The sequence below is a fragment of the Opisthocomus hoazin genome, chromosome 22 (assembly GCF_030867145.1).
Source record: "Opisthocomus hoazin isolate bOpiHoa1 chromosome 22, bOpiHoa1.hap1, whole genome shotgun sequence".
Taxonomy (NCBI): Eukaryota; Metazoa; Chordata; class Aves; order Opisthocomiformes; family Opisthocomidae; genus Opisthocomus; species Opisthocomus hoazin.
In genome coordinates this window covers 3,120,205-3,190,421 of record NC_134435.1, presented here as the reverse complement: position 1 = coordinate 3,190,421, position 70,217 = coordinate 3,120,205, and the positions used below count along the sequence as shown (strand labels likewise).

Below are 70,217 nucleotides of genomic sequence, written 5' to 3'. Positions count from 1 at the left end.
CCCTGAGGGCAAAAACATTGCCGCCTTTGGGAGCTGGAAACAACCTGAGTGCCGCGGTCTCATGAGATTTCCAGCTCGTACAAACTAGCTGCTGTGTGGGTAGGAAGCACTGCGGTGAAGGGATCTGAAGATGAGAAGGGGCAGAAAACTTTTGAACGTGAAGCAAAGCTCAGTGAAGTCAATGGAAACTCTCTGACTGGTAGCTCATGGCCATGTGGAGGGCTGTTAAAAAGAGCAGCGGAGAAAGAACAAATACACTGTTGAAGCAAAAAGATTGTTAAGATAGGAGAGGAAAATACATTTCTGTAGAAACTTTGAGGGCTGTGGAAAGAGATCCTTCCAAAGGCTACTTGGAAAGGTTTAGAGAAAGCCCTTTCAGTAATAATGATAACAACAGGGCCCTAAAGAGAGAGAGGAGGTGGAACCGAATAAAAAGAAAACAGAAATACAACACATTTAGAAAAACTAAACCAAACAAACTGCAAGCTTTCTGAAACTCCAGGGGTTGTGTGCCAGCCTTCCCACGTTTTAGGGTTTCTGGTTTGAAAGTTCACTTTCTCCCGTCTGGGTCGCGAGCACATCGCTGGTGCCGCGGGGGGAACTGCCCGGCTGCCTGCGGCGCAGGAGCCGCAGCGATGGCGGAGCTGTGGGCTCTGTCTGTCCCTGGGACCCAGTGCCGTGCGGCTTCTTTCCCGTTCTCTTCTTTACTTGTGTGTTCTGCTCCTGTTCAAATAAAGGCACTGCGATGTTGCTGGTTTGGCACAGCGTTTTCCTCGGAGCTAAATACCCTGCCTCCTGTCTTGTCCTGCTAATTGCTATTAAAAGTGTGTCATCAGTGCCTTTTGTGGACCTGGGTGTGTACGTGTGTGTATATAAAAGTCAGAGGGCAGAATCTGCCTATGCTGTCACATTTTATCAGCAATTGGAGGAGAATTAGTCCCTGGCTGCTGTTTGGTTTCTAGAGCCTGTAGAGCCACTGCTCGTTACAATAACAAGAAATGCAAGTAAGCAGCATCGCATCAGCGCTCACAGTCCCACTTTCTATTGCTGTCATCAAAGGGTTCAGGAAAGTTTGCATTCAGAGTAGCTTTTTTGACAATGCACATATGCATTTGCACAACACTGTCTGGGAAATCCTGTACTGTAGGTAGTAACTGATGGGTAAGGTACGATTTGGGTTCTCAGTTCAGTGGTCGTGGCCAGGTGAGAAACAGGGTTGGAAGCTGAAAGTCAAGGTAGGTCCAGAGACCCAAGGAAGAAGCGTGGCTGGGAGCTGGATCATAGCCAGAACGCTAAAAAGGCGAAGCTGTACTGCCCTGGTGTGTGAAGCCGGGGTGGGTTTTAACCAGAAAACTGGGATCATCCCAACTCTCAAAAAGCACTTGGAGCGAACACACTTGGAGGATTGTAGATGCCCACACTTTGCAGATGATTCTCATTCATTTCTGCCTTTTTTTTTTCCAGTTTGGGGAAGTGGAAGCTTTGTACTGGCTAAAAATAGCGGTACTTACAACCCCTTACACACACTTGTTGTATTGCAGGGGCAGAATTACTGCTTTTAGCCTGGATCTGCAGCTACCGGAGAGTTGGTGTTGAAATCTGGAGATGAAATTCCAGGGTCATTTCCTAGCATCAGATTTCATGCGATGCTTTCAGGTTTACCAGCCAGACATTGAGCTGGATAAAAATGAGAGCAATCAGATTAGCGAGAAACGTGTTGCTGGAGAGAATCCTGAAACAGGAGCCCCAGGAACACATCAAGGGGTTATGAACAGCCTCTGTTGTGGCCAAAAATAGAGTATTTACCCAACACAGACCCTGAAAGTGAAAATCATGGAAACATTTGCTAGGAATGAGATTCATCAACTGAAAAGTGACATTTGCAACCTAAGAGTAACCTTTTGCTGGTAAGAGCCAGGTTTTTTTTTATTCATCCTTTTTGCTTTATTTTTCTCCTTTTTGCTTTATATTGTCCTTCTGACCTGGAATAACATAAAGCTAGGGATTGTCACAGAGTCTGTGCAGCTTTTGTAGCTCATGCGAAGTTTGGAGGAAGACATAAACAGGAGACACTGAGCTGGCCTCGTCCGAGTGCCAACTTTCACTTCTAGTGAACGCTCAAAATTTGTATTTTGCATAGGATGAAACACAACAGTGCTGTATTAAAGGATCTGACCTTGTTACCTGCGTACCTAGCTGTACGTTAGATTTTGTCCTACGCCTGGAGGCTGTTTTAGATGTCCGAGAAGCTCGGGGATTTCAGAGTACTGCTTCAGACCCCAAGGGAGCCTTTGATAAATGGGTTGTAAACTCTCTGTCCCAGAGTAATCTCATCGTAGCAGAGTACTGGGTGGCATTTTCCCATTGCCATTGGACTTTGCTTATCTCTAAATTTCTTTTTTTTACCCGCTGGTAGGTTGCCGATTTCACAGTGGTTAAGGTCACATACCCTGTTTTGGTGTTCTCCAGGAATATCCTTTTTTTGTTGTTTCCCTGTTCCCAAACCCACTGCCATAGAGCCCTTCCCATACTCGGGCCCTTGGGGGGAGTTAACTGGAGAGTGGAGTGAAAAATTTGGAAGAGCCTTCAGCCCATTAATTGATGTCTGGTTCACATTCTGGCTTTATAGACAAATTTTATTATCAAAGTTGTATTTTTTAATCCTTTGTTACAAAGACTAAGAAACCATCAGCTACAGTTAAAACTGAACTCTGCTAACTGTGAGGGAAGGAGAAGGCTCTGGAAGCCACCAGATTTCTCTAATAAAAAGCAATGTTAGTCAGAGTCATCATCTGGATTTTATTGGATTTATTTATTTCACTTCATTAATTTTTAAAGTTTGGTTCCAAAGAAATATATATCCTCCTTGGAATTGCAGAAGTATCGGGATGAATACTGAGCACACGATTCCCAATGAGATGGGGTTTTGAAACACACAATGTTGTAGCTATTACAAATTAATGAATGTTCTCTTAAATATTTCTGGTTTACGTCTTTTCTTCCTTAAAGGCTTGCCAGTATAGGGGAAAAGAAAGCTTAATAAAAAGAAGCAAATGGCTTTTGTTTGCTAGAAGTGATTGATTTCTGTAGACACTTGAATGGCTCTTCCAGCAGTGCTGGGAAACCAGTGCATGGATCTCAGGGGCTTCTGAATGGGGTCCTGTGGTCTGAATCGAGTCTTGTGGGAGTTGTCGTAGTCCTGCTGAGCTCACCAGAGCTCTACTGATTCCCACTAGCTGATGATGTGGTCTTTTTCCCCTAAATGGGGGCTTAGTTTTTTATAAACTGGGGTATTAGGGGTGTTTGGGGAGCATCGTCACTGCAGGCTGAACCTGAGTTCTGGTGTTCGGTAGAAAGCCCACGAGTCCACGGGCATGGTTTGCAGAGCCGTGGGGACTGAGCAGTGAAACGTGAAGCCTACGGGGGACAACTTCCAGCCAAACTACGGGTCGTAACATCTAACCCAGCTGTGGCTGCTGGTTTCAGGGTGTGTAAGCCGAGTTCCGTATCAAAGCACCTTGCAGCAGCAACGGCTCTTGCTGGTTGCTGGCAAGGAGTCTGGGGCTAGACCACAGCAGCAGCAGGGTAATAAAAGACCAGGAGAGGCAAAAAAAGAAGAGAGGACTGGACCCGTTTGGTTTGTAATTTGGTGGGTATCTGTGTTCTCCAGTTTGGAAGATGTTTGACTCTTCCTATCCAGAATTAGTTGGAGAATGATCACGGCTTTGCTGAATATTCACCCAGTAGTGGCGAGAGGGGGAGGATGGACAGCTGGACTGCTTGGGGAGGTCCATCCGTGACCGAAGGTCCCATACAGGACCTTGGCCATTACGCCAACTACAAACACATATTTCTCCAATTTTAGCTTGCTGCTTTAGTTCTGCTTAAGCTCTTCCATGTTGCAGTTGCCTCAGTAGTTCAGAAATTATTTGTCTGCTAAAAAAAAAAAGTATCATATGCTAAATGCCACAGAAATATTTGAATCAAAGATAGTTATTTCACTTTTACACATTTGGTTGGGCTCTAGCACCGGGCAGAGCCGGGTCCAGAAGCCCAGAGCTGCTGTACAGCAGCGCTGCATGCGTCGTGATCAGCTGTAACTCAGGGAAAGCACATAAAAAAAATATATTTACTAAAGAAGCAAGAGAGAGAAATATAGAGTTCGGTACACTCAAACGACAGATTTTAAAAGTTTCCATTGTTTACTTATCTAATTAAGAATCTATCTCCATACAGGCACCCGAACGGCAGGTACAAATATATCGAGATGTCTATCTCTGTTCCACTGTACGTTTGCCTGCAGGTCTCTATAGATAGAAACATAAAACGGCGTGTATATCCTGCTGGCTTTTGAAACTTACAGAAAATTACCGACAGTTTCTTTTCTCTAGTTTGCTCAAATGCTTGTGGTTAGATATTCTGAAAGTATAGAATTAAAAGAGAAAAAGACAAAAAGATTTAGACACTTTGAAAATTAGTTGCTTTATTAAAAATACCTTTTTTGTGTTTTTTTTTTTTTAATAAGCCAACACACTATTTTGATTCTCAGCTTCAGTGCGTCCTAGCTGATCACATAAAATCAGGTAAAATTGCTGATAAATATTAATTCAGAGCTGGAGTCTTGTACACTGCATGGCACCTGACGACTGGAATTTAGGACAAGTATGGTGGGATTTACAGAGGAGGGCTGGGTCGCCTGCTGGTTACCAGGAAAGTCTGGATATAATAAATGAAGCTTTTGCTCAGAGCACACAGAGCCCTGTTGCATCTTATTAACTGCTTCAAAACCCAAACTAAAAGGAGAAGTTGAAAAGATTTAAATAAGATTAAGAGGACTATTCCCTGTAATTATTTTATTCAAATAAGAATCAAAACATTTGGTAGCAGCACTTTAGCATGAAGAATTAAACAGAAAGGGAAAATTCCTTGATGAAAATGTACCCAATGAACATAACAAACAGAAATCATATTTAGTAATTAAATTAATCTGGTATTCTTATCTCTTGGTTAAATTTGATTATTGTCCTGATTGTTCGTTAATATTCAAAATCTAAAGAGCTGATGAGCACACCTGGTTTTATCATGTGCTAAACCAAGACTGAATCGATGGGGACAGCATTTGAATGGAATAATTCACATCAGTGCTTCAAGACTCAAAGGAACAAAGACCTGTAATAAGTTCTTTTAAGCAGTTTCACTTTGAAAGTTATTAATAAATTTGCCATAGATTAGCATTCAGTTAAAACAAACCCTTCAGTCTTTTAAATTTATGATTCTGTGGTGCTGTAGATGAACAACCAGCGTTCTCATTTTTGGAAATTTTTTTTCACTTTTGTGTCATGTAATATTGAATTAATTTGATATTACTTCTAGTGACGAATCTACTGGGTTTTCTTATTCTTCATACTCTTTGTTTTTATCTTATGCACTTCTAAATTATATGAGTCCATTCCTAATAACATTGGTATGAATTACTACAAAAAAGTTAATGGCTTAATCCTGATTTCCTCGAATAAATGACTGGGCAATCACTTCAGTGGCAGGAGGATTTCTCCAGCTTTCTCCTGTGATTTATAGCCCTAGTTCAGGAAAGCTCTTAAGCCATGGGTATGAAGTTAAGCACCCTCTTAGGTGCCAGTGATTTCAGAGGAATTTCAGTATCAGACCGTTGGGATCATTTTGTTTATATTGGATTTGTGTCAGCTGCACCACAACAACTGGCAAAACCCATCCAGTCTTGTGGGGGAAAAAACTTCACTAAATATACAAACATTAATACAGAAAATCATGAATTTATCTCAACGGGTTCTAGCTCAGAGATGAAGACAAACACAATACCCACTGTTTTAAGGGGAAAATTACTTGTTGAGTTGCTGCTTCTCCAGCCGTGTGCTCTGACGGGTTGAGCCGTGCGTCGGGTGTCAGAAACCTGCAGCTTTGTGTCTGCTTCAGACTGACTGGTTACTACGAGTAGCTTGAGGAAGGCTTTTGCTAGCTAAGTGAATTTCTGACTAGCCCAGATATGAAATCCCAATTGTTATTTATCTGCAACTGGCCAGCCCTGAGGTAGGGAATTGCTCTTTTCATCAATTGAACGGTTTTGATTTCTAATGTACTTCGATGTGTGAAAGCTTGCTTTCTGTGAGCCTTCTCTGTAGCAGAAGAGGCTCACACATCTCAGTTGGAAAGATAAAACTGAAAAAAAAAAAAATCCATGAGAACAGGCAGAATCAAGCAGCAACAGATCTGTACAGCGCTGTCTTTGGTGAGTCTCTGTAGCCATGACCTGTTCCCGTGCTTGGACCTGCAGCCTGTAAGGAGGCAAAACGTTCAGCTCTGAGGTGCCACGGGTTTTTGAGAGGAGCTCACTGCCACTGTCCATCAGCTGCTGCTTTGAAGATAGCTATGTGCAGGCAGCCCCAAAATTGATGGCTTTGAAGGTCTGTGTGATGCTGAGCACTGTCCCCCACAGCTGGGGACCCCCATCACTGTGCAGGGCACAGGACAGGAGGGAAGTTCAAATAATCTCCCGATAGTGTCTTGGTATGGTGGTTCCATGGTAACGGATCAAGGTGTTGATGTTCTCCTAGGAGAGCGTTCCTCCTGGAGGACCATATCTCCTGCATCGGGTGCATATGCAGAACTGCCTCTAGTTTCGGTGGAAGCTCTTTGTGTGGACTTTGTCCAGGCTATGACAGAGCCGATGGCATGAGTTTGGGATCCACATTTCTGAGGGGAGCTTTGCCTCAATGCGTGAGCTGAAGCAGCTCTAAGTTATTCACTTGTTAAATTGTAACGTGGAGCTATGAACTGGCTGTGTCTTCTGAGATGACTTGGGTTTAGCAGAGCTCTGGGAGGAGCCTTTTCTTAGTAGGGTTTTTGAAAAAGGTGGTTTGCATTAAAATGTAAGGAAAATTGAGGCTTAGTTTTGTGTATACAAAGGTACCATAATGCAACATTAGAGGCGAGTGGAAGGAGTAGGCATCGCAAGAGTGCAAGAGCAGATGAGGATGCTGGAGCTGGAGATCTGCTTGACGCAAGGAAGGGACCGAGCAGGGCCCTTTGAGGTCTTCACTCCTGGAGACCTGAGCTGGAGGGTGAGCTGCTGCTCTGCGGATGACTGAGCTCCTTGGAAGGTGTTGGGTCAACTGGCTAGACTTGATCCAAAGTCATGAGTAAAGAGGAGTTTGCTGGGGTTGATCTTTGAGATGGGAGGAAGCAGCGTGCCGTTGGCTGGCAGCACGCCTGTGTTGCGAGGCAGGCAGAATTTCAGGGTCAATTTTGGTTGCCAACTTTGGCAGAGCACTTTAGGAAGTCTTTTACAAACGACACAATTCTTGCCAGCACCTCTTAGAGCTGGGCTGGGTGTTGGGGTCGGGTCCTGTCCTCTCAGGGGTCTGCCTGCAGTGTTCCCACCCAGATCTATCCACTTTCCTTTCTGCCTCAAAGCAGTCTGTACCGCTGGCGCAGAATCCCTCCTGGCTCTCCTTGCTGCAGGCTTCCCCGTTGGAAAGCTTGGAGGAGGGACAAGCGGGCACGCCGGTGTCGTCCCTTGTCCCCAGCGGCGGCACGCTGCCGGGGCGAACCCAGCACCTCCGCAGCCATTTTCTCCAGCATCTACTTTCTTTTGCAATTGTTTGGGTAGTTCTGTTAGTGAAAATCATAACGAAGGAAAGTTTGAATTTGAACAGTCAAACAGACACGCACAGAAAAAAAGAAAAAAGAAGAATGATCTGGAAAAAAAATCCCCCAAAGTCCTTTCGCCTGCCACGCAGCGAGAAATGGAAATAAAGGTGGCCACTGCCTGTACTCGACAACGCTGCGACTTGATATTTTTGGAGGTATCTCGGGAGCATCTACCACATTTTACAGCATGTGAGGCAGATCATCTGGAGCCGTTTTGATCTCCTGTAACCTGTTCACAAACGCACACATTTCATAACAGGCCCTGCGCCCCGATAAGGATCTCTGAGTTTCTTCTGCGCGGTATCTGCAAACAATTCAAAGCTGTTCCACACAAACAAATGTGAGAACCCCCTGACCACAGACTGCCTTTAGAGCAGACCAAGATTTGATGTTACTCATATCTTCCAGTACCTGTCAGAGTTCAAACAGGAAACCTGGTTTTTCCTCTCATGTCAACAACTTTTTTCTTCTCTTTTTTTTTTTTTTTTCTGAACAGGCATTCAGCAGCAGGCTCGTGCTCGAGCGGTGGAAGTCCTGTATTTCTTCAGGACAAACAAGTACTTGCTCTGGTACGTCATTGCTGACATTAACAAGAGCTGAATATGTGGTTTTCGGTGATCCTGTGGGTGCTTCTATAGAAACGGACATATCGACTTTGAACAATCACACAAGAAAGGAATTCATTCATACAGGATATAGGTAACGCGCAGCCGAGGGCTCGCCGCAGATAGTGCTTTGCTTGGGAAAGGTCAGAAAAAAAAAAACCTGGGTGCTCTTTCTCCTGGTACAGCTATATTTTGTGCTTACACGGTAACACTTTTTATCGCTTCAGCCTGTTTGTCATTTATATGATATCCTGCTTGCCAGTGCCCCAGCCGTGTCACGTGAAAACGTTGCACAGAATAAATATTCCTATTTACTGATGAGGAAGTTTCAGCTGAGCACCTCACCTATTAATTAATTGAGACGTCCCCAAAAAGCATGAAAAAAGCCTCATGCCCAGGTCAGAGGTTTGGCTGTAGCCACTCATGTATGTTTTGTCATGCGGGGAACAGAAATTGGGAATTACAGCTGGCATACATCCCCCTCAAGACGTACTCCTTACTGATCTTTCATAATGCTGAGCGATAAGCGTAGTCAGACCTGAAACTCTCAACACTTTATCCAATCCAGGGTTGGAAATGCTTTGCTAACATTTAACTCCACCTCCCCGTGAAAGTGGGAAGTGGAAGTTTATTAATGGGGAATAATTCTTGACATTGGCTAACGTTTGTGACAGAAAGCACTGATTGTCAAGGAACGAGCTAGTTCTGAGGATCATTTTTCTCTGTTTGATTTATGCTTGACAGATGCAAAAACCATCTCGAATACAGCTGTGTTAAGAAAAGAACACACAGGCATTTCCATCACTTTCATCTTGCTTTGTATTTATGTCATTATAAAACATGCTTTTGTGGCATGCATAATCAAGGGGCAGAACATCTGGTAAAGTCTTGCTACAGCAAAATGTCCATAAAGTTATATATTATAGTTGTCATCTTTTTTTTTTAACAACAACAACCAGCTGGATAATATTATGACTAGTATTAATGCTCGCTGTGAGTGATACATACTGAAATGATGGTGAGAGACTCAGAAGATGGAGAGGCAGAGAGAGGTCAGGGAGTTTCTTGGTCGTGAGCTGGGACAGGCGAGCGTGTGATGGTGTCTACCTCTGAGCTGGCGCGATGGCCTTTTGAGTCACCCTCAAAATCACACCGACCCTTCTGCTGATGTGCTTTGTTTGCTCTTCATTTCTACTTTTTCAATAGGGTTTCTGCCCAAATGATTACATTACTTTGATTCCATCACATTTTTTTCCAGTAGCCATTTCGGGAGCCAAGCACTTGATTTATAATCTGACATACAAAGGCTCCCAGCAAATGGCACTGTTGGTGCTGGTGTTCAGGATGCTCCCATCACTCAGCTGCAGACCTGAAAAGACCTTCACCTCTTGCTCCCTGAACCCATCTCTGCCTTCAATGCTTCTAGACCAGTGGAAAGAAGACGACCTTCACCTCTTGCTCCCTTAACCCATCTCTGCCTTCAATGCTTCTAGACCAGTGGAAAGAAGACGACCTTCACTTCTTGCTCCCTTAACCCATCTCTGCTTTAAATGCTTGTAGACCAGTGGAAAGAAGAAAGGAATTATTTGCATTTAGTAAAAGAAATCTTTCTTTTCTAATTTTCTTTCTAACTCTTAAAAATCCATGAAACTTCATTGAAAAAAAAATTCTGGGTATGAGCTACTTAGAAGCCTGATTCAGGAAAGAAACACGTATGTTGGGTACATGGCTAAAGTCAAGTACATGCTGTAACATCCTGCTGAATAAATCAGTACTTGTGGTTCAAATCGGCAGCTCGTATCAGAAATGAGTATTAAAACATTTACAAGCTCTTAATGATTTTCCTTCTGCTTTACAAAATACCTGTACGTGTCCACTCAGTTGATGCCCTACTTTATCCGTAGGATCTTCACCCACTGACCACGATCCCCTGGGGCACTGGGGATGCTGGTGCCCAAGCGTGGGCTCTGCAGATGCGGCTGGCCGGGCTTCCCTCGCTGCGGGGTGCCAAGCGATGGGCCGACCCTGGGAGCCGGCCAGCGTCGGCTGGCTATGGGTTCCATGGGTTAGTTCTTGCTACGGGTTACGTGGGTTAGCTCACGCTCCCCGAAGACAACCAAATGCTCCATGTGCACCCCCATGTTCAGAGGTATCTTCACGAAAGTGCTGCTGATCCCCGCTTAGTCAGGGGTGTGATGAGCTGCAATCAGGTAAATAGAAGTAATTACAGTCAATTACTGTTTTAGGGCAAACTGAGCTTTACCCAGTAATTGCAGGTATTACTGCTACCAGTAGGCATACAGTGGTATGTATTTTTTATGGTTATGAAAGCTTACTAGTAATCTAATGATAGATTATTGCTGCTAGCCTGAATACCAGCCAGAAAACAGATAATTTTTTTGCTTTTTCACAGGGTCTGTTACGAATAGGAGAATTGATCACCCTATAATATTTAGAAAAGAAATGAGTCCACCTTGCTGGAGAGTAAGGATGTCCCTTAGGAGCATACGCTCATGCCACCCAGCACCCATAGCAGCTGTGATGAACCTAAGCATTTGGATTTACGGAGGGTTTTTAACTGGTTGAACAGACCTATGGAGAATGTCACGTCATGCCCCAAAGAGCGGCGCAGCTTGCTGATGCCCTGCGATGTGCGATGGGTCTGCCACCAAATTCGGCTCCCACCAGCTCGGGCAAAGCTCTGGCAATTCAGGTGTCATAAAAACTGACAGCTCCTTCTCTAGCATGAAGCATGGTTATGGACTAACCTGGCACCACAAACTTGTTTATACTGGCTATTCTTTTGGACTCTGGGCTGGATTTTATCTGTTTGAGATGGGAAAATCTGTACCAACACCCTTCCATTTAGCTACCTGCAGTATTTTACAGTACAGAAGGCAAAGAGACCAGCTGCTTGAATTAAATCAAATGTTTTCCAGATTCTGCTCAAGAGTGGTTGTTAAGAGCCTTTGCTTGGTTTCTCTGACTCCACAAGGTAAGAAAAGGCAGTTTGCTGGGCACCCCTAATTTCGTTTCGCCCAGGTTTGGAGGCAGCATGTGGCACACACGCTCAGAGCCGCGCGGGGAAGGACTCGCCTCTGCGATGCACTGGTGACCACCGGCTTTTACGCTGCTTGAGAGGGCAGAGGGAGATACCGGTGGGAAATCACAGCCTGCCCCGTGCTGGGTCTGCGCATTGGGATGTGCTTTTGGGAGGCTGCAGAGCTTCTTCATGTCTTCACTCCGTAGCCTCGGTCTAAGATGTCGGGATGGCATGTGGCGGGGGAGAAGATGGTCCTGCCTTCCTTTTCTGCTCCTACACACTCATCTGTGCAGCTCCAGCCATGCCTGGACGGGCTGTCTGCGACGTGCAAGGATTTCACCAGAATAAAACGAGCATCCCCGGCTCCTGGACCGGTTCCTGTTCCAGCCAACATCAACCGCAGCAGTCACACGCCGCGAGATGATCGCTCAGGCCAGTGGCAGTCTGCTGAAAAAGAAAGGCTTCCTTCATGGCTGAGACAAGAAGAGAAGGCGCTGCCGTGCTATTTCAAGCAGAGTATTTATGCCTGAATAAAGTTACTCCAATTTTGGAGCAGGGTGTTTGCCTGGAAAGCCGGTATTTACATTCCACCCCAGGGACGGCAGCACCCTTGCGCGCTTTCATGCGTCTCCTTTCTTCAAAGCCCTGTGCCTTAGCTGCAGCTTCATTACTGCCCGCAATTACAACGTACAGCTCCCGTCGATCGTTTTGTAGCTCTTTTTTTGATAAATGTGCACAGAGGCATATACAAGTTAAATCTGTACCTCATTACCCCGCTCAAATAAAATGTTGTGCGCTTTGGGACAGCCCCGTGCCTGAGGAAAATGGTGTGTTTTACAGCTGGGGAGCAGAGACAGAGCGGGCGAGCGCCTTGCCCGGGATCCCACGGGACGTTGGCAGCAGGGAGCTGTATTTCTGTCTAGTGCCCTAACTGCTGAACCATCCTGTCTCCTGCTTTGGGGCGAGAGAGTCTGAAAATGCCATTGATTAGAAAGTGCTGGTGGAGAAAGGTAGGACCTACCAGACTGTACTGGGAGACATGCAAAAATCAACAGGAGACAATAAACAGCATGATGTAAATGAGCGTTATAAAGCTTCTTTCTGCTTTAATAATCTGTTATTTAGAACACACGGGCAAGGAGATGTCTGCTTTTTAAAAAATACAAGATACCATTTTAACCAGATAAAATCCCTTTAATTAGTCTGAAATTTTTGCTGAAGTCTTATAACAACGTATTTCCATGTGCATGCCAGAAAGCTGGGGAAACCTGGAAATCATTGGCAGTTTGCAGCGTTCACTGCTGGGATCCAGCAGATTGTTTCAAAGAAACCCAGATTAATTCTCTGCTTGTAGAAAACAGTTGTTTGGTGGTCCCTTTCCTTTGCTTTGTCATCCTCCACTGCACATCTGCTTCGGGATGGAACAAATGAGCCCAAGTTTGAGAATCAGGTTGTTTATATGATGCAATATTTAAATGTTTCTTGTTTTTCATAAGTCTGGAAAAATAATTGTCATCTCGGTGGCACGGGTTACAGTAACGAAGCTCTCCTGTTATCGTGGGCAAGACTGGGCTGCTGTGGAAAGCAATTTTCTCCAAAACAGAGATACGTCTGCACTCAGCTGAACTGATGCAGGGATGAGGCTTCTGCTGAGGCTGCTCAGCACCAGGGCGGTCCCCAAGGGAATTCTGGAGTCACCATGATGCAAGAGATGGGGATGATGAGCTGGAATAAAATTGCAAGAGCTCTTTTTTTCATGTGAAAGGGTGATGGGGAGGCGCTGGGCCCGCTCCTGCCCTGCCAAAAGCGTGGGGCACGGGGGCAGCTCGGCCCCCGCCACAGGGCTGGGTTCGGGGCGAGCGCGCACTGGGGAAGGGAACGATCTTGCATATTTTCCATTTAACTAACCACAGGCAGTTTGTTTTTGAGCAGTTCAGTTATTGCGCTGCGGTAGGAATGGGCTGCGATGCCGCTTCCCCATCCAACGCGCCGACACCCCGCGGGGCTCCGGGGCTGGGAGCTCAGCCCTGGCCGGGGAACCATCCTGTGCCCGGCTCGGTGAGGAGCTGCGGGTGCTGAGAGCGCCCGCTTGCTCTTCCTGAAACCTTCAATCTTGAAAGACTGAAGGTTTTTTCCCCAAATCTCTGGTTGCCTCCATGAGGTGTCCATGGCCCCAAGCTTGGCTGATGCTCCTGGGGACACCAGCCCCTTTCCACCCCCAGCTTCTCCAAGCAGGGCAACACAGCGTTGACCCCGAGCACTGATCACCCATCTGTAAATGGGTACAATATATTCCCAGCGGGTTTTCGAAGCTGCTGCGAGGTAGGGCGGCGATAGCTGGCACGCTCAGGTGTCACCTCTCGCACTCAAATGACTTGTCGAGGTCTACGAGCTGCAGAAGCGTGGCGAGAGCCGGGGCGGGGGGGCGATTCGGAGAACTCAGCCCAGAAAAACCACGGCTCTGGGATCCGCACGTCTCGCCCCGATGGCCCCGCTGCTTGCCTCGGGCCCGCACCAAACGGTGAACATAAAAGAAATATCACAGCAGAGGAACCCTCGCCTCCCCCCGCCGGGGGTATTTTTCATTTGCACCTTCTAACCCGGCATTTCTTCTGCTGCCAGGCCCCTGGTTCCCCCAGCAGAAGCGCTGGCAGCTGAGGACAGCCCCCATCCCTGCACGGGACCCCTCCGTGTCCCACGTCCCCTCGGGAGAGCTCCGGGCATCGCCGGGGAGGGAAGACCAATGTTGAACAGGGGCATTGGCAGCTTCAGCTCTCAGGGGTTGTCTGGCCTTAGAGGAAGAGATAAAACCTTGACTTTCCAGTCACTCGCTGGCCTGGGTAAGAGAAGAGCAGTGCAAATAAATGCAGTGTATAATAAAAGTGAAAACTGTCATAATTGGGTATTTCACACTCACTGTAAAATCGAAACCTGATTTTTTTTTTTTTTTTTGTTAAAAAATTCACTGGCTTTTTTTTTTTCCATTTAGAAATGAGTTCTTTTCAAATAAAGAGATGAGACTTTGTTTAGAAATGAGTAAAATGCGTCCTATCTTTAAGCACAGGGGATTTGCAATGGGAATATCTCAGTCTGCGCAGTGACATATGTGTGCGTGTTCCTACGTGAGAACTCTGCCTGCCAAAACAGAAAACCGACGCTGGGCAGTGGCGCTTGCAGCATCACCCACGATGGGGTGGTCAAGATGCTCTGCAGCCACACTTGCCAGCCGGTAGCGAAGTCAGAGAAGAAGTCCTTTTCTTTCTACACACTCTCAAATCGTGTTTTTCTGGATGTTTTTTTCTGTTGCCCTTCGGCTGGGCAGCAGAAACCCTCCGCTGCTACGGGAGCGCCAGCCACGCTTCCTTCGCATCCCGCTCTGCTCTTAGTAAGTGAGAGTGGTTCACGTTGGAGGTCCAGATGCTCCGATCCAGCTGTGATTGGCACCGCTCGGCTTGCCAGCGGCTCGCCTGCGTCGCATCTTCTCCGGTGGAAGGGACCGCAAAGCACCGGCCTGCAGTGCCTGCACAGTCTGATCGATGGGAGAGAGGAGGATGCTTCTCCTGCCTTCCGGAGGAGCTCAACAGAGCCCAAAGTCAGCTATTAATTACATGTCAGTAGTCGTCTGATTTTTCAGAATTACCCACAGGTTTATTTATCTTTCCATCTTTGAAAGAATATTATCTTTCCCATAGTTTTGCGAATCTCCTCAGTGTTTCTGCAAGCTCTCTGCCCTTTCCAGCTGTTCCCCTCTTTCCATCACAGCTGCAGTTTTATTTAACAGCAGAAAAAAAAAGTGGAATTGCTGTCTGCTCTGTGGTAATTATGGTGATCGCTTCGGTTTTGCTCCGCGTTGCACTGCAGCAAGCGGAGAGCTAGCGCGAGTCTAATAAACAGCAGGTCACAACACGCATACGGATTTTTTAAGAATCTGGGTATTGTAGGGTTTTTTTTTCATGTTGGGCTCCTTCTTGTGTTTTACAGAATCACAGAATCCCAGCACAGTCAGGGTTGGCAGGGACCTCTGTGGGTCACCCAGCCCAGCCCCCTGCCCAAGCAGGGTCACCCAGAGCAGGCTGCACAGCACCGCGTCCAGGCGGGTCTTGAGTATCTCCAGAGAAGGAGACTCCACAGCCTCCCTGGGCAGCCTGGGCCAGGGCTCCGTCACCCTCAGAGGGAAGAAGTTCTTCCTCGTGTTCAGACGGAACTTCATCTGCTTCAATTTTTAGCTGGCGTTCTGCAGGAGAGCGCGACCGTAACAAGATAACCAGCCAAATGTAAATGAGCCCTTCGTTTTGTTTGATCAGAGATAGCAAAGATTATTAAATGTCAGGAAAAAGTTTCTCCTCTGCTAACCATTTATTGAAAAAATCAGCATTTCCTTGACTGCATCATTTAGGTGATTAATACAAAATGAAAGACAAATCCAGTGTCTTGCAATGCATCACACTTGTAGATGAAACAGGTAAGTGAGCTTGTTTATTCTCACACAACTCTGACTTCAGATCAGCAGCTCAGGGGCCTTTTGCAGGCATAAACCATCCCTGAACACCGGTGTCTGCACGGGGAGCAAACCACGGCAACCAGTAACAACCCAATTCCTGCTTATTAGCGCTGGTGCTTATAGATTTTATGGATATCTCTAACGACCTAGCTTTACTGAATTCAGCGTTATTTAATGGACAGCCTGAACGCTGCCGAAATGCTGCTTTGAATGTGCCCTAAGGTGACAGCTTGAACCATAAATGCGAGCTGCAAACGCAGTGCAAGGGCAGGATCCTGGCGAGCCGACAGCAGCGGCTCGCAGAGGTGGGCTCCTCCCATGCTGGGGCGAGGGGCAGAGCAGTTGATGCTCCCCATGGAAGGTTACCAGCTCCGTTTGGGAACGCCGGGTGAACCCCACAGCCCAGACTACGCTCGATCCCAGCCTGCGGGTACCAGAGGTGCGGGGGAGCAGGCACAGGGAAATAGAGAGAAACGGAGCTCCTCACGTGGGCCTTACCAAAACAGCTCGTTTTGCCCTTACACCACGCAGGTGAATTCACTCACTTCTCGATTCATCACTAAACCACAGCCTCCTGCTGCTCTTGACCATCACACTGCCCTGATTCATTCTCCTTCCTTACAAACAAGAAGTGCTAACCATTGATTTCCAAAAAAATGTTTTCTTTTCCCGGTGGCCTTGTGCCGGAGTTGGGGTTCTCTCCTGGGTAGTTTGATTTCTGTGGGCGCTGTCACCATCTAGTGGCATCTCACCCTTGGCTTGCAGGGGCAGCTCCTGTCTTCTCCTCCATGGGCTTTGCCCCCTGGCCACCCCTTTCACCCACTGCTCACCACCGGCTTTGCCAGTTCACCAGTTAAAGACCCGCAGGTGTGATGGAGCCTTTATCAGCCAGAGGTTTCCCCCTGCTGCTGCTAGGGAGCAGCTCTACCTGGTCAAGTGAGGAGGATTTCCATGGTAAGGCGTCTTTGGGAGGCTGGAGGGTTGTGTTTAAAGCTGTTTGAGTGCAGAGGAAAAGCTTGTGGGAGAGTTTTGCCTTCTTGAAAGCTTGGGCTGTTGCAAAGTGGCAATGTAGAGAGTTGTGACCAGCTAAACTAATCTCTTGCAATAACACAGTGGGGATGGGGGTGTGTGTGTTAATTATACAGCTGTGATTATGTTAGATGGTTTGCTTCAATTCACGATGGAGATGTACAGTGAAGACAGCCCCTGCTGACTGCCCAGGTCTCTGTGCCATCCCCACCGGTGTGAAACATTCACTTCTCGCGATCAAAGCCCAGCTCTCCCTTTCCTCTCCAACGCCCAAAGCCCAGCTCTCCCTTTCCTCTCCAACACTCAAAAACTTCAGTTGAGCAATGTGGTGTGTTTATCCTGGATTTCTTCCCCCTCGTCGTATCCCTGACAGCCCTTCGTGGGTTCCTGTGATGCCCCGTGGGTGGGTGAGTGGGTGATCTGCTCGTGGCTGCTCCTGTGCAGGAGCTGGGGGGTTACAGCACTTGCTGTGTGATGGTGCCTCGGTTTTACTGGGGTTGTTTCCATGCAGGAAGGCAAGCGATGGACCCATAAATCAAAGCAATAATTTCCCCTTGCTGAGGCTGAGAAGGGACAGTGAGCAGGACAAGGGTTGTGGCACTCTGCCCGGTATTGTGGGTTTCTCAGAAACGATTTTCAGTGCTATAGATCCCAATCACTTTACATAACAATGTGACTTTTGGGCGTTTCTTCCCCATGTGTAGCTTTGGTTTGAGTTTTGCTCGGTCATGAGTCACTGGTGGCCCACAGCATGTGCATCAGCAAGGAATATGGCAATTGGCTACATTGCAAAAGCAAAGCCTCCTTGACTTAATCCAGCGCTCTCTGCCTTTCCCACAGTCACCGTGCAAAGCCCCAGGGAACCAAGCTGCTTGCAGGGTGCTCTCTTGCCCACTTAAAAGTCATAAAAGCAGTGAGGAAAAAGGCAAAATTGGGCTCTCCAACATGTTCTGTGTAGCTGGTCCCCATGGCTCTGTGCCAGCTCTGGCTGTGCACCCTTGGGTGCGTAGCTCGGTGCCGGAGAGACCTTCAAAAAATGGAAAGGAGCTTGGGCTTAACTCTGTAGCTGTGCCTACGACCAATGTCTGTCTGTGTGGCTGGAGGTCTTGGCTCCAGTGAGGCCAAAGGCAATGAGATCAGGCCACCTCCTTGGGGAGAACCTCATCTCAGTGCCATCGAGGGGCCTGTCTGCTGCCCTGGTCCGGCTTAGGACGGCCTCGTGACCTCAGCTGTCGCCACTGCCCACGTCTCGTCCGCAGCACTGAAAGCTTCGTGTGGTTTTTCAGTTTCCTATTTTTAAATTTAAAAGATGCCTTCCCCTCTCCGTCTGCCTCTCCAGTTAGCAAGTGCCCTGAGAGCAGGGGGGAGAGAACAAACAAGGAGCTATTCTAAGAAAAATGAAGGTAACCACATCTGAAAAAACAAGAGCATAACCCTCACAAAGAACAGAAAATGAAAATGACTGCTTTTAGACCAATTAAGCTAACTGTTGAGGTTTTTTTGTTTTTTCTTAAATTTTTTTAAATTTATGAATGCTCCTGGCTGGAGCTTGGAGCTAATGAAGCAGAGTGAAATAGCACACGGATAGCTTCCTTGAGACACCCACTAGCTCCTTCTAGGCCAATTTGATACAAACTACTGAAAGAGTTGTGTCAGTTCTGGTCAAAATTTGAATTCAGTTGTAAGAACTAAGCTAGTATGAATTTTGTGCTATATTGTGTACATGACAGAGGGCTGGAACCTGTAGGTTTTTTTTTCTCTTAAATGTGATTATAGTAGCACACATCTCTCTAGAGCAGGTGTACGTTTCTGGCATTAGCATATTTTTAATGGTTGGGGGGAAAGGAAAGAAATTAATAAAATTGTTATGGAGGCAGGTAAATGATTCTGTAAAGATCTTTCACATGGGAGCGTTACTGCTGTCTCCCTGGAGCCAGGGTTGGATGAGTAGATAGGAGTCTGTCTGGAGAATGGCCCAACACACGAAGTGGCAGTCCTCTTCCCCAGGATATCTGTAGAGTTTCTCTTCAGCCAGAGTGGGACGTGTGCAAATAAAAGGAAGTTTTTGGCCTCAATTAACTGTCAACACTGAGGGATTTGCAGCACATTGGTGGGATTAGAACCCCATGGAAATCGGTGGTGTCACCTTCATCGGGGTCACCTCCTGTCTCCTCTGCTCCCCCCTGGAGAGGTGCTGAGCATCAGCGCGGGGAGGGGACGGGATGGGACCCGCACTCGGGCAGCGAGCACACGTGGACCTTGGGAAGAGAGGGGGGCCTTCTTCATTACATTGCCGTGGCATTTGGGAGGAAAGTGCATCCTAACAGCTTTGATAGCACTTTCATGTTTATTCACCTCGAAATCTCGGCTTCAAAGGAAGAACTCGCCATTCACTTTCCCTTTACTGACACACTTTAAAAAAAGAAAGCGACTGTACTCAGGAAACCTACTTTTGGGGTATTGCCAATTAAAATATTAGCAAGCTCAGTCCTGATTTAGAGGCAGCAAATGGGAGGTCCATTTATCTACAGGCATGATCCTCAGCGCCGTGCGTATCGGGGCGTGGAAGGGGAAATCATGCTTGCCAAGCAGTTGAGGAGTGTTCCTCCTCAATCACAGCTTTGTTCCTGTAAGGTCCACATCTCCCTACAGGTTGCCTTAAATACCTCGATAGCTCCTAGTCAGCTAAAATCAGATACCTACCCCTTGCACCGTTCCTCACTGAAAGCCAAGTGCCAACAAGGGCTGGTGGGGCTCTCTGGACCTGGCAGGAGACGTTCCCTTAGTCTGCTCACACAGCAGAGGATGCTCAAAGCCAAAATGTAATTAACTTACTGGTATTTGACCAGGATGCTGTGGTCAACTCTTGTGAGAGGTCATGAGGTCTCCACTGACCACAGGAACTTGGTTTTGCAGCTCATGGCAGGTACGGTAAACCTTCAGTTAATGTCTCTGTATAATGCGTCGGACTTTGATCTCTCCCTGCAGCAACCCTTTAAGCCCAGCATAATAAACCACCTTTAGCGCATGGGGAAAAATCCACTTACCTTTTCTGCTGACTTTGTCCAAAAGATGAATTGGACACCTACTCTGATGCTCGCTTCCAAGTTTCTGATTCTTCTCGCTGGTGTGTTTTGAATTCAGCTACAGAGAAACAACGGCTTAAATTTTGCCTCCCTTCCCCATGAGAAAAGCAAAGCAAAGGGAGTAGAATATCTTACACAGGTGTTCTGTAGAATCTGTTTTTATATCTTTTGTGAAAGGAAGTTTGGGGCTTTGGCTTGGTTTCAGTTGACATCTTATTACCGCAGAGCCGTGGTGCATCTCCTGGAGAGCGGGAGCACAAAGGGCTCGGTTAGGACTTGCACATAAGGGTAATGGACTTCAACCCATTAAATGCAAGTTCTGACAGCGTGGGTCGAACTTCTGTGTGTCGGTCTCTGGGTTCCTCCTTTCCCATTCTCCTAATTGGGCTCATTTTCTGTTTAAAAATAATTGGCAGAATTTTATGATGTGAAAGCAAAAATAAGACCATTGCTGCTGAGATCTGTGAAGGGAAAAGGCTTTCGTGCGCTTTGGAGTTGATGTAGCGAACCTTTCTGTCAGAAGATGCACCAAGAGATGCGTTTTGCCATGGCCTGCTTCTGGCTGGCGGCTGGCAGTACAGGGGGCTGCTTTCTGTGACTGGGTGACAGACAGAAATCTGACTTTCAAGTTTGAATCGTGTAAACTAATGTGTGTAGTGATGCCCTGTGGATCAGTCAGGACCAAAGAAAAAAAAAGCCCAAAGGGGGGTTGGGGGAACCCCCAATTCACTCTCCCTGTAGATCTCTAAAAACTCAAAAAAATAAGGAAAATCAGCTAAAACTTCTTCCTTGTCATATTTTAAGAGAGTTTTCTTGCCACAGGGCTTGTGAAAGGGGGGGGGAAGACTCCATTATCCCTCAATGCTCGAAGATAGGATTTTCATACCCACCAAATCCCTGCTCATCAATTAAGCCACAGTCCAGCTTTTTGCCAAATGTTTGTTTAAAAAATAATCTGCAGGGACTTGATCTCTTTTTAAAGCAGACTTCCCAGCAATTTACTGGGAAATTAAAAAAGAGCGGGGAGGGGAGGAGGAAAGAACGTGGGCTGCTTGGGCCGCAGCAATCCTGGGTGGGATCACTGCCCGGGCTGCTGCAAGACTGGGCGCTGATGTGTGGGGCTTGGTCCTGTGCCGGGGCAGGGCTCGGGCATGTCTCTGCTGGACGTCCAAGCGTGCCTGCGAACGGGCAGCTGTCTCCTGGCTCTTGTTCTTACTCCAAGGAAGGAGCAAGCTGTGCTGCAGCCACACATGGTCTGGTGCATGGCCCAGTGTGCCCTGCGTGGTAGTGCCATGGCCAGGAGATGCAGACCTGCTGCCTCTCTTCGGTAGCTTAATTCAGATCCTATCTATTTTCTGCAAGGTATTCTTGATTCCACACTGTCTGCTAAATCAGTTGTGACAATGGCTTCTGTGTGCTTCTGCGCAATTTATAGAACCATAGAATCTTTAAGGTCGGAAAAGACCTCTAAGATCATCAAGCCCAACTGATAACCCATCACCACCGTGCCTGCTAAACCATGTCCTGAAGTGCCATGTCTACACGTTTTTTGAAGCCTTCCAGGGATGGGGACTCCACCACTTTCCTGGGCAGCCTGGTCCAGTGCCTGACCACTCGTTCAGAAAAGAAATTTTTCCTAATATCCAATCTAAACATCCTCTGATTCATCTTGAGGCTATTTCCTCTAGTCCTATCACTAGTTACTTAGGAGTTACTTATGAGTGTCTTTGGCTTGTCAGTCCATGTTGTTTCCCACCGGATGCATATTTTGCATGATGCGCTGATTCTCTCTCTTTAGGAGTAGGTATTTCTGATATAAAGTTCCATGTGATGAGTGGAAAATGTGCATTTGTCTTATCCTGAAATACGGGATTACAATTTGCTGTCTCTTTGACTAGTCCCAATGGTGTATTTATACATTTAGGCTTGGCATTTCATGCCATTTCACTTCATGGCGTGAGCTCCCCATAATGGAAATTCTTCCCTCGCACATCCCTCCTAGAAGGAGTCCAAAATATAAGGCTGAGTAACTCCTTGAGGGTCTTCTAAAAACTCCAGCCAAAATATCTGGATTAAGCCAGCGCAAATGGCTGTGAAAATGACGGAAGGTAATTAGGCTAGTGATGGAAATAGCAATTCACAGTTTGGGAGAAAAGGGGGAACAGTCACCAGTTCCTCCGTGGGCTGGTCTAGGCGATGCGTTGGGCATGCCTGAGCAATTAGTGGGTTTTTTGACAGAGCGAAATTTGCTGCTTTGCCAAAGTCCTGAGCAATAGCCTTTTCTTTTCACATTTTCAGGGGGATTGAAGTGAAATGCAGTCCTTGCACTGACTCTATACAACAGTGAATTTCGTGCCAAGCGAGCAGAGGGAATTGCTAGCAAGCCCTCATAGCTGAAGATTTATATCATGTGAAGAGAGGCACCCAGAGACTTTGGCCACTCCTCATGTACAGTTCAAACCCCCGAGAGTCCCCCTTGCATCCAAGCATTGGAGGGAATTGTAGAATTTATATGATTACAAAGTTTCCGCTGGCTTTATAACCATCATGTGAATAAGCATCACTTAGTCCTATAGAATTCCGTAGGATGCATCAGGAGAGAATATAAACAAGACTCCGTGTTTTTGCAGCACTTTTATTTAAAGCCTTACAGTGTTTTTATAGCCCTGCACTGCTTTCATCCCCATTGCAAAAGAGTTTCCTACAGCCAGCGTTCTGGCGGCGAGGAGCTGAATGCTGACGCGTGAGTTTATGGAGTTCTTACCCCTCCGTCTGCATTCTGCTGGAGTCGCCCGTGACTTTGTGCTCTCTTCTCTGATGCTGGAGGCACTGCAACGGCTGCTGTCACACAGAGCGATGAATTCCTACATGAGAAAGGGGGGGAAAAAAGTTTGTGCAATGTTTTGTCAGGTCTAGATCCCACTTCGAACTGCAGCAGCTTTGGCGATGGCTTGGCACTGCTCGTGCTCTGCACAGGTATGTCAACTGCCAGATTTGTTTTTATCGTATGAGGAAACTGTTCAATGAACAAAGCCAGATGCACAAGACTGTGCTCGAAGACCTCCAGTTGCTTTGTAAGGAACTTGAGCCAGAAACCTTGGAAAAGGCACATAAAAACATTAATGGAATTTATTCTTGGCAACTATAGGTAAATATGCGTTATGCAGATAGTCTCTTTTAACTGCACTATACCCACTCCTCGCATTTCCACACAATCCACGTGGTGTAGGACTCCAGCACGGTCGGTCTGTTCCTCCTCATCCCGTGTAACTCATCGTGGGACACCAGCTGGGATTAGGGCTGGGGTGGTTCCCTGGAGGTTTTCTTCACAGAACAGAAAGATCCAGAAACACACGCAGTTGTGAGAAGAGCAGATCTCTCTGGCACGAGGTAGAGCAAATGGGAGTTAATTCTTAAAACAAACCAGGTTGGTACAAAAGCTTGCACAAACATCTGGCTTTGGCTTGGACAATTCCCACTGACCCGAGTGGTTTCTCCAACAGGACCCACATGGGTTAGTCAGTATAGACTGCCTGTCATCCACCACGCACCCAGCATCTGTTGCAACATGCTATTCTATGAAACAAGCTAGTTAAACCTTCCTGAGAGCCACTGAAATGCTACTGAACTGAAAAATAAAATGCCTTGTTAAAAACGAATTGAAGCAGGCGATACCTTGCACCTTTACTGTACAGCCCAAATCACTGTAAACTTCTTTGGTACTTGTTTTGTTGACACCAATAAGATGAGAATCCCATTTAACCTGGGTGAGAGACTTTTTTTTTATATCTGAAGTTAAAGATTAACTCTTCCCCAAGAGTCTTACTTTCACCTTCATATAGCCAGTAACTGCTATTAGAATATGCTGTGCTGATGGACTTGACTGCCAGCCAAGGTGCGGTGCCACCAGCCCAGGTTAGCAATTAGGCAGCAATGCCATCTGCGATGGGGGTAGGATGGGGTGAACACGGCTGATGCCATTCCCATGACACGTGGGGACCAGCACAATAAACGGGAGAGCCAGAATTTTCCAGGTGAATCTGAAATGAAATTAAATCATTTGTGTTTGCTTTAATATAGGGATGTCTGATATTATCTGTCTACAGCATTAGTCTGTGCTGCTGCCTTTGAAGCTAATAATTGGCATTAGGGTGGTGTGTTAGTTTCCATGTTAGGCATGATTTTGGAATGAATCTCAGTTATCCAGACAAATGGGCATTTTCATGGTATTACCCACTACCACATGACCTTACATATTCCTCATCAGTGGCTGTGTTCAGGTTTGGGCATTGCTGGGGTTTGGGGTTTTTCCTTAGCTAATTAAGAGTTGTGAGAAGGGCAAAAATATTTGGGGTGTTGGAGAAGAAAGGTTAAAGCAACAGACTACAGTGAGCTTAGCCAGGCGATGCTTAAGGTGGTCTTGGCTTGTGATGCTGAAGGGAGTTCAGCATTGGGGATGCCACCGTTAGTGCAGTGTGTGGAGCTGCAGTTAAGGGTGGAGAGAAGCAAAATGCAGATGGAACATCAGGATGTCCCCTTGGAAAAGGGAACTCCAGGGACCAGATTAGTCCCTTGAAAACTACATTGCTACAAATCTCAGGGAGGTTTTGGTAGAGAGCAAGCGCAGCAGGAGAAAGGCAGGCTGGAGGAGCCCAGGAGCTCTTCACAGCCTTTGGTTCTTTGGTTTTGGGTGTAACTGTTGACTCCATTGCAATGGGCTTATAATGGGTGTGAGCTGGATCTGGTTTGTGCAATGGCTTGAGTTTTCTGGGATTATGAGTTCTTAGATGATGGCCACAAAGGAATTTTAATTAGGAAAGTAAGAAAGGTTCTGCTGGGAGACGGGCAAACCACGATAATTATTGGCAGTGAGAAAGTCAGCCAAGACCAAGTAATCAGGGAGTTTATAGGTATCTTACTGAGAATTAGCTAAATGTAATTTTTAAGGATACCTGTAAAAGAATCTTTCATAAGGAAAATGACTTAAAATGACGGTCATGTCCACTCCTATGCATTATCCAGTGGTCAGCTGTATTTACAAGCTTCAGTGAACACAGAGATGGGGATCAAACTAGCTGTGTGCCACCGAACATGTAATCACCACAAATCTCAGGATCTCTGGAAGAGCCCACCAGGGAAAGCTGATTCTGCGCCGGTGTCCATGGAAGCTCCCAGGCTCTGGCAAGGTGATAGAGATGCACATGGAAGCTTATCTGTCTCGCCGGGCAGCAGATGCAAAATCCTTTCACAAATGGGGCAAACTGCACAGTTTAAAAACAATTCTGTAGGAGTCTGTATTTCCAAATGCATCTCTTGAAACCAAATATTGAAACCTCAAAATAAAACCGCCCTTTACACTTTTCTTTAGGATATAATGGGCAGCTTTCCTCTCCTCTCTAAGATCCTGAATAGCAAGAAACCTGGCAAGGAGATCATCCCCATGCCAGCATAATGCATCCCTTGCACCGTACTCTGAGTTCAAACTAACATGACCAACTTCACATGAAACTGTTCTTGGAGTAGCAAAGTGCTTGCTTGGCTAAATCCAGCCTCCTACTTCTGTCTGCAACAACAGAGACGCACAAATTGTCCTCTGCCACATCTGTACAGGACAGTAGGGTCCAAAATTGTCACTCTGTGCTATTGATAAAGCTTTAACTTTTCTACAAAGGCGGTCAGCTGGTGGGATAGGCAGGATTGCCGTGTACGCTGTTAAAAGCTGGTGTGAATCCAGGATACCTTTACTGGACACGGAATGACACCCACTTCTTGACCTAGGAGACATGCCTGGGCTGAGCACCATGCGCACCTACGGTCTTCTCATGGGAATAGTTCTTCTGTCGTAAACAAGGGCACTTCATGGCTTTTGTGGTATCACATTTCCATCTTATGGAAGTGTCTCGGTGGAAACATCTAAAAAGATTATATTCTTGTTCCAGATGCCCTTCTCTAGCCCTGGCCGAGCTTTGAGCAAGGCTGTTTGAGTAGTGGAAACGGGTTGCACTTCTCGGGTGTATTCAGCAGATCAAATCAAATTTTCTTGGACTCTGGGACCTTGTTCTGCTCCCTGCTAAGGTTACTTCTCTGCTTGTCAGCAAACGGAGCTGCTACCGAAGGCACAGGAGGTTTGTGTCTGTAAGAACAAGCCAGTGTTTGCAGCAGCAGCCTTCCCAAGAGGATCCTGGCTCTGGCACAGGCACCGCACGGCCTCACGCTCACTGCTTGGGCCAGAATGCCAAGGTGTTGAAAGGCTGGTCTGTCACTCCTCATCTTGTATTCATAATGAAACGGGAGGAGCAACCGGAACGTCCACTTTCTGATGTGGATTTTACTAATTAGTCCAAGTGCTTCTATAACACGTGGCTCTTTAAGGCCATGCACACTCTTAACACAGATTGCTTACTTGTAACGGAGTGACTGGCATTGGACAGACCGCAGTGCAAACACCAGCAGACTCCTGACCTGGGAGACTGTGAATCATAGCATCGTAGACTGGTTTGGGTTGGAAGGGACCTTAAAGACCATGTGGTTCCAACCCCCCTGCCATCAGCAGGGACATCTTCCACCAGCCCAGGGTGCTCAGAGCTCCATCCAACCTGGCCTTGAGCCCTGCCAGGGAGGGGGCAGCCACAGCTTCTCTGGGCAGCCTGGGCCAGTGTCTCGCCACCCTCGTGGTGAGGAATTTTTTCCCAATATCTAATCTAAATCTGCCCTCTTTTAGTTTACAGCCATTTCCCCTTGTCCTATTAACCTGTGAAAGGTCGCTCACTGTGGCCAGTGCATGTGGGAAGCAGGTTTTGCACCGGTGCAGCTGCACATTTTACTGATGTCCAGTGGCTGGTCTTTCGCTCTGTGCCTCCTCCCATCTGACACTGCCACGCAGACTGAGGAACTGGACCACTCGGCCCCTGTAAGTGCCCCCCTGGCAGTTGCTGCCTGTAGGAATAAGGTAAATGGCTTAGCAGAAGTCATACTGTGAGCTGGTAGCTCTCGACATTTATTACGAAGCGCATGACGCATCGGAAAAGGGCAATGGGACCTACACCTTTTTGATGCAGAAAGCAGGTGATGCTGAGTGCCACAAGCAGACCCTGGCAGTGCCAGCCTCGGCACGAAACCTGGTGGAAGCTTTTCTTAGAACAGCAATTATTTGCGATGGATTTGGGAGGTCTGGTTTCAGTTCAAGCCCACCTACCCACTGCCGGGAGTACTCTGAGTGATGTAAGATACAGACGCAGGGTGGCGAGAGGTGAGGGGGTGAAAGGTGGTAAAAAAGGAGCTCTTGTCACCTTGCTTTTAGCCATGTGTTTCGAGCCAGGTGAAGCAGCTGTAGCCTGACACACAATCACACTTCTGTAAAGACCGTGGTTGTGTCCAGCTCTGCTTAAATATTTCTTGATCAAATCAAAGGGAAACTACTCATTAGCTCCTAAAGCCTGCAAACACCACGTACCATTTAACTTTGAATTAAAATCTCCAACCTGGCCAAGGTAGTGTAAAAGGGCCTCAGCAATTCGGGAGCCAGTTTAAGGGAAGAGGGTATAAATAAGGTATGTGGTAAAGTCACAGACTGCAAACATTGATCCGTGAGGCTTTTCTCCATACCATCAGAGACTGTATTACTGCTGAGCACAGAAAAACATGTAACTCCTTTAAGCAGTTCATTTGAATATACAGAAGCAAAAGGAAGAGTAGGAGGAAGATGTAGGTCAAGTGCTTCAGGAAGATGCCAGGTGAATGTTCAAAGAACCACAAGATTGGTTTTTACCCCTGTTAGAAGTCGCTGCATGCACTTCAGCTGTTGGTATGGAATTCATTTTGCTCCCATCAGAGGAAAATAAAATTAAAAAAAAGACAAATAAGTAACCGTTTGAGGTGGTGCCGCTGCTGTGCAGTGTGGGGGCACCTTGCTGTGGCTCCTCTGTGTTTAGGAGCCCGTCTCTGGAAGGTGTTATCCTCATCACCCGGGCTGTGCTGCCGTCAGCACCGTCTTCCTGAGCTGTCTCTGTCACAGCCCGGCTCGACCGATCGTCTCTCCTGCTCCTAAGAGCGTAAATAGCTGAGGCCAGCGAAGAGTTGGAGGTAGAAATTGCCTTTGCTTCTTTTTTAGTGTGGTGAAAGAGTAGGATTTTATGATTGATTTCCCTGATTTCAGAGGTATTGGAGGATGTTTGTGAGACTGGGGAAATGTGGCAGGCTGGGCAAAATCTGCCACTGAGTCACTGTTTTCTGGGAGGCTGAACCAAAGGACCTTTAAATCTTGTGGGACTGTCAGACTAACTTGGAAAAAAACACATCTCAACTGTAATAGCAAGGGTACGGGCAAGCAGTGCTGCAGCTTTGCTGCCTGACCTCCCCCAGCCCCGCCGGCACTGGCTGCCTGCCTTGTCACGGTGTGGACCCGGTTTAATCGCGCTCGGGCCGTGCCTCTGCTGCGCAGCTCATGGCCGGTGGGCTGGCAGGCTTAGCCCACCGAAAGCTTCACCAATGCAACTGTTTTATCTGGGGGCTGGAGAGACCTGACATTCGTAAGGGAACTCTGCACAGACACTGCTGCCTTTTAGGAAGAAACCCACTGAACAGCCATGGTTGGAATGAATTATTTTTGCTTAGTCTGACTTAAAAAAAAAAAAAACAAAACAAAAACCAACAAACCCAACCAAAACTGAAAAAAGCCAAGTCCTTGCCATAAAGCTAAAAGCTTTTAGCTCCTTTTTTTTTAATACAACACTGTTCCTGAAAATGGTTGCAAGTGTGACTTTTGCACCAGCTTGTCATACGACACAGCACGCTGCAATAGCTGCTTCCACCGTGCGTTCCTTGCCCACATGAAGAGTGCACGATTCTTCTTTCAAGAAGGGGAAAAACCTTGTGTTATTTCTCCTGTGACCTGCTTGGGTCAGAGAGGCTCCATGCAGAGCAGCGCTCTGCACTATTGCTTTGATGCTCTGCTGGTTGTACGGCTTGCAGAGGTTTTGGGGTATTTTTGGGTGGTTATTGCCAGCCCTTGAGCTGCTTGATCTCAGCCTGGGCTGTGCTCATGGCACAGTCTCTGGCTTAGAGGTTACGGAGGGTGGGCAGAGATGCGGAGAGTCAGGGCAGAAGATGTAGCAGAGCCAGGTACATGGCTCAAGGCTTTGAGCTGGACGGGAAGCATAGTGGGATGGGAGGAACAGGGTGGCCTCCAAATCACCAAGCTGCTCTATAAGAGCTCGCTTAGGCCAAAGGAACTAAAAGAAAGAGAAAGGAAGACCTAAACTAGGTCAAACTTGGCTTCAAAGAAGAACCAAATGTTAATGCCTTTTGTGTGATCTCTGCTGGGAAAGTTCACAACCCGTTTCCACTTTGGAGTTCAAATGGTAACGTACATGCACTGCACATGTTCACAGCCGAGGTGCTGCTGCAGGTGATCTGCGACCGCCTGTCAACAGGGAACCGTCCAGGGCATGAAGGCTGGTGTCGGTGCCCATCTCCAAAACCAGTCTCGGGAGGTGCCTTTTGCAGAGTAATGTTAAGAAAAAAGAAAAGTGAATTTAGTCTTTTTTCTCCCTGGTCCCCCTGCACACTGCGGACTCAAACAAGGAAGAGTTTGCAACCTGGGAAATGCCATCGATGGCTTTGAAAGCGATGAATGAGAATTTTACTCTTTGGGGAGTTTCTGACTTGTCATCTCTGAATTACGACATTAAACTACAGGGATACCCATCAAATGTGGGCAGCTGGCAATGCAAACCTTACTGGTCCTAAAATGGGAATGAGTTACTTTCTTTAACTCATGCCTCCATCTGCTGAGAACTTGCTGAAGGAGAGCTATGACAACCGATCTCCCCAAGCGATGCAGGAAAGCTAAAACCAAATGATATTTTCTCCCCAGAGCATAAGAAGCTGTTAATTGGCAGGACATATGGCACTGGCCATAATTTTTGAGGGCTTTGCTCATTTTTTTATGGCTGTTCTTAATCGCATTTCTGCACTTCATAGTTCAAATCTTCTTGCTGAAGTCCTGAAATTGATGTAAAAGGGGACAAGACCTAATAAAATCCAGTGACATAAAAATACCGGCTGGTAATCACAAGTTCTGGGAGTCGTTCTCGCTTCACCCTCCAGTGGAGGTCTGGTTGTGTCCACTTCAAAGCATATTCTCTAACTTGGCAGTAAAGGCTCACTGAGATTTTTGTCTGTACTGTGGTGGAAACTGGGGAGGGGACTGCTGGAGCTGCACACGGCAGCTCTGAACTCAGTGGAGGAAAAAGGGATGCGGCAGCAGCTCCGCTGGAGCTAAATCTCTGTAGAAAGGTGGCCTGTAGTTGAAGAGATTCAAGCAATGCTTCACTCTACGAGCGGTGGGTGTTTGTGGATGTGGAGGCAGGCAGGTCATGCCAGGTTATAACGCATTCGATGTGTTTAAAACCTTGCAGTTAGCTCAGGGAGCGATGCTGATGGTACCCCACAGTACAGCTGTTTGAGGACCACCAGCCACCGCTGGAAACGATCAGTGTGATTGCATCAGAGCACACAAAATGAAAGAGAAACTATCTCCAAGTTTGTGAGCAGCCTGCCAAAAACCTTCCCGAGATTGTTGTTTTATTGGGGCTCGGAGCTTTCCACTAGGAGACGGGATTTTTGCAAGAGGAGACACCTGAGGCAGCAGAGAGCAATGCTCCAAAAGTCCAAGCCGAGCAATGTCCCCTGTTGCTGCACCGAGCGGGCGACTGTCACAGCTGGAGTAACCTCAGATGAGAGGAAAGGTGTGACCCCAGCCTGGGCCAAGAGGACGGAGACAGCCAGGCTTTTCAGAGAGGGGAGAGCCACCATCGCAGCAGAGATGGAGGGACTATCAAAATAAGAATGCAAATGGGTTATTTAAGGCTTTCAGGTTGGCAAGTGATGAGCACCTTAATGTCTTGCCAGAAATAATGCTCTTAATGTTAAAAGAAAAGCTGCAGGCCATGAAAAGTGAGCAAGAAGAATTCAGGGCTTTTGGGGATAAAATTAGAGAACTATGAGAGTAGGTGTATAGGGAAATGAGAGATAACATCTTCAGCCGTTTCAGGGAAAAGGGCAATCATTTGGGGGCTGAAAGTGAATCGAACTCTTCATCTTACTACTGAAGAAGCAGGGGATTAAATGGTTTAGGAAGAATCTGGAGGTGTCTTCCAGGTCCTATGGGAGGTCTCGGCAAACTGCAGAATTTAAAACAGCCAAGGGAAAAGTCAGGTCATGTCCCCGAGAACCAATGGAGCACTGGAACAGGCTGCCCAGGGAGGCTGTGGAGTCTCCTTCTCTGGAGATATTCCAGCCCCGCCTGGACGTGGTGCTGTGCAGCCTGCTCTGGGTGACCCTGCTTCGGCAGGGGGTTGGGCTGGGTGACCCACAGAGGGCCCTTCCAACCCCCACCATTCTGTGATTCTGAGGTGGCTGTCTTCACGTGTGAGAGAGCAGCTTTCCTCCTGAGGAGGCAAAAATTGAGTCCTGCCTGCAGTGAAAGTCTTTGGGAAGGCAGATGTTGACCCATTCTTCTCCTGTCTCTTGTGCTTTGAGAAGGTATTTCTTGGGATAGTAGGTGGGCTACAACAATCCTGTGTGAGATGTAATCGCCTCCATGAAGGATGAAAATATCCTGCAATAAAGGGGGGTAAATGGGAGCATGAAAGATGCAGCAGTTGTAGGTAAATATGGAAACTTGTTTGGACAGACTGGGCACAGAGGAGGTGCTTGTGTCACTTCTGCAATGAGTTTCTGGGATGAGAGGAGCTCTGGGCTGCAGCCCGGTCCCCATGCCCTCGGCACAGCGTGGCTGGTGCTCTGCCACACCGGCACAGCTTTACTGTGCTGAGTGACAGAGCCCAGCACAGCCACGGATTTGGGTCTGAGCAAACCTCCCAGGGTGGCAGCTGGCTTCGCACCCATCTAATTTCCACCCCAAAATGCCTCAGAGCCCGCTCTCCTGGGCAGTTGCTCTCTGCTCTGACCTTCTCGGCTTGTTTTTCTGCTGTTGGCTGCTCTGGAGCATGCTGCTCGCCCCATTGACTTTTAATAAGCTCTTGAGAAAGCGCTTCTCCGCCAGCACTTAGCAATGAGGGCCGTGGTTCTCCATCCCTTACCGCATCAAACGGGCTCGAGCCCATCAGTGCTGGAAGGGCTGCTGGCTCCGTGGTGTCTCCCTGCCCGTCTCCTCCCCAGCCCAGCCGGGAAACTCCGCACAACTCGCTGTGCATCCGAGTGACAAACGCAGCAGTAAGCCTACAGGCACAAGACATTTCCATTTTTTCCTTAATGGTTATTCCCACATCCTCCTCCAGTCTGTGCCCATCAAACCTACTTCCAGTAATTAAAACGGTGATCCCAGTGTCTGCCATTCGTTTGCCACCTCTGTTACTTCGCTCCGATAAATCCCATGCGACCCCAAGGCTTTGATCTGCGTGCATGTTCTGCCCCTGTGTAATGGTCCCAGAATGTCCTTGGTTAACGTATTTTTAAAAATCTTGGTTTTTCTTCACGTTTAAGCATTGGTGCCTTCTGTGCTGTTTAGCTCTCGTAACTGTTCTATAACTAGAACAACTTTAGTTCTTAGCTATTTAGTTATCCTAGTTTTGGCAGGTGCATTTTTTTGTACACTCGCATGAAAGAGTGTCTGGATTTGAACACAAGCCTTGCTACCATATTTGGGAAATCCGCTTTTGGGGTGTTTTTTCGGTCTGGGTTCATAGCGCACCTACGCTGGTGCACGGCAGAGGCTGCACCGGCAGCCGGGGTCTGTCACACGGGGCTGAACCCCCAGCCTCGCCGGTGGCCATGCTCCTGCCTACGGGTCCTCAAACCTTCCTGAGCATTTTTGGCCCTGCTCGGGGAACTGCTGATAGACGAAATCTCAGCATCACTAGATGGCACATGTGAGCTGTTCTCTGACTAGCAGAGGACAACCCAAGCAGTAAGGTTTCTTCCCTAAATGTTATTTTTTTATACTTCTGTGTCTGCTTCTGCCAGCAGGATCCATAGAACACACCCAAACCTGCCCTATAGCCCTGCAAATACCGTCCTGCTATCCAGCGTGGCTCTGCCACCTCCCTCTTCACGCCCTCACCATCCCTGGGATGGGCTGGGACAGAGCTGTTGCTCTGTCACCCTTTGCGAGCACGAAATATAAGCACAAGAAATACCATATAATACTTTATAAACCTTGTCTTTTAGCATATTTTATGAATTCTATCTTTGTATAAATAATAGCTTTCAGTCATATTTTATGAGTTCTGCCTTTGCATAGATAACTGCCTGCAAAAATACTGGCAATCAAAGTCTAAAAATGCAGGACACCAGCGGTCTAAGGGTCTGTGCTGGCAGGGGACAGGGTGGTGGCTGTCCCATCGCGTGGCCCTGAGCAGGCAGTGCCCTTCCTCTGGGACGTCTGTCCCCCCGCTGTCACTACACGGGTGACATCGTCCAGGTTATGGCCTGAAGTGGCTGACGCCAAGTGTCAAACGTGCTCCGAAACTGCCCCCGGGTAGCGTTAACATCTGCTGCTTAATGGGACCTTCGTCACGTCCACGAAGGGGAATTATTCTGTTTATTAGGTGCCGTGTTCAGGGCCTGGCGTGCCAAGTATCGAGCTCGTGGAGGAATTTCCTTCACTAAAGCTTTCAATCAAAGCTTAAGGCCAAAGATCAAAAGGAGGCTTTTGGACAGACGGAAACAAACCACTTTGATCAGAAAAGAGGAGGAATTGGTAGCACTGATTATAATCAATGAAATACAGCGGCTGATGCGTATGTGCGCGTGTGTGTATGGAGTTGGAGGGCAGTGTTCATTGTCAGCTTCTGCCTTCTTTCAGAATAATTTAACTGTATTTCCACACTCTGACCAACGTTTCTCAGAGCTGAGAGGAAAATTGCCTTTTCCTTCTCTAAGGTGGAGTAGATCAAAGAGCAGAATTTCTTCCAAAAGAGGAAACCCACATCCTTACAGGATGCTCTGTGAGCTGCTATTACTGTCCTGCTGGCTAGGCTTAATTCGGGCTGGACATAGAAAGCAAACCAAATCTCTGCCGGGCTCTCGAGGCCAGCACCCCTGGGAGACGGGCTGCTCCCAGCCCCCACAGATGTGCCAGACGCCGGGTAATGCTTTGGCTCGGGAAATAATGTCTGCTCCAGACCCTGTTGGGACCCGTGAACAGGCTGCCCCGAGCTCAGCTTAGCACGGTGAAGCAGCTGAGCTATTTTCTCATCTGTGTCTGAGCAAGTAAGGTGGAGGCTTTGCTATGATCTTCCCTCCAACCTGGAAGGGCAGCCCTCCTCACCTCTGCCACGTGGACTTAACTTTACCAAATCTTGGTGCCATCATTTTGCAGCATTTGCATCCTGCACCTGCCTTTATTTTTGTATAAACACCAAACCAGAAATTTTAAGGATTCATGGCTTGCATCACCCACTAATCCTCCCTGCAAGGCTCAGTGGGGTGACCCGACGGCAACCAGCAACGCTCATCACCAGCTCTGGAACATATTTCTTTAGGAATAAATCGGTTTTTAGGCGTTTCTACAAGCGTAAAGCAGGCTGGAAAGCAGAGCTCCCAGCCAGCACTTTGGATGAGAGCCTTGGCTGGGAAGTGTGAATTGTAACGACCAGAAAGAGCCCCTTCCCGAGGAGCCTGGAGCAGATGTGGTGACAGACTTTCTCAGCAGCGTGGCACAGCCCGCTCCCCCGACAGCAGGCTCTGTGCCCTCTGAGGAATACTCCTTCGCAGCTGAGCCATCTTCTTTCATCTTCCAGAAAAAAAACAACCCTCTTTCCTGGAGCAGCCCCCCGGCTTCAATCGCAAACAGCAATTTGTCTTGTGCTGATGCAGTCCTCCCGCTCCCGTGAGGGATGGGATTACGAGTGCACTTGATACCCGGCTTTAATCTGATGCCAGGACTTGCTCAAAGAGCTGTGAAAGGTCTTTTCTCTTGCAGGCTCCTGACCATGTAATCCTTCCTTTTGAGTTGCTGATATTACACCCTTACTACTACTGCCAGTCGGTAGTTGGCCGGTCTTAATATTTTGATTTTTTTTTTTAAGAGGAAAACCCACATGTTGTGGAATGGAAATGAGAACTCTGGCTAATCCTGCGTAACACCAAGGACGGGTCTAAATGCACAGCAAGGTGGCAAGGACCCACCGGCCGCCTCCGGTCCCCTCCCCGGGCGCTTCGCTTCGCTGCGGTACTGCGTGGGGAGGAAGCTGAGAAATGCAGCTCGTTGGCATGGGTTGTTCTGCCCTGAACCAGAGATGTCCCCTTCTGCCAGGGGAAGAAGCAGCTCAACTGGAAAAGCTGTATATAAGATAATACGCACTCCAACAGGCACCCTGTGTACACGCTTCTGTCTGGGTGTACCTATCTTACTTAGGACATCCAGTAATTTAGTGAATGCTGCTTACTGCACTAAACAGGTAAAATTATTCTGCTGTCCAAGTCCGATGGTAGTTTCCATCATCTCCTTCAGCACTGGTCACAGACGTACCCACTCCGCAACAGCAGAAACATTTTGTCACAACGCCTCGAGATACAGAAGATCTCATTTCTATACTCAAGTTTTGTCTGAAGGAGTTTAAAGACCTGTAGTCTAAACCTACGTGTCCTATTTCATTGGGTGCTGAAACTGCAGCTGCGTTTAAGGCCGGGGATGTGCACACGCAATGCAGCCACATTTAGGTTTGCTCTCATGCATTCGGTTTAACTGCACAGAAAAAGCACTGCAGCTGATGAGCAGATGTTCTTAGTTTTGTTTTGGTTTTTTTTTAAAGCAGTGTTACATTTTGTCTGTATTGCAGGATTATTCAGTCAGGCAGCCTAAATATGACTTGATTAAATCATCACTTAAATAGAGCTGAACCACTCGCATTTTTTTGGCACATATCAATCCAATGTGAATATTTTGCTGTCAAGTCCCTGTTTGCTTCCAGCAGTGTTCTAGTGCTTAAACTTCACTTGTGAAGATGGCAAACCCAGGCATCCTTTTAGCTCCAGCAGTTCTTGCTTGCCAAAGTGAATTTTCCTCGAACATTTGACATGGCTGTGAAACCTGCTGCCGTGCCAACGACGGCGGTCAGCAGCGAGCCTGGGCAGCTTCTTCCCTCCCTGGCTCTCTCGTCCATCCCTGCAGCTCCTTGGCAAACGCGCCGAGGATGAGCCAGAATCACACTTGATACTTGGCTAATCCGTTTGCGCGAGGGCTGGTTCCTGTCTTCTTTTTCTGACCATGTCCATCGCCAGGAGCACCTGGCCAAGAAGCTCAAACTGTGCTCGGTGGCCAGAAAGCTCTCTGACCCAGAGGCCAGCTTCTGCCATCCCCACTGCTTGTACTTTGTTTGATGGATAGGCTTTTTCCCAATTCTGTTCAGCATTCTCATCCTGGACAAGTAAAAGAACTGTTCTGCTCGATTGCTGATAATCATGCTTGCAGCTCTGTAACCACAATGTGGAAGACTTCTCTGCTAAATTAACACCAATGCTTCCTGAATTTAAATAGCCCATAAATAATGTTTTGCTTGGCATGTATTTATCACCTGTTTATCTTACATACCATATCTCTGCTGCTTCTCTAACGTTGCTCTCAAGACAAGATAATAATGTATATTTAGAAAATACTGTGGCTTGTGAAAACTTTGGTTTCAGTTTTTCCTTTTCCTGAGAGGCGAAGAGGGCTGTCGTGTCCTTCAGTGTCTGCAAATAAAAACGTATGCTAGCGCGGCATAGAATGGTAGGGGTTGGAAGGGACCTCTGTGGGGCATGACTGCAGCTTCTTTCCTCTGCTCTTCTCTGCAGATCTGTGGTACCTGCAGCCACAGCTCCTTGCCGTGATGGCACGCTTGATGCCTCTGTGTCACTCACCACTTACCCGGGGTGACCGATATTGTCCGTGCTCTGTCCTCAAAGTGACAACTACTCCAGCCAGCCTCGCCTAACATTAAATTTCCAACTCTCCCCAAACAATTCAAGTCTTAAAAGCCACGGCATCTGTTTTGACAGCCTGCATGCAAGGCTGAGGGTGCCTATCACCTTCCGCTCACCCCTGCCCAGGGAGGTGCACGTTTGCCTCCGCAGCGTGAAGATGAGGTTACCGAGACCACGGGCGCTCGTGCTCCTGCGAACAGCTCTGTTTGAAGCGGACTGCTGGTCCAGGACAGGCGCGAGAGAAAGCGTTGCAGCCTTTGCAACTTTTGGTCGGAGTGAAAAGGAAAACATACAGTGACGGAGAGGCTCCTGGCTTTGATCATTGCTGGTTACGGGAAATCAAAACATAACCCAAAGGGAGTGAGCGAGGGGCATAATAACATCAGGTCAATCTCTCTGTTATTCTCCGAGATCAAAAGAAGCTGGAGAAGTTTAGCTTTTATTGCTTTCCCCTTTTGTTTTCGCCTTTTTGACTTTCTAACTTAAAAACCAATGCAGTTCTCTCTGGGATTGCCAGACCCCCATGCCCCCCGCCCCTGCCAGCCCCAAGCCCACTGCAGACCTTGTGGCCCGGCGCTGGTGTAGCCCACAGATCAGGGATGCCCATCTCTGGTCAGCCTGCTGGGTGCTACTTCTGCAGAAACACTAAAATGAGCCTTTCTTCCACACTTTGAACTGGGATTTATCCTCTCAGTGCAGCTCACCCTGCCATGTTGATGAAGGGTACTTGGGTGCGTCCAGGAGAGAGCCTGAACAGGGCTCCATCGCGCTGGAGATGCGCTGATCCTCACAGCATCCGTCCACAGAACTAAATTCAAAACACCTTTTTCCTTCATTAGCAGCTACGCTGGCTTTGTCAGCACTGGGGGAAACCAGGCTCCGGGCTGGCTTACCTTGCTAGGGCAGAACATCAACTGCCGTGGGTTCGTGTCTTGATGAAGTAGCTGAGCAGTGCCTGGAAACTCCAGGCGGGTGATGGACCAGACAAATAGGAACGGGAAAAACTAACAATCTTTCTGACCTGAGCCATCTCTGCTGGTCACTCAGGATCCCTGTCACCGCAGAGCCGGGTTTTGAACCCGCCTGTCCCTCTCCCTGCCTTACCCCGGGGTACCCTCAGCCGACTGCCCCGGTTTACGTGGTCTCTGTCCCGGCCGCTTGTCCCAGAGGTGATGGATCCTCAAGGTGAACTCACACGATTAGTTGGTCCATACTCTTGTGAAAATAACTTTGGATAAAACCATGCCAAGAACTGTTTTTAAGAGTTTTAAAGAGGTTCGGATCATCCTGAGAGAACGGGGAAGGCGGGAGCAGCGGTGTGCGCGGCGTGAAGAGCTGAGCACCCAGGGAGGAGCAGGGGTGGTGGGGAGGGGGTCGGCGCATCCCGGCTCAGCTGTGGCCACTTAGGGGTTCGGGGTGAAGCCGTGTGGCCCTGCAGATCCCTCAACAAGTGCCTGTTCGCTGAGGCACGCAGATACACGGCTGTGCTGACAGGGGCAAAGAGCTGCTTATGATCATTCCTGGAGACCAGCAGCAGCCCATTTACACTGGTCAAGGTGGAAATTGTTTATTACGCTGGACAGACGCCCCATGGAGCACTGGAGCTGTGTAAGCATCCCCAGCGTAGCATTTTCTGCGGTGGAAGCAACCTGTCCTCTGGCACGGGAACAGCAGGCAGTAAGGGCTGGCCTCTGAGCAACGGAGCTTGGTTGGAGTCTGTAAGCGTAAGAGGCACGAAGGTGCCTTTAGATACTGAACAGCAAGGCGTCCTCTCTTGCTTTATCATTCCATCAGCGTGTTCTCGACTGATTATGAACAAATTCCTTGCCGGTTAACAAGCTGAAAACATTTTTGTTATTAAAGAGGGCCAAATCAAACTCTACTGAACAAATACATCTTGGATCTCTGGCTAATGAGTTTCTCAGCTGTTCAAACATGTTATGTGATATGAATGAAGCTGCAGTTGAATTAGTCCTAGCTGTTCATGTAAAATTCACGAGCTGCAAATGAGCAGCAGGGCAATTTTTTCTCACAGCTTCATTTTAGGCAGCTAAATTCTTTTGGGATGCAGAGGGAAAAAATGACAGCTTTGCATAGTTTATGTCTATAAATGCGCTTAATGACAATAGCATTTAGCAACCCCGTTTGATGAAGGGATTGAATCAGAAGCATACTTTGAAATGCAGAAGGGCCGATCCTCCCGTGCCTCCCACCTCCTCCCCAGTAACTGCTGTGCAAGCCAAGCGTAAAGCTGCGCCCGTCAGACCGAGCCCAGGGCAGAGCCCAGCCCCGTCACCGTAACCCGATGGTGCTGGCACCTGCAGCCAAACTCTACTGACTTTGATTTATTCCCAGTTTACTCGGCACGAAACAGTGCTAGAACCAGGGTCACAGCTATATCCATCAGTGATACAGGACAGAGCCTGAAAATAATCCTGTGGCCGGCATGCAGATTTATATAACAAAGGGTGGGTCGGTTCCAGATTTTCCAGCAAACTGGTGGTAAACCAGCATCTCGGAGGGCTCGAGACCGAAAGTTGTGATGGCGAGGATCATTCAGACGGACCTTGTATCTGAATTATTTGTGGCATTATTATTTTCCAAATCTATTATTGTGGATTCCCTTTTATTCCATTTTCACCCGGTAAAATGAATTAAGATGTCGCATTACCCAAACCACAGGCTGCCAAAACAAGAGGGAACTGATATTTAGAGCATTTTGGTGATTTTTGAAGGAGCCTCTAAAATGTAAACCGAAGTCCCCAGCACAGATTTTCTCCCTTGAGAACATCTAGCGTAATCCTTCAGCTCATCTGGCCCTCGCCGGGATAATCCACAGCTCATAGCCTGTATGGAAAAGAGAGCCCGGCAGAGCAGACGACAACAAAGCCCAGCTCTGGCCAAGGAGATTTGCTGCCATCTTTTGGTAGATGCATGTTCCAAAAAATAATGAAAAATTATCGCCGCACATTTAATAAATGGCTTCTCCCACTGCCCGTTCTTCCCAGCCCCGCTCCCGGGGCATGGCCTCAGCCCCTGCTGCAGGGGCAGCCCGGGAAAATGGATCTCACCCGTTGGTACCCCCAAGGAGACCTCGAGACCCTGAGCGTGTCTGCGGGGGGCTCAGAGCGGGGCAGGGCTGGGGTGGTTTCTGCCTGGTCTGGCCAGTGAAGGGGAAAGGCTCCGGCAGAGGCTGCGGGGGTGCATGCCCAGAAGGAGGGGTCCAAACACTGGGGGAACCCCCAAAAATCAAAAGCTGGGTAAGCAGCACGCGTGCAAGATGGATTTTCAAAACAACTCGGTGAGGGCTCGACGGCTGCCTTGTCACCGCTGCTGCAGGCGCCAGCCAAACGTCCCCCTGTGCCCACAGCAGAGGGGACACCCTGAGAGCCGCCTGGCCCCCACCTCCAGCAGCGAGAGGCTGGCCCTGCAGCCAGGGTCCCATCCCACGCTGGCTGCGACGGATCTCTGCCTGCGGCCGGCCCCTGACCACACCGCGAGTCCTCTGCGGTGTAAAAATCTCCTGAGCTAGAGAAAGGCTGCAGGGAGCAGGCTGCAATCTCTTGCACGCCTGCAGGTAATAAAATATTTTTTTTTATGCCTGGAGGTAATAAAAGAATATATTTGAGAAGATGGGGCGGCAGCGGGGACGATGCTAGGGGAGGGAGCGAGGCGGGGAGGCTGCGCTCCATAAAATCACGCTCGTCGCTGTGCGATTTAGCTTAGAGGAGGGAACAGAGCTGGGGTTGCACTCTGGCAGGGGGCAGGTTGAGGAATTGCTGCTCGGGATGAAAGTGCACCCTGTGGCTGAGCCAAAGGGATAATGAGGGGGGTCCCATGGCCCTGCTCCCCTCCGGGGTCCTGCCTCCGCGCTGGCAGCCCCCTCTCTTCCCTCGCTCCTCTGACTTGGGCGACGGGCTTCAATGCACCCTCGCAGAAAGCTGCCCAGCTCTCTCTGCTGGGCTAGGTCTTTCCATGGGCCAGCGAGTGAAATCAGCCCAGGGCAGGCTCTGACAAGCCCCAGAGCGCAGGGGAAGAGGGAGGGCATGGGCTGCTGCGAGCGCGAGAGCCGAGAGGCTGCCCGAAGCCGACGCTTCACCCCGATTTCAACCCCGTGCTCTGGTTACGAAACCCACGCTCATAGGGTTGCCTCGGGAGCTGGATCAGCAAAATGACTGTGGTTAGAAGTAACCCTCCAAATTCGAAAGAGACCTCCTTTCTGTTGGTTCCTACCCTGGCTGCAGACTGTGCGCTTTATTTTAGCGTGGAGTTGATATCGGGCACAATTCCTTCAGCCTTTGCTGCCCCAGCTGCATTTCCAAGGTCTGCGCGTGGCTACACACAGCCCCTTCCCCTCTACCACCCCGTCGTGAACACCAAGAAATTCCCGAGATCTCACCGGATCCCACACGCCATTTATGTTTCCGCTCAACGTAACGTCCCTCACAAGGTTTAGTTTGAACCCTGATGCAAAGCTCACGGGTGCCGTGTGTGTGTCTGCTCCAGTCGTGTTTCTGAGCAGGGTGACTCCGACCGCCGCTGCCGGGCTGTGCCGGGCACGCACCGGGTGCTGCTGTGGGTACAGCCCTGCGACGGCCGTGGGAGCCGTGCTGGTCTGGAGAGATGATGCTGGGAAAGCAAGGGCACGAGCCAGGTGAGAGCACGAGCAGGGAAACTGCCTTTTGCCATCCATTCCCGCCACGCAAGGGAGAATGAGTAGGAAAAAATTCACTAAAAAAGAAAAAAAAAACTAAATGAGAGTTGGTGTGGGTGGGATGTGAACTCTTATCAATGATTTCTTTTCCAGGCAAAAATCTCCCTTGGGTGCTGGGGCCAGAAGGGACCATCAGGAGTTCCCTGGGTGGGATGGTTCTCCCTGTTTGTCTTTTGGGTGATGCTCTGAGCTCTCCAGGAGCCTCCAGCAGCGAGGGACTGGTTTTCTGTCTCATCCTGAAAGCGGCACGGCTTCAGCCTCTGTTCCTAGACAGATGGGATCGATGCGCCGAGGCCAACTGTATGAGGTTCAACAAGGCCAAGGGCCGGGTCCTGCACTTGGGTCACACCAACCCCACGCAATGCTGCAGGCTTGGGGAGGAGCAGCTGGAGAGCTGCCCAGCAGAAAAGGACCTTGGGGTGCTGGTCGACAGCCGGCTGAACAGGAGCCAGCAGGGTGCCCAGGTGGCTGAGAAGGCCAACGGCATCCTGGCTTGGATCAGGAATGGTGTGGCCAGCAGGAGCAGGGAGGGGATCGTGCCCCTGTACTGGGCACTGGTGAGGCTGCACCTTGAATACTGTGTTCAGTTTTGGGCCCCTCACTACAAGAAGGACATTGAGGGGCTGGAGCGTGTCCAGAGAAGAGTAACGAGGCTGGGGAGGGGTCTGGAGAGCAAGTCTGATGAGGAGCAGCTGAGGGAGCTGGGGCTGTTTAGTCTGGAGAAGGGGAGGCTGAGGGGAGGAGACCTTATTGCTCTCTACAGCTCCTTGACAGGAGGTTGTGGTGAGGCGGGTGTTGGTCTCTTCTCCCAACTAACCAGCGATAAGACAAGAGGCAATGGCCTCAAGTTGCATCAGGGGAGGTTTAAATTTCTTTACTGAAAGAGTGGTCAGGTACCGGAACAGGCTGCCCAGGGCAGTGGTGGAGTCCCCATCCCTGGAGGGGTTCTGAAACTGTGTAGATGTGGCACTTTGGGACGTGGTTTAGTAGGCATGGTGGTGTTGGGCTCATGGTTGGACTTGATGATCTTAGAGGTCTTTTCCAATCTATGATTCTTTGATTCTATGATTCCTCTCCGATAGCAGCGCGCTCCCCACCTGACCATCTGTCTCCAGGACAATTTTCTTCTGGCCTCAGCCCCAGCTCCCCTGTAAGCCATGAGGGCTGATTCATGTGTCTGAGTGGGCGTTAGGAAAGATGTAAAGCTCCCCAACTCACTGGAGCATCTCCGTGCCCCGTGGCACGTCCCTGCCTGGGGAATTTTGCTGCCTTGCTGGCTCACAGCCGCTCCGTCCCTCCTGCAGTTCCTCCGGACACCACACACTTCTCCATCTGCTCGGGAACCCTCTCCCAAACCCTCCCATCCCTCCTCCAGACACTGCACACAGCTCCATCTGCTTGGGAACCCTCTCCTAAACCCTCCTGTCCCTCCTCTGGGCACCACACACAGCTCCACCTGCTCAGGAACCCTCTCCCAAACCCTCCCATCCCTCCTGCATCTCCTCCAGACACCGCACACAGCTCCATCTGCTCGGGAACCCTCTCCTAAACCCTCCTGTCCCTCCTCTGGACACCACACACAGCTCCATCTGCTCGGGAACCCTCTCCCAAACCCTCCCATCCCTCCTCCAGACACCGCACACAGCTCCATCTGCTCGGGAACCCTCTCCTAAACCCTCCTGTCCCTCCTCTGGACACCACACACAGCTCCATCTGCTCGGGAACCCTCTCCCAAACCCTCCCATCCCTCCGCCGGACAACGCACACAGCTCCATCTGCTTGGGAACCCTCTCCTAAACCCTCCTGTCCCTCCTCTGGACACCACACACAGCTCCATCTGCTCGGGAACCCTCTCCCAAACCCTCCCATCCCTCCTCCAGACACCGCACACAGCTCCATCTGCTCGGGAACCCTCTCCTAAACCCTCCTGTCCCTCCTCTGGACACCACACACAGCTCCATCTGCTCGGGAACCCTCTCCCAAACCCTCCCATCCCTCCGCCGGACAACGCACACAGCTCCATCTGCTTGGGAACCCTCTCCCAAACCCTCCCGTCCTCTTCTCCCTCCACTCCTGGCTCAGCCAGAACATCGGGAGTGGGAATCAGAACTACACGGGGAGTTGGAATTTAAGGAACTCTCGGCAGAGTCACAGCATGCTTTGGGTTGGCAGGGACCTTCAGAGGCCACAATCAGAATCAGGTAACTCCAACTGAACCAATTCTGACTCAACGGGGTGCTTCCACCAGAGCTGGGGCTGCCGGTTCCCCGTTGCCCCGGCCCCGGAGGCTGCCGGTGCCCCGGGTGGCTCCGGGGCTGGAAGCAGCGCAGCTGGGGGACGCTGTGCCCCGGGGCCGGTGGGGTCCCCGGGAGGCTCGGGGAGCGCTGCCCGCCGTAGGCCCCATCCGAGCGCCTCCCGCCTCCCGGCACCGCGGTAAAGCCCCGCCCCCTCCGGTCGCGCCCCGCCCCCTCCCGTCGCCCCGCCCGCAGTCACGCAGCCGCCGCCGCCGCAGAGCCCGGGAGGCGCCGGGCAGGGGCAGGAGGAGGCCGAGGCGGGAGCTGCCGCCGCGGCGGGGCCAGGTAGGGCCGGGGCGGGCACTCGGAGGGCTGGGGGGGGGAGGGAGCCCAGGCCTTGTCCCGTCCCCGGGCCCCCCCCTCCGCGGGGGGCTGCACGGCCGGGCGGCGAGACTCGGTGAACGGGTGACGGGTGGGAGCGGGGCAAATCCGCAGCGACCCGGGCCGGGGGGGGGGGTGTTTTGGGTTTTTGCCACTCGGGGCCCGTCGGAAGGGGACTGACGGTTTTCTTATGTAATGCTGGGCATGACGACACGGGGGCTTGTTGGGAGGCGGGGGTGACGGCGGCCTGGGAGGCGGTGGCGGGCTGTGAGGCGGTGGCGGGCTGTGAGGCGGTGGTGGGTTATGAGGTGATGGCGGGCTGTGAGGCGGTGGTGGGTTATGAGGTGATTTTGGGCTGTGGGGCGGTGGTGGGTTATGAGGTGATGGCGGGCTGTGAGGTGGTGGTGGGTTATGAGGTGATTTTGGGCTGTGGGGCGGTGGTGGGTTATGAGGTGATGGTGGGCTGTGAGGCGACAGCACGTTGTGAGGTGATTTTGGGCTGTGAGGCAGTGGCGGGTTATGAAGCAATGGCGGGCTGTGAGGCAATGGTGGGTGATGAGGCGGTGGTGGGCTGTGAGGCAGTGGTGGGTTATGAGGCGATGGTGGGTGACGAGGCAGTGGCGGGTTACGAAGCGATGGTGGGTGATGAGGCGATGGCAGGCAGTGAGGCGGTGGCACGGGGCGCTGCCCATCGTGCGAAGCCAGGTGCGGGTCGGTGCGTGTGCTGAATGCCGCGACGGGGATGTGAAGGTCGTTTGGCCGCGGAGGTGCAGGCAGGTTTCTCACTGAACGCTTCCACAAGCGGGGATCGGTTCTTCACGTTCCCGGGGAGCGAAGGTCGCGGGTGGCTGCCCGGTTTAGCACCGCTTTCGCGCTGGTGAGCTCTCCGCCCCGCTCCTCCGCACCCCTGGGATCCTCTCTGGAGGTTGGCAAATTCATCCTGACACGCACCAGAACCCCAAACCCCAGCCCAAGCAGCCAAACGGATTTTTGTTTTGTTTTACTCTGCTTGTTCTCAAAATGTAGCTCCTGTATATAATGACTGTAGTCATTATTCCCTGGGGAGAATAATGTCCGTTTGAAGGTCTCAGGGACTCGGTTTTCCCCTCCCAAGCCGAGCCAGGAGCAGCATACGGCTGCAGCCGTGCCGTTGCTTCCGTTCTGCCTCGTCACAGCCCTGGCTGGGAACAACTCTTGCTGGAGGGTGATGGACTCGTTCAGTCTTTGGGCATTTGTAAAAAAAAGAAAAAAAAGTGATGAAATTTTCTGAAAACGATGCAGAGCTGACTCATCCTTACTGACCGAGGCAAGGCTGTGCCTCTGGGGAATATTTTGAGTGATGCCGGCTGAGAACAGATCCCATCTCGTTTCTAGTGGTATCGGGAGGGTTTGGCAGCTTGGTTTGTTCGGTGCAGTGGATGGTTGAATAATCACCGGTCTCGTGGCATTTCATCTATGACGTTTTGTCAGAATTCCTTTGAAAAAAGGCTTTTGCGCTACAGAAAAGACATCCCAGAATAAACCCTTCCCCCAGTGCTCTCCACTGAAGGTTTACGCGGATCTACCGTCCGCACCTTTTCCTCCTGCCCGTGTTTCGGGTGGTGCCATGGGGTGTGATGGCGTGCGGGACATCGCTGGTGGTTGCCATAGTAGCAGGAGGGATGTTCCCAGCCCGGGATGCAGTCAGGTACCACAGCGCAGGCACTCGCTGCTTTGGCATCTGCTGCAGGTAGAGAAAAACCCACCCACCGGCTCCGCAGCCCCAGCTCTCCATCGGTGTGAGAGCAGCAAGCTGTCACAAGACAAAATGTTGTTTTAATTCGTTGTCCCCACTGATCTGGCGCTGGGTGTTCTGGCAGCGGGGCCGGGGGTGAGGAACGTGTCCCTTCCCCAGGACATCCCAGCTGGGCCCCTGGACCATGCTGGTGGCACAGGGCGGTGGGGGGGACAGCAGCACTGCCAATCTGCTCCTCTGCAGGTATTTGAAAGACACAGGTAGTTAACCCGGACGTTTAATTTCACATACAGGGTATGTGTGTCTTTGTTCCTCGTTGGCAGTTGTAGTAACTACCGTAGCTACAGCAGGCTGCAGTATCCCCCAGCTTAGTTTAATTGATACTTACATTTGATAGTTTAATAAGCAGTTGCTGTACAACACTGTCATTCTTAATTTATACCCATACAATTAACTGCAGGCTCTTTCTTTCTTTAATTCCATAAATGGTAGTATAGACTAAACAATAATATTTACATTTGCTTTTAAGGGGTTTCTCTCCTCTACACTCCTGCGTTTATTGGGCTACAGAGATACTGCATAAACCAGCCTGTAAAACTGAAATCTGCTCTGTCATGTATGTAGATCAAAAGCAAAGCTGGGGCAGGCAGGCTGTGATCCTGCCAGTGTCAGCGGGACGCTGCATGGGCTTACTAATACCTGCACGAAAGAAACTGTGGGCTCCAGATCTGAAATTTTGAGTCATAGTGGTGCGTGGATTATATGATGTTGGCACAGTAGCAAGTTGGGGCAAAACGTGTTGCTAAGCATTGTGTCCCATACTGCAGAGTGTTTACAAATCGTGTGCTTATACTGGCTGCTCAAAAGGCTTGGGAATGTGCTGAGCTTGATGTTTGACCTCAGCAGGACTCCTCAGGTATTTACAATTAAGCATACTTTTAAATCTCTGCACAATTAGGCTTCTGAACCTGGTTCAAAGCAGACTGTAGTCATGACTTGGATCATAAAATCCAAACCGTCGAGCCAGCACTGTGCTCCCCTGGCAGCCTGGGATGTCGCAGGGTGGGACGGGGACACGGGTGCCGTGCAGAGCCGGTGACTCCGGCCAGCCTGCCCTGGCATGCGGAGAGAGCTGGGCCCTGCTCTGCCTGCGAGCAAAAGCACCGTCCCTCAGGGGCTGTTTATTGGTACGATGTATGTTGCTTGGGAAATGACACTGCACAGGCTGGCGGTCCAGAAAGGCGCTTAAAAGTTGCTTCATACTAAGGAATAATTTTTCCTTTAATGGAGGAGATGAGAAAAAAATAATTCATTTTTTTTTGATCTTGAGGCAAGAGACCCTCGTGTGCTTTTTCCCTCATGCAGACGGGCTGTACCTGGTCTCATAACCCGATGCTGTCTGTCCCTCCCAGCTCACACACCGATGAGACGTGTCCTAAGGGGCTGTTACGTCTCAGCTCTGCAGCTATCACCTTTTCAGGGGCACTGCTTGTGGAGACGGGAAGCTGAAATGTCCGGAACTACTGTTACCATCGAGAAATGGCACACAGGTTCGAATTTATTAGAAAAAAGTGTGGCTAGAGTAAGGTTAAATCCAACCTTTTTATTTTCTTAGCCTTGAATCTGATAGACTCCCTTTGTCTTCATGGGAATTTTGTTCTTATCTTCAATTTTTAGATTGCTCCTTCCCCTCATGTAAATATCATAAAGTTGATAAGTCTGTGTAGGGGAACTTTAACTTAGGCACGTAAGAGAGTTATCTAGCAGAGCTGAGTTTTCCTTTGGCTGCAGCCAGTCGTTACATTTGCCAAGGGCACCCTGGGGGTTTCCTGCCTATTGGGCTGATTTTGATTTAATTTGCCAAAGCTGCATCATAGGGTGAACACTTTGCCATCTGTGACACTGGAAAATATTCAGATTTGGCCTGCTGGATGTGCTTCGTCTTCAGTGAAATGTTCACTAAGGCTGGCTCTTGGGTCCTGCAGCTCCAGAGGAAGCTCCCTGTTTTCTCCGTGGCAGTTATAAATCAGGCGTTCGTGGAGGGGGTCCTCACAGCAGCACTCAGAGCTAACTTCTCAGTTCAGGTTTTCTCCATTCGTGACTTGTGCTATACTATTTCCTACTCAAGAAAATAAAAATGTTTTGCTGCTTAGAAGTTGTTACATATCTTCTACTTGGCCTGCTTTGTGTGCAGCCCCTCGGAGCTATGTGCACAGCTGGACAAGGATGAAAGCAATGAATTCCTTTCAGTCCTACCCTCATCTGAGTTAGTGTGCAGGGATCCCACTGCTGAAAAGCAAGGGCACTTGGCCACGGCCATTCCTTGATCCTTTAAGAGTTTGAATCCCCGTTAAGCATGCTTGTCTTACAACCTGCACTCGCACAGGGTGTAATCAGTTTTGTTTTCCATCTGTTAAACAAGAGGCTTCTGATTAGCCAGTGCCAACAGAAATAATTGTTTTGGTTCTTGCTGACAACAGCAAGGTTAACCACCAGGTACGTAGCTCGTAGGGTTTTCCACACTTAGCAATTTTAAACACCTTGCTCTGTGTGCATTACATGATTTGCTTTACAACCGGCAGGGATTTGGCTTTCAATATTGTCCCCTAATTATAGTAATTGCCTAAGTGGAGATCTCTGTTCCATAGCCACAGCGCAGGCTGCAGCAGCGGAGCAGCCTGTCACAGCTCATCCACCTGGGGATACGCAGACCTGAGTGGGAGCAAAACTTAGCTTCGTGGGCTTGGATAAGGGGAAAACGGAACCTACAAAATCGACCAAAAGTATACTTCATTCAGTTTTCAAGAAAATATTTTGATTTTATGAAGTCACTCAGAGGGATTGCTTATAAAATATATCTGGTAGATTCCAAAATGCAGTTGGCAGAGCAATGCATTATCTTTCAAAGCAATGCTTGTTTGATTTTCATATGTAGGGATTTTTAACATTTTTAATTTTTGATGATGCTAAATGGAAACACCCAGCAGAGGGTTCTTGTGAGACTGGGCTGCTCTGGCAGGGAAGAACAGACAGAGCCCTTGGTGAACGCTCCCATCCCTCGCCTGAGTGCTGCCTTAGCTCGGGCTTGAAGGTATGATCTCCAGGCAGGGCACCGTACTCTGCTTCTAGGGACTTTACTAGGGAGCAGGGGAATTACTTAAAGAAATCTGTTAATTTGTTGGGGTCTTTTTGGTTGTTTTTTTGTTTTGTTTTTGTTTTTTTGGCAGTGGTGGTGGTGTGGGGTTTCTTTGGTTGGTTGGTTGGTTTTGGTTTTGTTTTTTTAAAGGCTTGTTCTGGGTTGCCAGAACCACATCTGATCAACTGTTAAAATGGTTTCTCCTGTAGTGAGTGGTGCTTGTAAACATAAAATCCCAGCTTTCATGTTTGCACAACAAATGAAGAGAGACATTTAGGTCTAATATAAGCAGCTACAACTGCTTTGGAATATGGAATATATATATATTTTAAACTCAACTGTTTAGCTGCTTACATATTTGAGGCTGAAACTTATTACTGAACTATGCCCAGAAAGAGATGATGGGACTTCTTGACGCATCCAGGTAGTCTCCACAACTGAAGCTACATCATACCATGCGCCCTTGTATCCTACTTTCTTTATGTTCTGAGAAGATGGTTTACTTTCACTTAGCCACCAGATCTGTTTTGTTCCCTCTAGGACAGGGATTCTTCGTTTATGCAATAGCAATATCCTGCTTTAACAGGCAACAACTTGTTGGATGGAGTGCTTGAGGCGTTGAGTGGCTGCTGAAACTCCCCGTCTCATGCTCGTGGGGTGTGTGCTTGCCCAGGGAGCTGCAAGCAAGCCTACAGCCAGAAAGGCAATTATGAGCACCCCTCATGTTCAGAGATAGCTGTTTTATTTGTGGTTTAAAGAAATAGTTTTCTGCTATTGTTGAGTAGTCTGGAGTAAGGATTGCCAGGCAATTTTTTTAAGCATTTGCATGCTTGTGTAATAAACTGCTTATTACTTTTGCATAACCAAAAAGTTTGGGAATGTGGAATTTTAGTGCAACATCTGGTATTGAGAGGACCAGCTTTATAAGTGTGATTTATGTCCCTTTTTTTTTAAAAATTATGGAATCTTGTCTGTGAACACAGGAGGTGTACACCATTTCCGATGGTTTGATTTTGCTTCCCTAGAACAAATCACCGTACTCAGATAAGAAGGTAGATTTCGTTGGTTTGTTCCTCTTAGGATAATATTTTCCTCTGCATACATGATGAGCCAGTTTTCTCAGTGGCTAAGAAAATGGGACGCATCCGTATCTCTTGCGGCAGGCCACTGAACTAAGAATGGTCAGGGCATGCTGGAGACAGGCAAGTGAGGACCTGGACGACGGTGTGGGCATCCCTCCCGACCCATGCTGTGTCCGTGCCGTCGTCGGGCTGGTGCCTCGCTCCAGGCTCCGCAGCGAGCTCCAGCCTGCATCCGGCTGCTGCCGCGGGGCTGTGGCCGCCCTCCTGGCTGCTGCCGACTCGCAGCGTAGCCTCCCTGCAGCCCGAAGCTGTCTCAGCAAGCTCAGTGTTTGCCCAGTTGGTGAACAGAAAAATACTTCAAGGTCAGTGTCTGAGGAGACATCTTAACCCATCAGCAGCAGTACCAAAGTGAAACAAAACTGAAGGTGAAGAGTGACCATTATATTGATTTTGCTAACATAAATGATCTCCGTTTGCTGCTTTGAATCAGGGGGAGAGAGCTGCTCCTGATGCCAGATGCCTGTCTTGGTTAGATTTCCCGACTGGATGACTTGGGGCCCTCATTCTTTGCGTCACAGTGCTTGGACCCATTGCATGAAACAAGAAATGTTTCCGAGAAATGGTTTTGAAGGAGGAAGTTCATTCATGTGGTTACACTGATAAGAGAACAACAGTTAACTGTTTGGAAAGGCATAGACAGTTTCTCCTTCTTTTATGTATCTCTCTGTTCCGCAGCCTGTTTCTCATCCTCAGTGGCAAATGCGTGGTAATTGCATGTGCTGGCTAATGAACGAAACCAAATCACACTATTTGCTATAGCTACTTTCTCCAGGCTGTATTTAATTGGTAGGTGGTGGATAGAAAATAAAACTGCCTGAAACTTAGGAACTGGGCTCAAGTTGCTTGTTGCTTACATGAATTAAATAAACAAGTTTCTGAACACTGTAATTCCTTTTTTTTTTTTTTTCCCTCCCCCCAGAAAATGGCTGTTCCACCTGCTTATGCTGATCTGGGCAAATCTGCCAGAGATGTTTTCACCAAGGGATATGGTAAATAAAGCCAAAAAAAGTTTGGTCTTTCAGTGTTTACCTAATTCCTGAAACTGTTAGGCTTTTATTGCTCTTCTCTGATAAATATTCCAATAATTTCTGTTAGAATCCAGAGAATTTTCTATTGTAGCTTCACATTGCCCTTGCTGTCTGGAACAGGAGGGCAACTTGCTTTTTTTTGACAACACTCTTCCTGTTGCCCATAGGACTGCTGTCTGTTTTGAAAGAAAATTGTGTGTTGTATTTTGTCTGTTTCCTTGTGTCATGAATGGGATCATTGATGTCAGTAGTTTGCTTATGAACAAAATGCTGCTCAGTATGAATAAAGACATTATTACCTAATATGGTCCCAATTATGTTGCTGAGGTGAGTAGGATTAATCAGTCGAGTGCTGTCTGAATTGAGTACGAGCTGCGTAATCTGCTTTATAAAAACACATAGCTTGATAACTGTACCCTTGGTTTGTTAATAGTTGACAGGAGATGTAGAAGGGAGTTTTAAGAAATAAATCAGAAATGCTTTTCAAATTAACATATATATATAATTCATATTTTTTACTCATCTTCTAGGTTTTGGTTTAATAAAACTTGATTTGAAAACAAAATCTGAAAATGGACTGGTGAGTTTGGAAACACATTGAAATCCAACACATTGCACTGTTCTTGTGTTTGCTGTACATTTCTTTTTAAAAGTAAATATGTATCCCTTACTCTCCCCTTACCATTTTTCAGATATATAACCTTGCAATTTACCTTGCACTTAGAATTTTTGCATAATATACAAGGCTGTGCACAAATTAGAGTAGAAGATACAGTGAAGGGCTCCTTTGCAACCGTGGTAATTGCTTCTTATAAAAATCACGTTGGTATTTGAGGCCGTCGCCCTGGCCTGTGCTCGGAGGAAGCATCAGTGCCTCCCTCCTGCTTTGCTGGATTGGATGAGCAGAAATAGGCTGATTTCTGAGTGTGCTGCAGGCTTGTTTTCTTAGCAGTCACTAAACAAGTGTAGTTGCAAGGTAACTGTGTGCTGGAGGTCATATTTAGAGTATCTCTGTGAAGCATTTGCAGACTTGCACGCTGATTCACAGCTACACCTTGTACAGATGAGCACCTTACTCTGCGTTGTGCTGATGCTGAGAGCTGTCTGTGTTCCTGTTCCCTACCTGTTCCCTTAGCATGCAATGCATTTTCTCCCTGACACTGATGTTTTTTGTGGGTCAAGAGTGAGTTGATCTTAATGACTAGCAAACATGTTCTTAAATCTTCTGAGAACTCTGAAGTATTGAATAGTATCCCAAATTATAATGACTAATATGTTCCACAAGCATAAGTATTTGCCTGTGTGCAAATATATATATATACTTGCAAATACATCTATATAATGTATATGTGTAATTTTTTTTTTAGGAATTTACAAGCTCAGGTTCAGCAAACTCAGAAACGAGCAAAGTCAGTGGTAGTTTGGAAACAAAATACAGATGGGTGGAATATGGATTGATGTTCACGGAAAAGTGGAACACCGACAACACACTAGGCACTGAGATTACTCTTGAAGATCAGGTAATTTTTGGCTCAAAAGATGTGATGTGCAAATTCACTTATGGCAATTTGTAATTATAAATCCAACCAGTGAATTTCTTTTCTGTTCAGCTTGCACGTGGCCTGAAGCTGACCTTTGACTCCTCCTTCTCTCCTAACACTGGGTAAGAAGTCAGTAAGCTTAAGTGACAAAAAAGGCTTTTTTTTTTTTTAGTTTTCCAGGATACTGTCTTGTTTCTTTATTTCTTCTGTCCTAAGATATCGAGACAGTTAATGATCAGCCCATGTATGATGAAATCAGGTACATCTGATTTAAATCTTAGTATGAACAATCCCCTTTTAATCCTAAACTACAGCAAGGAAACTTTTAAATACAGTACCTTGTAAATTGTAGTCAGAATTAGGGTGGGAAGAAAAGGTTTTGTTTGCACTCTTGTTGCGTATTTCTGGCCATGTCAGAGGATGAGCTACTGTGTGAATACAAGTGCTAAACAAGTCAGCTGTAATGCGAAGCTTAACAAGCTCCGGGAGCCAGTTGGCCACGGCTCTAATAGCTCAGCGCAGTAATTGGGCTCTTCTCCCGAGCTGAATTTATCAGCTGAATTCTTGCTGGCCACAGCGTGCCTTGGTGGTGGATGAGTATTTCTGACGCGGCGATTGGATGCCACGTTTTATGTGGGCCAGAGGGATTAAGCAGCAGCTGTAGGTCTAGATGTCGGTTTATTTTTTTTCCCCCTGATTATCTTTTTGCAAGCAGTGCTGCCAGTGAGTCAAAATATTCTGCACGTTAGCTTCCCAGAGCAGCGCGCTGCACTGCAGCCCCCAGGGTTCTAGACCCAGAGGAGGACTTACCCTGTGTTCTAGGTTGTGTCCTGCATTGTAAACTGCTTCCAGTGCAGCTCCAATTCTACGTTAACTGGAGATTTTTGTACTTGTTAACCAGAATAATTTCTAATTGTTGATAATTATTTCTTAGGTGGTATGATTCTTAAAAAAATAAAAGAGAAAAGCCTATATGAAAATGACAAGTTACAGCTCTGTAGCTTCTTCTTAGGCACTTCACAGGCATGGTAGTAGCTGTGTTGTAACGATTGCCGTGTGGGAGGACTCATATAGTTGGAATAAATGGAGTGAGATTCAGTCCTCGTCTGACCTGGTTGGGGTCAACAGGGATGCAGCATGTGTGAATATGAGACACCTTCTCCCCCTGCCTTACCACTTGCTGGCTGTGATGAGCCTTTCAACAGGGAAAGTCATTTTTGGGAGCGCCCCGTGTTAGCTTGGCTCTGTGCCTCTTGGCATCAGTGGTTAAAGTAACTGATTCGATTGAATGGCTACCTGCGGGTGTACCTTATTAAGGATATGATATTCTTTCTTTTCAGGAAAAAGAGCGCTAAAGTTAAGACAGGGTACAAAAGGGAACACATCAACATTGGCTGCGACATGGATTTTGACATTGCTGGCCCTTCGATACGCGGAGCGCTGGTGGTTGGCTACGAGGGGTGGCTGGCAGGTTACCAAATGACTTTTGAGACAACAAAGTCTAGAGTAACCCAGAGCAACTTTGCTGTTGGCTATAAGACCGATGAATTCCAGCTTCATACTAATGTGTAAGTAACAAGTGGGTTATAAAAATATTCTTCACAGAAGTTAAAATAGAAGCAATGCCTGCCTTTTGCACGTCAAAATCAAACAAAATGGTGTTTGATCTGTAGATGAAAGAGTTAATCAGAGGATGAACAAGAACACACAAAAGGGAATGAATGGAAGAGATACGGACTGGGTTTGTTTTGGTGCTGGAAGGGATATGGTGTAAAAGTTTATTTTAGTATTATAACTCCTAATAATCTGTTTACGCATTTGTCCTTTCTGAGTGCATGAACAGTGGGAAACCAGGACCAAATTCCATGGAAACCTTAATTTATCTGTCTCCTGTTCCTTTTAAAAAAGCAGTTTATGCCTTTGGGGAAGACAGTTTTTTAAGATTAGGCAATCCCTAATCTATTCCCCAGCCCGCCCTTTCCCCTTTCCTTGGGTAGTTGGATAATTTGCATGTAGCAGAGCTGCTGCAGGCTGTTCCCATCTGGGGGCTGAACAACTGTGCTGCCTTCCTGGCGCTGCTGCTTCAAAGGCTTTCTGTTCTGTTTCATGCTGTTTTGCAGAGATCTGCTTTAGGAAGCTCATGCTGCCTTACAGTACAATTGAACCTTCCCAGCCCAGGCAGTATGTCTGAAAGATTGCCAAAGCACAAAAATGTATGCAGAAAACTTTCATCAAACCAATCTGTGGGGTCCCCCTTCACTCAGGAGTTATTCCTTGCAGCACAGTGACTTTCAACTTGGTTATACTGTAGCAGTTCAAAACATTGCATTATTGGCTTTTGCTATAAAGTGCTGTAGTTATTATTACTCTGACTTAAAGCAACAGCAGAAAATAACTTTATAACAACAGTGGGGGCTCAGATATGATGGTACTATTTCTTGGATTCCTGAGGGTCTGTTTCTTAGGTTGCTGTTACTGTACGTGGAAGATAAATCATCTTTGGGAGGATGCCTAGCTTGTCCAATGTTCATACTCTACCAATTGACAGGCAAAACCATAAATGTGTGACATGAATAGAAATCTTATTTATTGATATTAATAGATTAGTTAGGTATTTGATGCGTTTCAGCTTTGAGACATGTCAGAGTTTTAATGTATTCCCAGAAACACTTGTGTGTGGAACTCCCATCAGCAGCCTGCTCGGTTGTTTTATCAACAGAGTTCATTGGTTCACAGAGATGCTGTGGCAGAGCTGATAATTTAACTAGGTGGGGCTTGAAGTTCCTGGCATTACACAGACCACCTGGGGACTTCAGCAAGTTACCTTCCTGCATGGTGCCTTAATATATTCATTTTCATAGGGAGATAATGTTTTTTTATCTGAAAAGTGCTATTATTACTATTAGAATTAAAAGGAAGTTTGACATTTTTGTTATTATTATTTTTTAATAATAGATAATAACTGAAGGGAGGTAGAGCTGGATAATTTCTAGTTTTAAATATGACTTTCCTCGTTTTTTAAGCGTAGCTCAGACCACCCCCCCTAATGTTGCAGGTCAAGACAGAGCTGTGTGGGAACCTTGCACAAAATCTGCCTGTAAACCAGCTCTCCTCAGTCCTTTTAAACCCCTCCTTTTCTTGAGAGCCAAGCACATGCAGTTATATGTGAGCTTCAGTCTTATCTGAAGTAAGTATTGTAGTGTTCTTCTGGAAGAATTGCTCTGACTATTTAAAAGACTGTTGCTATTGCTTGAAGTTTGAAGCAGGCGTATCACTACTGTTTGTGCAACTGTTAGGAACTGAGGAACATCAGGCCAAAGGGGGGAAAATGGAGAGATTCTGAATATGCCCCAATTTTTATGGTTTGAAATACTCTAGTAATTGGAAACAGATTATTTCATAGTTTAGAAATAGTCATAACTATTTTATTTGCAGAGATCTTCCTGTGGTTTAAAGCCCATTTTGTGCAGTATGTTTGTATCCTCTTTTAAGAAAATGAGCGAAAATGGAAATTCAGATGCTCACCGGTTTACAAGGAGTGCAAGACTTTTAGAAGCCTTTTGCTTTTGTTTTTATGATCTGCACGCTCTAACATTTTGCATTTTATTTACCCCACTTTATTCCCTGAGTGACATTGGTGTCAGTAATTGGAAGCTGTGCTGCTCGGTAGCAGTGGTAGAAGGCTGTCATCACTCAGCTCTTGGCCAGTGCTCTCTGCAAAGTGAAATTGGTCTCATTTCAGTTCCTGGTAGAGAGATACCGACAGTACAGATGTTCCACAAGGACATTGCACGTGGTATTCATTTGCAAAAGCCGATGGACATTAAATTGGCCTCTTTGCTTCTGATACAGTTCAGCTGTGTCTGGTAAAAGCACGCTGACAAGACAGCGTTAGGGTGATTGCCCAAGCTCGGTGATGGGTACAGCCCTTTCCCGGTGCTAGGGAGACACGTGCCTGGGAAAATAATTGTTTCAGAGATAAACCTCGTTACTACAAAGACTCCCATCCAGAGAGAAGGGAAAATTGGAAGCTGTCATCATTAGTCTATTTCTGATAGTGTGTCATGGCTTTTTTTTCAGTTTAATAAGTTTGTTTGTTGAAATATAGTAACCGTCAATGAATTTAAGCATTTAAAAATAATTTCATAACCAGTCTGGCCTAATGTCTCTATCTTAGTTGTTATAGGGGTGTTAAATGAGATGGAAGTGGGTGTTCTGCAAATATAGATCTTACTGGAAAAAAAAAAAAGATGACTGTTTTGGGGTGCAGTTTAAAAATAGATGAATTCATTCCTTCCAGGAATGATGGAACGGAATTTGGAGGCTCCATTTACCAGAAGGTGAACGATAAACTGGAAACCGCCGTGAATCTTGCTTGGACAGCCGGTAATAGCAACACTCGCTTTGGAATAGCGGCCAAGTATCAGATCGACCCAGATGCCTCTTTTTCTGTGAGTGCTGTGCATGGGTATTTACAGGCATTTGAAAACAGGCTCTTGCAGCGGAAATGTGAAGCAACCTTTACCTCCATAAAGTCCGGGTTTCATGCAGTTCTGTGGTGTATAGTTGGCCCGTATATCCATTTGTCTTGGCTTTGGCAGCATGAGAGCACAGCTATTGGGTTTTCCTTAAGAGTGACACAGAACACAGGTTTATCGTATTATTGGGCACTGTTTCGAGAATATCTTTGTGCCAGTCTTGAAAAAATTAACTGTTAATAAAAACATTATTTTCTGTAGTGACTGTAGATGTGTTGAGATTTTGGATTTAAGTTATGGTAAAATTAACTTAGATTTTTTTGTGTGATTTAAAACATGAAGTCCTTTACCTGCTTAAAAGGTATTACTTATTAATTTTCAAGCAGGGAGGACTTTGAAGAAAGATACTAAATTATTTACTTACAGTATTTTTTCCCTTTAAGGCTAAAGTGAACAACTCCAGTCTCATTGGATTAGGATACACTCAGACTTTAAAGCCAGGTAAGTTTATGCAGAAGAAATTCAGAATCAATGAAGTGATATTTTAATCTTGAAATATCAGAGGGGTTTTTTGTGACAAAATGTGATTGGCTTTGTAAGATTGCTGTTCCGCTTGGCAAGCCAGTGATGAACTTCTCCAGGCACTTCTTTGTTAATTTTAGGTGTTTGTTGAAAGCGGAATTATTAGAGACCGCCATCCACTGACCAGTCAGATACTCTTTATGTTGATACAAAATATATCTACAATTAGGTGTTTCACAGATAAGTAAATGCATTTTTAGTACCTTCAGAGGCTTCGTATTACTGAGTTTGTTTTACTTGAAAATGTGACTTTCTCAGGGTCCCCTGGTCCAGGAAGAGGTCCACATCTTGCTGCTGTGAAATTGGTGTTAATGTACTCTAATAAATCTGCTGCTAGAACACCAAGCAGATTGACGTGAGATATTACAGTAGACAGGGCTCGGGCCTTTTCATACCTGAATTTTGAAGTGGTTTAGAAAGGTGGTATGTATTGAGGCCTCAATTTTTCATAATACTGGCCTCTAAAATTAGATTAATCAGTAGGCCAGCAGCAGTGAACTGACTCAGAACTTTAATTACTTGGAGTGATAAAAAGCAGAATCTATTGCTGTAGTTTATTATAACTTCCGTAATTCAGAATGATTTCATGTGTGCAAATTGTTTTAAAATGCCCAGTCCTTACAGGGCCAGCCACCAAATTACGTTAGCCAAGCTACCCAATAAATGAAAGCAGCAACGCAGACACTGCACTTACTGAACGGGAAGCTCAGTCCAGAGTTTTCACAGTTGTCTTTTCTCTCACTTTTCTCTATTTCGCAGGTATCAAACTGACATTGTCAGCTTTGTTGGATGGCAAGAATGTCAACGCAGGCGGTCACAAACTTGGACTAGGATTGGAATTTGAAGCATAAGGAGTGATTCTACAGTCGCTCATTTGAAAATACAGCATAGCTACCTTCGGAATATAGTGTACCTGTCAATGTTTTGTCTGGGATGCAAGTATTGCTAAGTATCAGTCCTGCTAGTACTGGTTAAAGACAGCTAAGCTTTAAAAATGATGATGTTACAGAAATGGAGACAAAAGCATAAAAAAAAAATCCTAATTCCAGGCTTTTTTTTCACTGTTATTACCCATCGCATCTGTCAGCTGCCACGATAGGAAATAGGAGGGTATTGATTGCCGTTACTGATGTAGTGACTCCACGAGGCGTCTGTTAATGTGGCATACAAACGGAGGCTTTCAGGATCGCAGACCACTGTATTGTACTGTTAATTCTGTGAGCAAAATGTTCAAATGTTCCGACACTTAAGGTTTCAGCTCACGGTGGAATGTGCAAACTCGTCTGAAAAAAGGGATGATTTTTTTTTTTTTTTAGATAGGCATTTCCTGAATGTTTTGTCTTTTTTGCTCATCTTACACCTACAGCTGTCTCCAGAATGCTTTAGGGTGTCCACCTCGTGTAAGTCCGTTGCGGAGGAGGTTTGATGTGACTCAGCCCACACTACCTGTCCTGTGCTGTGGTTCCTTTCCCTTGCACTAACCTGAAGGCTTGTAGGCCAGGGCCGTCATCAGGGAAGGGTCTTTGTAACTGCGATCACATAGTTGCATCACTAAATTTCCAATGGACTTTTGTTCTATTACCACTTTTTTTTAGCAACTAAATGGGTACGTTTTTAGAGAGTCTTCCATTTTGTGTGGAACTAGACCCCAAAATGCTGTACTTGACACTACTAAAAATGGATAAAAAAAACCAAACCCAACTTGAATAAAATATTGAAATACCACCTTTTACTTTCTTTTTATATTAATTGTGGAAACCATTTCATATTCATTCTTGGCTCCAGGAGCAGCTTGGCAACAGCTTAGTGCATATTTTGTACCACACAAACAAACAAAAAAAACTTAATAGATTGGAGTTCCAGACCGGGCCCTGTTCTTAGCACTCGCTGAGCTCTGGCAACTGCACGTACGCTTGTGTTCAGCTTGGGGAGAAAACAAGGTAATGCGACTTGTTTATCTTTCACTGCAGAATTAATTAAGATGAATTAGAAAACAAATAGGTGCGTGCAATGAACAGTTATCAGCTGGGTAACCAGTGGTTTTTTGTTAAAACTTATGTATTTTTCACATGTAAGCAACCGCTGCGGGCGGCGTGGAGATGGCAGGAGGCTGTGCCCGGCGAGGCAGCGGTGTTGCCACATGCCGTGGGACGGGCAGGCCCGCCTCGGCGTGTTGTGCAGCGCTGGCTGCCCTCCCTCTTGCTGGAGGCTGTTCCCGAGGATTTCCTGGCCTGCCGTATCTCAAGGATTTACCCCAGCACTCTGGGGAGAAGCGGTCACAGAATCACAGAATGTTTGGGGTTGGAAGGGACCTCTGTGGGTCCTTGCTTGGCCTGCACCGGTGGCAACAAACCACGTGCAACCAGCTCACTGTAACGCCACAGATGCTCAAAATTAATTTTAAATAATTAAGTAAATGTAAATAATTTTGAATAGTGCTCCTGTATGCTGTGCGTGGCTCATCTTCTCCCTCCCTGTAAGCCTTTGGGCTCCTGGGTCTTGGGTTTTCTCATGCTTGAGGCATCTGCGTACTGGAATTCGTTCTCCCGTGATCAGCTTCAGGGCTCCTCTCGGCGCTGCATCGCCTCACTTGGGGTGAGGACAGGACAGCGTTTTTCTACAAATCTACCCGATTCTGCAAAAAGCATTCCGTCAGCGCCAGAGCACAAAGCCCAGTCATGCATGCAGACGCTGAGGAACCACTTCCCGGGGCGGTGGCTTGGGGGGGTGTATCAAACCCCTACCATCAACCTCGGGCTGAAGGAAGGAGACGGCAAATCCCCGTTCCCTATCGGGACCGGTCGCGACACCGCGGACGCCGCCAGCCCCGCGCCGCCGCCCCCTCAGCCTCTGCGCGGCGCCCTCCCGCCCAGCCAGGCGCATGCGCGGCCGCGCCACCGCCAGCGCGCGGGGTTCCCGCCCTCCCGCGCAGGCGCCGTGGCCGCGCGGCGCCGTGGGGCGGTGCCATCGCCACGTCGGTGGGGGGAGGGGGGGGCGTTTGGGAAGATGGCGGCCGCCGGCATGAGGGGCGGCTCGGCCGGCCGCGCTCTGTGCCTGCTGCTGCTCTGCGGCTGGGCCCTGGCGGCCGGCGGACAGGAGGACTCCGGTGAGCGGGGCGGGGGGCGGGCCGGGCCCCGGCGGCGGCGTGGGGGGCTGTGGGCCCGCCGGTCTGTTCACCGGACTCGCCCTCAGCGCTTCTAGGCCTAAAGGTCTCTGCGGCCGCCCAGATTTTGTTCTGATTATTCTAGCTGGGTGCCTGTTTTTAAGCCTTTGCTCCAGAAAACGTGCTTGTTATTCTGCTAGTTGACTGCTAGTGAAGTCTATTTTCTATCTCTCACTTCCCTTTACCCTCCAAGTGTAACCAAATGCTTGCAGGAAATACATGGGTCAAGTGCGGCGAGTTCCGCTTTGGTCGAGGTGGGGCATTGGCTGGGCAGAGAGAGGGAATTACTGGAGGAAATGGAGGGAGCTGGTTGGAGCTGGCGGTTCCTTTCAGTGTATCCTAACCAGCTCCGTTGGTGTTGCCCCTCGCCTTGTCTGATGGGTAGGCAGTAATGAAGGAAGAGGTTCAGGATGTGGGGCAGAAGCCTGTGGGAAACCCAGAGTTTTTAGCCTCAAAAATCATGGAACAACTTGCTTTATAAAAGGCAAGTTTTCCTGGAAGTGAGTTTTGACCCTGTCAGATGTTTTTCTGTCCAGTGTTTGCTAAGGGGACTGCCTTGCTGGTTTTGTCACCATGGTTGAACACTAATATCTATTTCTGGAGTCTAGGCAGTACATCTACCATCATCTGATGGTGTTGCGTTACTGGGAACAGTGCAGCCACCATTTATAAATCCAGATAGCTTTGGGTAGACATTATAAATCAATTGTGGTGTAGTTGCTAAAGTTGCTACTGCTATTAAAACAAAAAATCATTTCTTTTAGGAATAATAGGAAATGATTCTTTCTCACTCTGAAGCTGCAGCATTAGCTGGTGGGAGTCCCTGGCATTTAAGCATATATCCTTCTAGAACTTTCAAGTTAAAATGAGTTTAAGAAGAATTTGAAGTGTAAGGATACGTACAGTGGCATTCTGTAGGAAAAATACATTTGTGTTTCAAACAATTTAGCTGTTACTCTCTAATACTTTTTGTCTGTTCGGTGAGGGTAGCAGTAATATGCACTCATAACATGCCAACTAGCAATAAGTATGAAACTATCTTGTAGCTGCCTTTCCTCGTATTTATCTCCACGTATGCAGTTAGCTGGCTTGACTCCTGAGGGGAGATGATAATTCCCTAAACTTGTCCTGTACAAGAACTAAAAAAGTTAATGTTGATACCATAATTCAGACTGCTGAGTCCTTCAACAATAAGTGTGTTAAATGTAAACCTCAAATTTTAGCAGAGAGGCACCGTAATGTCTAGTTCGTGTGGGTTTAGTTGAGTCTTCTCTGTTTTACACTTGGTTAAAGAGCAATTCATACTGGAAAAGTGTGCCATGTCAACAAGAAGTCTGTTGTAACTGATCCTCTGTAAATACACGTTTCATGAATAACGTGATTCAGCGTCCCCTATATAATATTTGACTTCTGAGAAATTTGACACGAGCAGTTGGTTGAAGGCTTCATTTCTAGAATCTGCAACTTTCCAGTGAACCAGGGAGCTCCTTGGGAGTGCTTAATGAAAGTGTTGTTACTTTTTAAAAATAAAAAATTAAAATAGTTTGGCATGCCAAAATACAAGGCAAGGGTGGTTCCACTGTATAAATTATAATGTATACTGAAAGTCTAAAATGTGTTTTTCATTTGTAAGGTGCGTCCTGATTGGAATCTGGAAGTGATATGCTGTAAACATAGGTAGTTTGCTTTTTGCTATTTTTTTAGGATTAAAAAAACATTGGCTATTTATGAACTCCCCCTGCATTTTTTCTAACTTCTTTTGGATAGAGAAGAGAGTGGTGGGCCCTGCAGGAGGTTTTAATGTTCACGTTGTTTTCTACGTGGTTCTGCAAAGCCATCCTAGCGTTGGAGAGATTATGCATTTGGCTAAAGGTGCACTGTTACATAGCACTGTTGCTGACTTCCTGCGTTATAATAATTTGCTCTGACAAAAGGCTTTCCTACAGGAGCATGTGCAGTCAGATTGCCCTTTCTTCAGCTTTGTTTTTCAAGCTGTGGTTCAGTAGTTTCATTCGAGTTAATATTAAGTTGGAATTTTTTTGTGTGTCTATAAATTCAATAAAAATAAGTGCCTAAGTGCCTGAGAAGAGATGTTAGGACCTTGTGTCGTGACTGAAGGAGACATGGCAGCGTGTTCTTATTTTTTGCTTTTCTCCAAGACATCAGAAATCCACAGAGGCGGGGAGGACATGTCTCTGAAGTTCTAAGTCTGGAAAATATGCATGCTAAATTTGTCAGGGACACTTTGGCATACTAATGTAGAAAGCATGTGCTTCGAAGCTTTAATTCCTGTCCCACTCAAGACTTCTCTTTTGAAGTTGCTGAAGTACAGGACAGGAGTGTGTATTTCTGCATATGAATTCTAAAAAGTTTGCAGTGTGAAATATGCCCTGCTTGTCATGTGATTTCTTGCCTGTGAAGTAAATGCCTTGTAATAATTTTCATTTATAGCTGAAGTATCACAAGAGAAGTGAATGCCTTGTGCTTAATATTGACTGTTTTTCATCCTTGTCTCAGATTCTGTGAAAGTGGAGATGCTTCAGAGAAATATGTCTTCTAAAAGTGAGAATGAAACACTAAACAGATCCCAAAATTTAACAGACAGCTTGCAGAATATAACCCCAACAAAAAAAGAGGCATTCCCAACAACGGCTAAAATCCATTCGGTGACCGCAGTAAAACCATCTACAGCACAAGGTGATTCCCCGCCATATGTTCTCTCCCACGCGGTGACCGCTAGTCCTGTGTCTCAAGTGGATGTTGATGCTTCCGAAGAGACTAAAATTGAGGAAGAGGATCTTCTAACAGATTTGAAAGACACACTAAATAGTTCACCACCCATCATAAAAGAAACTATGGACTCGGATGGAGGAGATGACTATCCTCCTTACGAAATGACGTCGAATTCCAGATACAACCCAGACCTTCTAGAGCTGCCAGAAGACGATGACTCTGACGCCATTGGTAATTACAATGAGGAGATCAAGTCCCTTGATGAGAAGATAAAAGATGTTTCTGTCACAGGGTTGGAAGAAGACGACGACGACGACAGCCATTTCTTTTTTCATCTGGTTGTAGTTGCCTTCTTAGTAGCTGTTGTTTATGTCACCTATCACAATAAGAGGAAGGTAGGTATGCTGTGAAAAGTTGACAGAAACAACTTGAATATTTAAAATGAAGTCACGTTGCCTTGTACGCTTTTTTAAAAAGAGGAACCTAGCATTTTGGAGAATGAAATCTTTGACCACTTATTCTTGTTGAGATACTAATATGGCAATCATTACTGTCATTTTTGTCTGCACAATGAAAATGAACTTGAATCAAACATTTTAGATTAGAAAATCACTTAATTGACAATGTCAGTAATCAGTCAGTTCAGTAATGGACACTGGCAGTATACGACGTGAGTTCTATAAATGAGACCTGAGCCAAGTCGAAGGAAAGTGATTAACTAATCTTGTTTCTGTACAGATTATAAACAGCAAATTAAGGAAGGTTTAATCCCAAATGGTGTCGGAATGTTTTTGTTACGACTGTGATAATACATGTAAAAAGTATTCACTTCAAGGTCGTCTTTATATTGTAGATATTCTGAGGGCTTAACTACAGACTTTCAGGAAATGTTTAACACTCTTTCCAGTTTTTCGCAGAGAAGCCCAAAATTAGTATTTTGCGGTGACTGTTTCTTCGGTACAAACTAATTCTCTGTATCTCAAAAGTAGCCTGATCAGTGTTATTTCAAAATACATTGCTAGCATAGAAAAGGAGCTCCAGCCCAGCCAGACCCCGCACAGATGCATGCACAAATTTACAATTAAATCACAGGTTAATTTTTAGATATGAGGAAAATTTCATCCGTGTAGAGAACGCTGATTTGGTCGAGGATTTTGGGGACTCTGAAAAGAACACAGCTAAAAAACCCCCAGAACTTCTGCTTTACAGTGCAACAGCATGTCTGGAATGTGCATTGCCAAGTCTTTATAGGGGAAAATGTTGAAGACTGACTGTGTTGCATTTGAAAATTTAACTTCGAAATTCAAAGAAATGGAAAAAAAATGCCTTGTCCTTGCTTCATAAGTGAGATAATGCTTGTAGTATCATTTGGGTAATTGAAAAGCTATCTGTTGGTACTACTTTTTAGCACTTGGAAATAATTTTGGGAACAGAAAATACACTACTACTTTAAGTACATAGATAATGGCACATATTTGTGTGAGACAACAGTCACATGGGTTTAGATTCTCCTTTTTCTTTTCCCTGTGCCCACTTACACCATCCCATTTCCCCTTTTGCCAGTACAGTTGCCCTGTCTAGCATTAGATGGTGTCGTTAAGAAACAAGGCTAAATAGGGTGAAGATAATAGACATTTTAAAAATCTAATCACTTGAGTGCTTTGATTTATTGTATAGCCTCTGTTACCGCTCTGCTGATACTGCTGAAGGGGGCACGGAGCTGTAGTGCAGAAACAGTTTGTCAAATTACGCCATTGCTGCTTCTGTTGTCTTTGCTTCAGCACCAGTAATACAATTATTTTTAACAAGGGTGAAATGCCAGAGAAGGTGAGATGAATAAACTAACAAATGTCACCATCTGGGCCTGTCCGTGCAGGACTTCTGAAGCTACACACAGATCTTTACTAAAAGAGTTAGGGGTTGAAGGCTGTGTTTTGGCCAAACTGCAACTGAGGTTGCCAGTGAGTGAGCTGATGGCAGGGGCAGTAGGGAAATTACTGCTCATGCTGTGTTTTTAGCAACAGTGATGCCATTGCTGGGACCGAGGGGTAGAACTGTGATACCGGTAGAACGGTTAAGCCACCAAACCCAGAATGTTTCTCCATACCATTATTTAAGTTGGCTGCTTTTTCTTTCAGATCTTCTTACTGGTCCAGAGCCGAAGATGGAGGGATGGCCTGTGCTCGAGGACAGTAGAATATCATCGTTTAGATCAAAACGTTAATGAAGCAATGCCTTCTCTGAAAATAACTAATGACTACGTATTTTGAAAGCACTGTGATTTCAGTTTGCTGAACTTGTCACTCTTTGCCTGCCTAGTCATGTAATGGTATTCAGGTGTTCTAAATGTGCTGCTTGTACGGAAATGAGATGTATTCTCTTTGACCTGGATGTTTTTGAGATTAAATCTCATGGAAGATCAAGGGCATGATACATCTGTTTGCTACTTTGATCAGGTTTTGTATCGGCCATAAAGATACAGAATTTTAATAATTAGTGCTCTTTCCATTCATTAAGCATCATCCGATTTGTCTGGAGCAGTCTTACTAGTGATAATACGAAAAATAAGCATAAAATAGTTTAGGTCTAATAAATTAATGACTTTGGCATCACTAAATCAAATTAATGATCTCTTTGCTATTCACTTACATGGCTCATAAATCCCACTATATTGCAAACTTAAAATATAGTTGCTTTCTTCTATGCTTAAATCCAGATGCTGCAAATCTTTCTTCTTGTTCCTTTTGGTTCTGTTTTCTTATTGCATAATTTGATCCTATTTTGGGCAGAAAAGCTAGCGTGGCAGTTTCATAATTTCTGCATGTGTTCATGCGGTAAATAATACAAAAATCATTATGTATAACCCGTTTTATTTCAGAAGTTATACACCATATATTTCTTTAAAACGTCCAACATCTTGGTGAAGGTATGCAGCTTCTTGACTGTCCAGGTTTTTTCTCTAATGATATTTATGACGTTTTCATTATCTTTGTAATTAATGAGTGGAAAATAAGCCTTGTTGAATGATCTTACTAAAATATAGATAGTGGACAGGCTTTCAATACATCAAAGCTTTCTCTTGAATTTTAAGACAGTTGGGAAAGTTACGTGGTTTGCTCTGTTATAAATGGGAGAGGCCTGAGAATGTAAGAATAATTTATTTTGTTGTTATTCTGACCCAGGTAACAGGCAGGTGAAAGTAATGGTGTGGGGGGCTGCCAGTCTGTGGACAGCGCACTCTGAATTTTTGGCAAACATTTATGCGTTAGTGTAAATCAAGATACTGGTACAGTAGGGTTTTTTTTTACCTTGTCTTTTGTACTTTCACTATTTATGTTTTCATGAGTTGTAAAATATAAAAATCTTAGTTTTCTGTACATTCTGTTTATGATTTAGTTTTCAAACTGATAAATATGTAAATAATGGTGGATCAGAACCCCATAATTAATGACTTGATATTCAGGTAGTTATGTAACATTTTGAAAAAATCAACTTTACAGCTGCTGGCATGAGGAGTCTGAAGGCATGATACTACCTTACGAATGAAGTGCTAAAAGTTCTAAATCCTACTGTCAAATGCGTTCTTTTCCTAACCACAAGCAGTAAAGCACAAACAAAACATCCCAAAACACTTTTCTTGCAGTAATTTTTATCGTATTTGGACTTGTATCACTTAATATTTTGAATAAGGTTTTTAAAAATAAATGACAATAAGAAGCTTGTGTTTTTTATCTTAACTGTTTCACTGCTTTTATACGGTACCTCACGAGAAGGAGCTTGCTTATGCCTGGGATCGGACAACCAGTTCAAAACCAGCTTGTCTGTTACTGATTAAATTTACTCTGTGTAGGAAGTTTTGTTTTACACATCTGTTAAATGGTACGTAGGGTAGATAGCACGGCTTAAGTGAAATCTTTTAAGCTGTAGGAATTAGTAAATTCTTTAACAAGTAATTTTTTACCTAAGATGTATAGTTAATAATTACCATGGAAGATACTTGAAACTTTTACCCAAACATACCCGCATTAAAGTATAACATTGCTGTGGTCAAGATCCAAAGGGAAAAGTTACTTTGCAAAGCTCCTTTAGGATGTTTAAATATTGGAATTGGAGAGAAGGAGGCTGGTCTTTTCACACCCAAGAAGTTCGGTAGCCTCCTCCTCAAATACCATTGATAAAGTGCAGTGGGTTTGACAGCAGACAACAGTACGTTCGCCCTTGGCAGAAGGCTTCTGTTTCCTTTCAGCTCGGGACCACAGGCCTTGCGCAGAGCCCTGACGGAGGCACTGGAGTCCTCGACGGCGCAGAAGTACAGTGACGGCCACGTTACAATTTTCATTTCAAATGTCATTTTCTCTGCAGCCCATCCAGTGAGAGAGGCCGTCAAGGCAGATGTTTCATTTTCAGCCACTTGGCTGATTGTAATAGCTAGAATACCAGCTGTTGTTTAAAAAATGTTGAAAATCAACATAAATTAGTAGAAATGAGGGATATTTTGTTGATCTCAAGTTCATAGATGTGTTACCTTATTCCGTCTTGGATGTCTTCCAAAGCTCTTGAAGCATAGAGCGACTGGCTGAATGAACCCAGTCCAACTGGTTTTCTTCCAGGCTTTCTGGACGTGTACCAGCGTCCTCTTTAAGACCAGAGGTTAATATATTGGTGGAAAATTCTTGTGTTTCCTTGCCCTCCCTCCCTCAAATTGTTTGTCCCTATGAAATGACTGCATGTAGGGAGAGAAATGTATTAGCTTTCCAGTTTTGAGCCGTTCCTTCCAGCGAACACCCTCTTTTCAAACTCTTTAACTTCTGCCGGAGGAGGAATGCCCACAGCTACCAGCAAGATTGCATTTTTTGAGCTTTTTAGGGAAAACTGTCCACAGGCCTGACGTCGACTCGATTGCTACACCTGCTTCTTCGCGGTTTGTTTTGTAGTCACCCCATTTTGAAATGCTCTTGCGTTTGGCTGTGCTGGGACAATACTTGTTGTGCAGAGTCAGCGTTCATCAGGTGCAGCTCGCTTCGGCCGTACTGCGAATGTTCACGAATTCGCTCCTGAAATGCCCGTTTAGCTGTCTTCTCTGAAGATGCTCTTGCCTGAGGTTACCTTAGGGGGGATGATCATACCTTGAGCCTTTTGCTCAAGTAGTCATGTCAGTACTGGAATGTTTTGAGTTAGGGAGCTGATACCTGAGGTCATGAAATGGGCACAAACTGAGGCACAGGAAGTTCCGTCTGAACATGAGGAAGAACTTCTTCCCTCTGAGGGTGACGGAGCCCTGGCTCAGGCTGCCCAGGGAGGTTGTGGAGTCTCCTTCTCTGGAGATATTCAAGACCCGCCTGGACAAGGTCCTGTGCAGCCTGCTGTAGGTGACCCTGCTTTGGCAGGGGGGTTGGACTAGATGACCCACAGAGGTCCCTTCCAACCCCTACCATTCTGTGATTCTGTGAAATCACGGCTCGCACGCGTGGCTTCTCTAGCAGGGTGCAGCTTTGCCTCACTCCGGGTACTTCACGCACTTGAAGCTGAGCAGGTATTCTTTGCTTGCTCTAGCTACTGTGCACATCCTCTTTACCTCACAAGTAAGAAACATGTCATTTAAATCTTTATATAAATATATTTTTAATAAGGCTCTTTATTAATAGTACTAAGGGCAGCTTACTCAAATGTTTTGAAATCCAGAGAAGCAACATGAATTTGAAATCCTTGAAGTTCTTTAAGCTGTGGGTTTCATTTGGGAAACTGTCTGAACAGATTCACTTCTAGGGTGCTAATAAAAGTATTTTAAGTACCTGGGGCGAATCTTGTTCCATAAGGTTGATGGTGGTTGTAGCAAGCTGCCCCAAGAGACAGGTTTGGTCATACCAAAGCGGAAAGTTTGTGGATGCATCTAAGCAAATGAATTTAGGTAGTGATGTTTGTGGAATGTCACTGTTCCTAAAACCTCTCCACTGCTGGTCTGCTCCAGCGTTCAGCTCGCACTGCCAGCGTGAGGTGGAGGCTGCAGAACCAGTTCACGCAGGTGATTTGTGTCCTGGAAAGGTGAATGCGAAATCATTGGCATCTTGCCATCCCGTCCCCGAACGTGGCAGGACGTGGCACCTACTTGCTCACCTTCGCTTGTAGCAAGGTAATGCCAGAAATAAAAGTTAGAAAAGAGTGAACTATCACCTCTGCCCTGGCTCATGACTCTGCCGAATTGCTTCTCCGGCGCGGCTGTGTGTCATCGTGTCATCTCGGTGCCGTGAAAAAGGGACCGCGCCCTTGTACGGATGAAAGATTTGAAATGCACGCACTGACTGTGGCACTTTTTTTTTCCCCTAAGAAAATTTTTTCTTTCGCAATAGCCCTTGGATTGATGCCTGAACAGGGGAAGTGCCTGGCCGAATCGATTTGGGCAGTTGATAATGCTGTTTCCTGATGGTACCAATAAAGAGGGAAAGGTTTCTTGTGATCCAGTTTTATAAGGGC

At 46.9% G+C, this 70,217-nt stretch overlaps 2 protein-coding genes across 6 annotated transcripts; both read left to right on the top strand.

The window, feature by feature from the left end:
* Positions 1-44,070: 44,070 nt before the first annotated feature.
* Positions 44,071-59,575, top strand: VDAC1 (voltage dependent anion channel 1). Of its 4 annotated transcripts, XM_075441578.1 has the most exons (10): positions 44,116-44,172; positions 46,473-46,559; positions 51,141-51,210; positions 51,780-51,829; positions 52,617-52,769; positions 52,860-52,912; positions 54,131-54,358; positions 57,091-57,241; positions 57,712-57,769; positions 58,610-59,575. In XM_075441578.1, the coding sequence occupies exons 3-10, from the start codon at positions 51,144-51,146 to the stop codon at positions 58,699-58,701; spliced, it is 852 nt and encodes a 283-aa protein (XP_075297693.1). In that variant the 5' UTR covers positions 44,116-44,172; positions 46,473-46,559; positions 51,141-51,143; the 3' UTR covers positions 58,702-59,575. The 4 variants fall into 4 exon arrangements, with proteins under 4 accessions (XP_075297696.1, XP_075297694.1, XP_075297695.1 ...); XM_075441581.1 differs by lacking the exon at positions 46,473-46,559 and having other exon boundaries at positions 44,071-44,172; XM_075441580.1 differs by lacking the exon at positions 51,780-51,829 and having other exon boundaries at positions 44,114-44,172.
* Positions 59,576-60,827: 1,252 nt separating this feature from the next.
* On the top strand, positions 60,828-67,463 carry C22H5orf15 (chromosome 22 C5orf15 homolog). 2 transcript variants are annotated; one of them, XM_075441807.1, is made up of 4 exons: positions 60,881-60,956; positions 62,647-62,690; positions 63,531-64,141; positions 65,885-67,463. In XM_075441807.1, exons 3-4 carry the CDS (start codon positions 63,548-63,550, stop codon positions 66,014-66,016), a joined length of 726 nt encoding a protein of 241 aa, XP_075297922.1. In that variant the 5' UTR covers positions 60,881-60,956; positions 62,647-62,690; positions 63,531-63,547; the 3' UTR covers positions 66,017-67,463. The 2 variants fall into 2 exon arrangements, with proteins under 2 accessions (XP_075297921.1, XP_075297922.1); XM_075441806.1 differs by lacking the exon at positions 62,647-62,690 and having other exon boundaries at positions 60,828-60,956.
* Positions 67,464-70,217: the final 2,754 nt, after the last annotated feature.

Excerpts from the sequence above, each read along its gene's own strand:
- VDAC1 (XM_075441581.1), top strand. The coding sequence starts at position 51,144 with ATGGCTGTTCCACCTGCTTATGCTGATCTGGGCAAATCTGCCAGAGAT. Across the intron at positions 52,913-54,130 it reads TCCTTCTCTCCTAACACTGG|GAAAAAGAGCGCTAAAGTTA; the intron begins GTAAGAAGTCAG and ends CTTTCTTTTCAG. Across the intron at positions 54,359-57,090 it reads TTCCAGCTTCATACTAATGT|GAATGATGGAACGGAATTTG; the intron begins GTAAGTAACAAG and ends CATTCCTTCCAG.
- C22H5orf15 (XM_075441806.1), top strand. The coding sequence starts at position 60,857 with ATGGCGGCCGCCGGCATGAGGGGCGGCTCGGCCGGCCGCGCTCTGTGC. Across the intron at positions 60,957-63,530 it reads CGGCGGACAGGAGGACTCCG|ATTCTGTGAAAGTGGAGATG; the intron begins GTGAGCGGGGCG and ends TCCTTGTCTCAG. Across the intron at positions 64,142-65,884 it reads CCTATCACAATAAGAGGAAG|ATCTTCTTACTGGTCCAGAG; the intron begins GTAGGTATGCTG and ends TTTTTCTTTCAG.